At 37.7% G+C, this 72,089-nt stretch overlaps 4 protein-coding genes across 4 annotated transcripts; all 4 read left to right on the top strand.

Annotated features, from left to right (window-relative positions):
- The first annotated feature begins 6,972 nt into the window (after positions 1 to 6,972).
- Positions 6,973 to 8,616, top strand: LOC121913230 (E3 ubiquitin-protein ligase TRIM39-like). The gene has a single exon (XM_042435934.1). The coding sequence runs from the start codon at positions 6,973 to 6,975 to the stop codon at positions 8,614 to 8,616; it is 1,644 nt and encodes a 547-aa protein (XP_042291868.1).
- Positions 8,617 to 33,880: 25,264 nt separating this feature from the next.
- LOC121887967 (E3 ubiquitin-protein ligase TRIM21-like) lies at positions 33,881 to 37,557 on the top strand. The gene is made up of 3 exons (XM_042399159.1): positions 33,881 to 33,987; positions 35,797 to 35,989; positions 36,817 to 37,557. Exons 2-3 carry the CDS (start codon positions 35,881 to 35,883, stop codon positions 37,422 to 37,424), a joined length of 717 nt encoding a protein of 238 aa, XP_042255093.1. The 5' UTR covers positions 33,881 to 33,987; positions 35,797 to 35,880; the 3' UTR covers positions 37,425 to 37,557.
- Positions 37,558 to 41,716: 4,159 nt separating this feature from the next.
- Positions 41,717 to 50,514, top strand: LOC121883426 (E3 ubiquitin-protein ligase TRIM21-like). Its single transcript, XM_042391681.1, has 3 exons — positions 41,717 to 41,801; positions 47,570 to 47,837; positions 48,509 to 50,514. The coding sequence occupies exons 2-3, from the start codon at positions 47,576 to 47,578 to the stop codon at positions 49,540 to 49,542; spliced, it is 1,296 nt and encodes a 431-aa protein (XP_042247615.1). The 5' UTR covers positions 41,717 to 41,801; positions 47,570 to 47,575; the 3' UTR covers positions 49,543 to 50,514.
- Positions 50,515 to 56,276: 5,762 nt separating this feature from the next.
- LOC121912796 lies at positions 56,277 to 71,102 on the top strand. Its single transcript, XM_042435236.1, has 10 exons — positions 56,277 to 56,332; positions 56,695 to 56,943; positions 59,193 to 59,200; positions 59,872 to 60,921; positions 62,191 to 62,197; positions 66,753 to 67,028; positions 67,542 to 67,625; positions 69,814 to 70,173; positions 70,399 to 70,497; positions 70,693 to 71,102. The coding sequence occupies exons 2-10, from the start codon at positions 56,700 to 56,702 to the stop codon at positions 71,100 to 71,102; spliced, it is 2,538 nt and encodes an 845-aa protein (XP_042291170.1). The 5' UTR covers positions 56,277 to 56,332; positions 56,695 to 56,699.
- Positions 71,103 to 72,089: the final 987 nt, after the last annotated feature.

Genomic DNA, 72,089 nt, shown 5'->3' with positions numbered 1-72,089 from the left:
ATGTGTCTCTGTTATAAAGGATGGAGTTATTAAAGTGAAAATAGATGTTTACTGGTATCTGTTATTGTTACTTGGCTGTGGGTATAATTCTATTGATCTCTATCAATATTAATAGTGATGGTTACTTTTTTCACCTTTAATTATGATAACAGACATATTTTAACAACATACAGCAGCTGAGTCCCTAAACCATTTTACAGCTGAACAGGGTCAGTATCAGTAAACAACCATGTTCCTTCACAACAAATGAATACAGATATTTATTTGGTAAATGAGAGAGAATGGTCTACTCAAGTGAAATTAACATATTTTATTTGAAGTATACTAACATGCTGATGTATTAATACATTTCTATATCATGTAGAAAAGTACTAATAACCCAACAAGTACTAATAACAGCTTTATTAAACTTTTAAAAAGAAGTGTCTTGGTGTGTGTTTTTTGCTCGTCTTGTCTTTAGATCCAGCCTCTTGATTGGTATTGAAAAGGATTTGGCGTTCCACCAAAGTGGAAGAATCTCGCTTAGTCTGGCAAGATAGTCTTAAAACATACAGGAAGGCCCTCTGTAATGCCAGAGCTGCCTATTACTCAGCATTAATAGAAGAGAATAAAAACAGCCCTAGGTTCCTTTTCAGCTCTTTGGCTGACAAAGAGTCATAACTCTATTGATCCATGTATTCCTATAGCTCTCAGTAGTAACGACTTTATGAGCTTCTTTAATGATAAAATTCTAACTATTAGAGACAAAATTAACCACCTCCTGCCCTCAACAGGCACCGTTTTCTCCCCAAACACAGGCACCTTAGAAACAGCTGTAAATCCTGACATATATTTGGACTGTTTTTCTCCAGTCGACCTTTCTGAACTAACTTCAATGATTTGTTCAGCTAAACCATCAACCTGTCTCTTAGACCCCATCCCAACTAGGCTGCTTAAGGAAGTCTTACCTTTAGTTAGCACTTCTTTACTAGATATGATCAATCTGTCTTTAGTAACAGGCTATGTACCACAGTCCTTTAAACCTCTTCTTAAGAAGCCTACTCTTTATTCAGGCATTTTAGCCAACTATAGACCTATATCTAATCTTCCCTTTCTCTCTAAGATCCTTGAGAAAGCAGTCTCTAATCAGTTATGTGACTTTCTACATAACAATAGTTTATTAGAGGATTTTCAGTCAGGATTTAGAGGCATCATAGCACAGAGACAGCACTGGTGAAAGGACACAATTGACCATCAAATCCTTTTGCAGAGATTGAAACATTTAATTGGCATCAAAGGAACTGCATTAAGCTGGTTTAAATCCTATTTATCAGACCGATTTCAGTTTGTACATGTTAATGATGAATCCTCCGTGAAGGCAAAAGATAGACACGGAGTTCCACAAGGTTCTGTACTTGGACCAATTCTATTCACCTTCTATATGCTTCCTTTAGGTAATATTATTAGGAAACACTCCATAAATTTTCATTGTTATGCAGATGATACCCAATTATGTTTATCAATGAAGCCAGATGAAACCAATCAGTTAAACAAACTCCAAGCATGCCTTAAGGACATAAAGACCTGGATGACCTGCAATTTTCTACTACTAAATTCAGATAAAACTGAAGTTATTGTGCTTGGCCCTAAACACCTTAGAAACACATTATCTAATGATATAGCTACTCTGGATGGCATTAACCTGGCCTCCAGCTCCACTGTAAGGAATCTGGGAGTTATCTTTGATCAGGATATGTCCTTTAACTCCCACATAAATCAAATCTCAAGGACTGCCTTTTTTCACTTATGTAATATCGCAAAAATCAGGCACATCCTGTCCCTAAAAGATGCAGAAAAACTAGTCCACACATTTGTTACTTCTAGGCTGGATTATTGCAATTCCTTATTATCAGGCTGCTCTAACAAGTCTCTAAAGACTCTCCAGCTGGTCCAGAATGCAGCTGCACGTGTTCTGACTAAAACTAGAAAAAGAGACCACATTTCTCCAATTTTAGCTTCGCTACATTGGTTTCCTGTAAAATCTAGAATAGAATTTAAAATCCTTCTCCTAACTTACAAAGCCCTTAATGGTCAGGCACCATCATATCTTGAAGAGCTCATAATACCGTATTATCCCACTATAACACTGCGCTCCCAGAATGCAGCTTACTGGTGGTTCCTACAGTCTTTAAAAGTAGAATGGGAGGCAGAGCCTTCAGCTATCAGGCTCCTCTCCTGTGGAACCATCTTCCAGATTCGGTCCAGGGTGCAGACACCCTCTCTATGTTTAAGAGTAGGCTTAAAACTTTCCTTTTTGATAAAGCTTATAGTTAGGGCCGACCAGGCTCGCCTTGGATCAGCCCTTAGTTATGCTGCTATAGGCCTAGACTGCTGGGGGACTTCCCATGATGCACTGAGCTCCTCTCTCCTCCTCCTCCTCTCCATCTGTATGCATTCATGTAACATCAGTGCATGTCACTAACTTTGCTTCTTCCCCGGAGTTTTTTTTGTGCTTTCTCATCTCGCAGGAAACCCTGGGTTCTGGGCTGAGCCTTCGTGGTCCTTCACAGTCCTGATGGTATCCTTCCCTGGCTGTTGCTGTTGCTGTTGTTGTTGTTATTGTTATAATTGTTGTTATTCTGTTCCCCCCCCCCCCCCCCCCTCCCCCTTTCCCTCTTTCTTTCTCTCTCTCAACCCAACCGGTCAAAGCAGATGGCCGCCCACCAAGAGCCGGGTTCTGCTTGAGGTTTCTACCTGTTAAAGGGGAGTTTTTCCTTACCGCTGTGGCCAAGTGCTGCTCATGGGGGAATTGTTGGGTCTCTGTAAATTCAAGAGTACGGTCTTGACCTGCTCTATGTGAAAAGTGCCTTGAGATGACTTTTGTTGTGATTTGGCGCTATATAAATAAAAACTGATTGATTGATTGATTGATTGATTGATTGATTGATTGATTATCCACCTTGGTTGTCTGAGCTGCAGGGGGATGCAGCAACACTCTGAGAAAGACATCCGGATGTTTGTTTCTTAATGTTGGGCCTCAAACCATGAGGTCACACAGAGAAGGCCTACATGTAACCTGTGAGGCCTGACCATGAGGTGCTTTTTCCTTTGTTTCCCCCGAGACAAAGGAATAGCGCCAAAATGCTGCTTACAGACAATGGGAGTCCATTGCAAACTCCATTTCCAAGGATGCTTTGCGATTTTCACACCTCAGCAGGGAACAGTCAACATACAATCTCTCATTGGCGGAGACGCTCCTGCACAGCAGAGCGTCCTGATGATGCAGCCATGACATCACCGCCCCTTTAAAAACTGAACGTGCCCTGAAGCACACGCCTTTCCCATGTCACTGAGCTAGGGGTAACTCCTGTTCCTCTGTGAGTCAGCTTGACTAAAGGGGGTACCCCACGCATGTGTTTTCCCCCCATCGAAGACTCCCCTCGCCGGACGAGACAAGACTTCGCCCATGTTCACCCGAATACATTCCTGGATCTGAGAGAGACCGCTGCTGCAACCAGCGTCCTCAAATTCCCTCGAGAAGGAAGAAACGCTTCTTCACCAAGTCGACTCTGCTGTTCTCTCCGCCACGCCGCTGAGAGCCAACTGCCGTCATTTTCGCCGACCGTGCGAGAATGGCCACCGTCTGCCTCCGAGCCCAGGACAAAGCCGGACATAACGACAGATTACACACACACCTTGCTCGCTTTCTGAAGCGACCCAAGTAAGAGGCATAAGTCTGGGCAGAGGCAGTGTTAATTGTGTGTTCTTATCAGCATCAGTTGCTGTTGTTTAGCATTTAGCTTTGAGCTTTATTGCTATTGTTTTGTTGTGTTATTGACGGACCACTGAGTCCATTTTTCTCTGTTTACTCTGAGGAGTATTTTAAGTTTGCTGCCTGTTTAGTTGTGTTCACCACACTAGACTATTTTGGGTTTGTCCCGCTCGGGACTACTGCTGTGTTTGTGCCATCGTGAGTCAGGAAGTAAGTTGCTTTGTCGGTCAGAAACCAGACAACGTGCGTTACAGACTGCCGTCCGTACACACGCTGTCTGTGGACAAAGGAACTGCTTCTCTTCCTCTCACGATCGCTTTCTCTCCTTCTTCCCTCTCTCTTCTGACTAACACCTACACGCGCACACACACATACACGCATCGACATCTTTTTGCACATCTATTGGTCAGATAACGTCGGACAAAGCTTTGCTTTGTCTTTCCTTATCCGCCATCAGACACGTGTGTTTTTCACAGAAGTGGGTGAGTGCAAGACGCCGACCACCAGGCAGCGCCATCTTGCTTTTGTCTAACCAAGACACTGCCACACTCCTGCCATCCGGTTCCCGCGCGACATGACTTCCTCCCATAGTCGCGTCCGCGTCGCAGACCGACGACGTCATCACATCAGGCCCCGTCGCCATCTTGTCGCACACGTGCGCGAGCACACACACACACACACACACATGCATTCCCCTGCATGTGTCCAACCCTGTACATAGCTGTTGTGTTTTGTTTGGTAGGATTAGATTTTAGAATAGCTGTTTATTGAATGAAGCATTTGTTAACTTTGTTAATTTTGCTAAGTTTAATAAACACTGTTATATCTTTAAAGAGAAGTTCTTCTGTCATTATTGTGTGTAATATTGTGAAAAGTGGCTGATTGAAGGAGTCAGAGCTCGAATTCACCCTTCTTTGTTCATCCTTGAATGTTGATATCTCTCAGATATTAACATTCTAGGTGAACTCCCATTTATGAGTCTACCTTGTTTGGTTATTGGTCCCGGTTTCCGGGTGGTGCCCTGTATTTGTTAATTCATATTAATAATTCTATTAATTGTTATAATTAGTTAATTATCTTTGATAATTGATAATTATTGCAAATAATCAACTGTGTTTGTCACAGATCCAACAGTTGGTGCCCGAATTATTGATTAAGGTTAACAATATCTTGATTTCATAATTCATAATTATCTATGATAATTGTGAATTATTGCTAATAACCAAACGCACTACTGCCCGTCCCAACATTAACATGAAGGAAGAAAGAAACTATTGGCTCAAGTAATGAAGCAACATCACATCTCAGCAGACTTCTTTTCTGACAGTAAAATAATCTTTAAATATAATTTTCTGTCAGCTGTCAAATAGCAGCTCTTTATGCTAATGACACCTGAAAATGAACACATCCTGTTGGTGAAATAATATTCAGCTCCAGCCTGTTTTCATATCATTCTATATTATTAATTTGATTATTTTTATTATTTTAATTTTTATTTGCTAGAGTTGAAATGTTGTAAGTAATATTTGTAAAATCCTGTGAGAGTTGTTGCTAACTCAAAAATATGATTTCATTATATTGAATTGTAATTGATCAACTTGTTTTTAAATCTGCATTGATTATATTCTTTCATAGTTTCTCCTGTCTTACTTTTTTATTTCTTCCTTTTTTCTCTCATTATTTTAATTTTGATGTTTCATGTAAAGCACTTTGAATGGCTGGTCTGTGTTTGAATACATTAATTACCAGATAACATTAATTATAAAAAGATTTTCTAACAAGTTCATGACAGGTTGTTTTAAACATGTAACTTAGTCCAGCATTGAGTCCTCAACTTCATTCCTTAAAGACAGAAAATGTTGATGTATGTCAGAGACTAAAACAGATGCTGTAAAGTGAATGAAAAGACATTTTGTGGTGAATGAAACTACTCTGCTATACAGTATCACTGCAGTTAAATCATGTGCAGAAGAAGAAACTGTTTGTGGAGGTGTTTTATTTCACTATCAGAGTCCTCCTCTTAAAGTCACTGAGTTTGGACAAGTTGTATGTGTTTCCCCCCTGTGTCCAGCAGAGGTCAGTATAACAGCACACATCAGAGAGGACAGTTTGATAAAGGCAGAGACAGAATGCACACACCTCTTAACTTCCTCATATGATTCAGCAACAACTACAGGAGAGAAGAAAATAGAAGAATTACATGAAACAGTTTAAACATTTCAGGACAAACAGTGAGGTGAACTTTGGACTGACAGTCAGATTTTTTCAGAGCTGCAGAGGACCTGATCTGTTTTTGTGAAAACTGTTCTGTGAACTGAATAAACTGACTCTTCAGAAAAAAAGAAGATAACAGAAGTAAAATGTCTCCCTGGAGATTAAACTCATCTTGTGCCAGATGTGTTTAACTGTGATCATCTAAACCTGAGGGAGGAAACAAAACCTGCCAAACCAGCTGCAGTAAGAGGTGGAGCAACACTGCAAAGAGAAGCTTCAATGTCACATTCATCAAATGAAACTGAAAGTTGGTCAGAAACACAGAGGAGCTGCAGTCGACACAACTGTTTCTGTTTCTGTCTGAAGAAAAATCTCTTCAGTTCTTTCTCAACAACTGATTCAAACACTGGTGAGTACAGCTGATAATATTTACTGTGTTTCAATAACCAGCAGTAACAGAACATTTACAGCTCTTCTCAAACAAGAGGTTACACTCTTCATTTTAAACTCACAATTGTCAAATAAATGCAAGTCAGACCCGTCACCAGAGGAAATTTATTGTACTCTCATCTGACTATTGGCACATCTGTTTTAAAGTTGAAATATATTAATTATTCTTCAAGAACAATATCTCAATCATATTCCAACTACACTGATGAAGAAAATTTATATCTCAGTTCATCTGCTCTTGTTGTGAGGGGCTGCTGCACCTGGTGGATCATTATCTTTAGCATATGCAAGTTTTAATATTTGTTCCAAATTTTTTTCTTGTTTAACAAATGTCTACTGTCCATTTTCACATGTTATTGTTTAAATGATTATTAGGCTAACTATTCAATAATTAATGAAACAGCTTTCAATCAGGAATTTAAAAGCACAACTCCCCTTCTCATTTACATTTCCTTTCTCTATTAGCTAACAGATTTGCTGAGTCATTTAACCACTGCTCTTAGCTTCTCTATTTAGCATTTTTCACATGTTTTCACTTTTGTTCTCAGTGTGTAGATATGTCTGCTGCCAGCTGTCTGCGATCTGAAGATCAGTTTCTGTGCTCCATCTGTCTGGATGTGTTCACTGATCCAGTCAGCACACCATGTGGACACAACTTCTGCAAAAACTGCATCACTGAAAACTGGAATATTAATGACCAGTACCTGTGTCCCATGTGTAAAACTGTTTTCCACACAAAACCTGAACTTCACATCAATACTTTGCTTAATGAGGTTGTTTCTCAGTTCATACAGGAAGCTCAACAGAAAGCCAGCAGCAGCAGCTCAGAGCAACAAGCTGCCAAACCAGGAGAAGTTCCCTGTGACGTCTGTACTGGAACCAAACTGAAGGCCCTGAAGTCCTGTCTGGTGTGTCTGACCTCCTACTGTGAGACTCACCTGGAGCCTCATCTGACAGCTTCTTGTCTGAAAAGACATCAGCTGATGGACCCTGTGGAGAACCTGGAAGACAGGATGTGTATGAAGCACGATAAACCTCTGGAGCTGTTCTGTAAGACCGACCAGACATGTGTCTGCATGCTCTGCTCTGTTTTAGACCACAAGACACATGAGTTTGTTCCTCTGAAAGAAGAATATGAAGGAAAGAAGGCAGAGCTGGGGAAGACAGAGGCTGAAATTCAGCAGATGATCCAGAAGAGACGACTGAAGATTCAAGAGATCAAACACTCAGTCGACCTCAGTGAGGAAGATGCAGACAGAGAGATAGCAGAAGGTGTTCAGGTCTTCATCGCTCTGAAGGAGTCTGTTATGAGAAGCCTGAATAAGCTCATTGAGACGATTGAAGAGAAGCAAAGAACGACAGAGAAACAGGCTGAAGACCTCATCAAAGAGCTGGAACAGGAAATCTCTGAGCTGAAGAAGAGGAGCTCTGAGGTGGAGGAGCTCTCACGCTCTGAAGACCACCTCCACCTCCTCCAAAACTTCCTGTCCCTGAAAGCTGCTCCACCCACCAAAGACTGGACAGAGGTCAGCGTCCGTCCACCATCATATGAGGGGACTGTGGTGAGAGCTGTGACTCAGCTGGAGGAGACGCTCAGTAAAGAGATGAGGAAGCTGTTTGAGGCTGAGCTGAAGAGGGTCCAGCAGTATGCAGTGGATGTGACTCTTGATCCTGATACAGCACATCCTCATCTCATCCTGTCTGATGATGGAAAACAAGTAAATGATAGTGATGTGGTGAAGAATCTCCCAGACAGCCCAAAGAGATTTACACATTATGTAAGTGTTTTAGGAAAGCAGAGTTTCTCTTCAGGCAGATTTTACTTTGAGGTTCCGGTTAAAGAGAAGCCTGACTGGGATTTAGGAGTGGCCAGAGAGTCGATCAAGAGGAAGGGACAAATCATGCTGACCCCTCGTAGTGGTTTCTGGATTATATGTTTGAGAAATGGAAATGAGTACAAGGCTCTTGCTGGGCCTCCAGTCCGTCTCTCTCTGAAGTCTCAGCCTCAGAAGGTGGGGGTGTTTGTGGATTATGAGGAGGGTCTGGTCTCCTTTTATGACGTAGATACTGCAGCTCTTATCTGCTCCTTTACTGGCTGCTCCTTCACAGAGAAACTCTACCCATACTTCAATCCCTGTATTAATGATGATGGTAAAAACTCCGCCCCTCTGATCATCTGTCCTGTCAATCAAACTGCCTAAACTATTTTTTTATGATCTGCAATCTATTAGGCAATGAAGCATTGCCAATAATGTACAGTATCAATCAATCTGGACATTTTGAATCTACTGTGTAAGTATACACCAAACAAAAGGCCAAATCCACTAAGAATGCATTGCGCCCACTAATAGCACCATGAACTGTGTAATATTTGCGACCGCAATCTGCCCTGTGTCAAGATCCTATTCACAAACTATTTTGCGCAACAGGCCAAACCTATTTACACAAATGTACAGATGAAACAATAGCGAACAACAAACATCCGCTCTACAACCAAAACACATCCTGCTCCATGTCTAAATTAACATCATATTCATTATTATCATGAGTCAGCACTCAGGAGATAAACATCTTATACAAACAGAGACAGGTGCGGTGTGCACAGCTGTGTGCGCACCCACACACTGGAGACAAGCGGAGTGAAATTAGCAACCCAGTCGCCCTAAGAAAACGTCGACATTGAAGGTTTCTGCAAACCACAGAAACATTGAATATATACATTTCAACACGTGTAATATGTATCATATCAACATTTCTACAAACGCAGCATATTACCATTTCTACCTGTTGAATAATGATGTTTTATGGTGTGACAACGCTGTGGTTAAGGTCTGGTTAGGTTTAGGCACACAAATCATGGAGTTAGGGAAAGATCATGGTTTGGGTTAAAATAAAAAAAAACAAAAAACAAAACAGCCGATGTCTCGCTAAAAACACCCGCTTTTGTCGGTTGAAACGGGAAGCGGACATTGGTTTCGAGGTCTCTGCTGATTTCCAGTTTGCAGTTGCTGCCTTATCCACCGACCCCTCCTCCTCTTAATAGGAAAGATCAGCTCATATAGATGGCATGTGAACTACGTCACTTTAGAAATGTTGAGATGATGCGTTTTGTTAAAATGTTGACATCATACGTTTTGTAGAAATGCTGAGATGATACCTTTTGTTGATATTTTGATATGATACGTATTGTTGAAATGTTAATATGCTACATTTTGTAGAAATATTGATATGATACGTTTTATAGAAATGTTAATACGCTTCGTATTTCACGTGTTCAAACGTAGATATTCAACGTTTCTGTTTGCAGAAACGTACATGCCAACGTTTTATTCTGGCGACCAGGCTGTAACATTTCAACAATACGTATCATATCAAAATGTCAACAAAACGTATTATCTCAACATTTCTAAAGTGACTTAGTTCACATGCATGATATGAGTTGATCTTTCTTATATAGGAGGAGGAGGGGCAGGTGGATGGTTAGTACGTTTGTTGGCAGCAAGTTGGACAACCAATGTCCGCTTCCCGTTTCAACTGACAAAAGCGGGTGTTTTTAGCGAGACATCAGGACATTTGCAGCCCTTTTTCTGGCCAGAAAACTGGCTTTGTTTTAGTGAGACATCGGCCATTTTTATTTTTTATTTTTATTTTAACCCAAACCATGATCTTTCCCTAACCCTAACCAAGTGGTCTTTGTGCCTAAACCTAACCAGGCCTTAACCACAGCGTTGTCACCATAAAACATCATTATTCAACGGGTAGAAATGTTGATATGATACGTTTGTAGAAATGTTGATATGCTACGTTTGTAGAAATGTTGATATCATACGTATTTCACGTGTTGAAACGTAGATATTCAACGTTTCTGTTTGCAGAAACGTACAATGCCAATGTTTTATTCTGGCGACCAGGCTGCTTTGCGGGTGCGTTGTGAATTACACGTTATCTTTTTGTCTCATTTGCACCAGTTTAGCCGCCGCAAAAGCAGCGCAATCCTTTTGTGGATTTGGCCAAAAGTATTTATACTAGAATACTGACACAGCAGTCAATACTTACATGGCAATGGATTAGAGACATAAAAACAAACGATTTAAACTGATGCATGTTTAAAAGATTCACTGTCCTTCATGTTAACAAATGTACATAGTTAATGTACATTGTAATGTGATGGATCCATCATGGGAAACACATGTGAAGAGAAACTAGGGTTGTGCGATTAATCAGATATAAATCGATTATTGTTTCCGATTCGCAATGATGCTCTCATTTTGTCTCGTCAATGTCGGAACAAGGAAGTGCTCTAGTATCGATTTAGGAGCAGTTGAGGATGAGAGGGGTACATTTCACTTTGTTTGCCATGAAACAATCAGATAATAACATTTTATATCTCTCATTCACTTGCTTTGTTCTCGCTATCGCCACTCCCTCTCTTCATTCACTCTCTAGCTCGCTCAACCAGCGCTGCTTTCTCTCGCTCTTTTTAAAATGAATCAGGAAGCCGACAGCAAAGACTAACTTTACTTTCAACATTATCAAACGTTAGGAGTTATCAGTAGGTTATAGCAGTGCACTATAACATATTGGATCTAATTTATTTTGGTCTAATTTATTTTTATTTATTATTTTTATATATTGAATATATGTTTAGTAATTTTCTGTAGGTTGTGGAACTGCACTACAACATAGTTGATCCTATTTATTTTGATATAATTCATATTTATGTACTATTTTTGTATTATTTATTTAAATTAATATATATTTATATATGATTAATTTTATTTATTTATCTCTTTTTTTAAACATGTACTTAGATATGTTTTTCAGTTGAATTATATTTAAAGTTCAAGGAAATCTGCTGTTCAATAAATGCATGTGTCCAAAGTCAATGAGTAATCATGTTAAATAACCATGATCTCAATATTGACCAAAATAAACATGATTATGATTTTTGCTATAATCAAGCAGCCCAAAGAGAAACTCTGTTCAAACCAACAGAGATTTAAAATCTCGTGAACATCCCAAAGTTTTAGTTAGTTACCAAATCTGTATCAAGTCTGAATCTTGTGCAAATGAATCTACAGTGATGTAAAATATATCAAGACTTTTTTTCATTAGATGTAATGATGCAGCCATAACAGTCATGATGTCCTGAGGTTGAATATTTCACTGTGTGTCATTTAGCTTCAAGGTTAGAACATGAACAGAGAGAGTAGAGTATGTGTCTCTGTTATAAAGGATGGAGTTATTAAAGTGTAAATAGATGTTTACTGGTATCTGTTATACTCAGTGATGTAGTGATAAGTTAATATTACTGTTAGAATGTAAATTATTGGTCTATGAACGCAATTGTACTGATATACAGTTATTTTAGTGTCCAAGATTTACTGACTTGGTTTGTAAGTTACTTGGCTGTGGATGTAATTCTATTAATCTCTATCAATGCCATTAGTGATGGTGTCTTTTTTCACCTTTAATTATGATAACAGACACATTTTAATAACATACAGAAGCTGAGTCACTAAACCATTTTACCAAATAAATATCTGTATTCATTTGTTGTGAAGAAACATGGTTGTTTACTGATACTGACCCTGTTCAGCTGTAAAATGAGAGAGAATGGTCTACTCAAGTGAAATTAACATATTTTATTTGAAGTATACTAACATGCTGATGTATTAATACATTTCTATATCATGTAGAAATTGTTGATAATCCAACAATTCAAGCATTATTAAACTTTTAAAAAGAAGCGTCTTGTTGTGTGTTTTTTGCTCAGTCTTGTCTTTAGATCCAGCCTCTTGATTGGTTATCCACCTTGGTTGTCTGAGCTGCAGGAGGATGCAGCAACACTCTGAGAAAGACATCTGGATGTTTGTTTCTTAACATGAAAGAAGAAATAAACTATTGGCTCACGTGAAACTGAAAATGAACACATGCAAACACATATAAAGAGTTTTCATAGTGTTCAGGGAGGAATATTTCTCCTTCTAATTCTGTTGGTGACATAACATATACTATTCAATAAATAAATAAATAACATTTGGCTCCAGCCTGTTTTCATATTATTCAATGCAACTTTTTAAAAAATTTTTTTTAGTTATTTTTTATTTAAATTTGTTTGTTACCATGAAAAACTGTGTTAAAGTGAACTGAGGAGAACTGCTGCTGTTTTAAAGGCAAAGCTGCTCACAGCAAATATTGATTTCAGTTAGGTTTCTGCTGCTTACTCAACTTTGTAAGAATAAAATCCTATCAGACTTGAACTTAGCTTTATGGCACTTAATGGTGTTGTTCTCTCCTGACTAGATTCTTACTCATGTTGTATCAGCTCTCAGATGTACATTGCTTTGGATAAAAATGTCTGCTAAGTGAAGCTGTAAATTGTAAATCGTATGTGCAGAATGTTTATAGGTGTGTGTGTCCGTGTGCATGCACATAGTCTTTATGAGTATGCATGAATGTTTATCTATGTGTCACTGTTCCTCTATCTGTCTGTACATGTCTATGTGCATGTGTGCGTGCACAAGTGCATGAAAGTCACTGAGGTTTGCACAAGTTGTATGTGTTTTCCCCCCTGTGTCCAGCAGAGGTCAGCATTCAATTCAAAGTTCTTGTGATCACCTATAGCTCTGTGCATGGTCAGACACCTGCCTACATTGGAGATCTACTGCAGCCTTGTGTCACCGTTATTTTCTATTTATTCTGTTTTTTGTCTCTGTTCTTGAACGGTGATATATAAATAAAATTACTTATGTACTTCTTTGTCATCCCAAAGTATATTCTTACATGTAGGACTGACCTTTTTGTGAACAGTGTTCTCTGATGAACTAACACTGCTGAAAAAGAAGATAAAAGAAGTAAAATGTCTCCCTAAAGATTAAACTCATTCTGTGCCAGATGTATGTGACTATGATCATGTCTAAACCTGAAGGAAGAAAGAAAACCTCACAACAAGCTGCAGTAAGAGGTGGAGCAACGCAGCAAAGAGAAGAGCTTCAACACCACATTCCTCTAAATGAAACTAAAAGTTTGTCAGAGACACAGAGGAGCTGCAGACCACACAACTGTCTCTGTTTTCTACGTGTGTGTTTACTGTTTCAACAACCAGCTTTACCACAAAACTCACCGTTCTTCTCAAACAAGAAGTTACACTTTTCATTTCACACTTACAATTTTCAAATACATGTAGGCTAAGTCAGACTCGTCATCAGAGGAAATTTATTGTAATGTCATCTGATTTTGGGCATGTTTCTTTTAAAGCTTAAATATATTGATTATCTATCAACAACAATATCTCCATTATATTCCAACAACTTTACCTGCTGCACCCGTTGGATCATTATCTTTATGCAAGTTTTACATTTTTTTAGCATGAGTCCTCTGTAGTATTGAGACATGGCGTTGAATTCAGTTTGAAAGGAATCACTTCCTTAAATTTAGCTACAGCACTATCAGATAGACTAGTGAAGACATCCTTGTCTGGTGGTGTGTAATCCAGTAATAAGAATTCAACAGTTATTACGTAATGGTCTGAAAAAATAGGAATTTGTGGAAGTTACAATCTGCAATGTTTTGTGTGCTCTTTTTGTGGTAAGAATCTAAGATGTATGTATAAATCAGCTTTATTGGACAAATATGTTTATGCATACAAGGACTCTGATTCCAGTTTCTAATGGCTCTCAGTGTACTTACACACTAAAATATTCAGGAGGATACATATTGAAAACAGGTCAAACAAAGATAATTGAACATATCACTGTTGTGCACAAGCACACGGGTGAAAAAATAGATACAAACATATAGAAACAACTAATGGACAACAACATACAATGTCAATATACATGTAAACTGTTTTTGTAAATTAACAAGATACAAATAGTGCAAAGGTGTGAAAGAGTGCAAGGAGAGCTGAAATAAATATTGTAATGGTAAAACAAAACAAAATTAAAGCTGCAAGCAGCGTTGGTCGGGACCTCGCACTCTGGCCCGTCGGGATCAGATCATTTTGCTTTTTAAAAATGAGGGGTATTTCTTATAAGTGTGGTGTGCTTTTATTTTGAAAGTTTGATTGACATGTGTACTGTCAGGTGTGGAGAGGCAATAAGTAACTGCAGCTGGACACAGAAAAATACTCATATATTTGTATGGAGAGTGTGAGTGAACCCACACCTTTTTGAACATTTACTGCTTCCACATAGTTTTAGATACAAACTTCATTTGAACTTTAAATGAGTCACAAGACTTTGACCTACAAATCTTGAATTTACATGTGTTTTTTATCTTTTATTGTTTTTGAGATATTAGAGTGTGAGTTTTAAAGTCTTTTCTTGCTCCTCCTGTGATTTTATAATGAGTGTGTATTGCGGAATGATTCACAGCACTGAGGGAGTGACATCACCAGGAGCAGTTGGAGAGGAGGATTTTAGAGTACGCTTTTTGTGAAATATCTTCATAAATCCCATGACTTAAAAATCATATTTTAGTAGGAAATTTTGTTGCGATTCCATTGATACAGGTTTGAAAGTGGTCAGACTTATAGTTTAGACGTCAGAAGCATCTGTTTGACACAAAGTCCATGCCCTTAGATTGCCTCCCCATTGGTTTACATTGTAAGGTGTGATGTGGCACTGCAACTTTCAGTGCTTATAAAATCCAAACCGTTTGAGTTATTACAAAGTTTTTAACAACTTTTTTTCAGCACAGTGTCATAAGTCACCTATTAAAGTTTGAAGCCGATACCATTAACACCCTCGGAGGAGATAGCATTTGTTCAGGGTCCAAAATCGAAGCAAAGTCTTACTTTGAAAGGCTAATTGCGGACTTCCTGTTGGATTTAGGTCAGGGGTGTCGCATATGATTTGTAGATCTTGATGAGACGAATAATTGAGTTTTGGTTTGATCTCTCTACGACATTCCTACGGGCTGTGGCTGCCATTTTAGTTACATAGGTGGCGCTAGAGAGCACATTTTGGCACTTTGGGGGTTAATTTTTACATTTTATCAAATTTTTTACCAGACCCGATGTGTGTCCCAAATTTGGTGAGTTTTTGGGCATGTTTAGTGGGTCAAATTTAGGGTTTAAGTGGCGTAATAATAAAGAAAGAAAGAAACAAACACACGAAAAACAATAGGGTCCGCCTTAAGCGAGGACTACTGTTTTACACTAGTCCTCTGCCTTTTGGGCTCGATCCCTAAATAAACAAACCCCCCAACTTGTGTTGGTTGCATAAGTGTTCACACCCCTAAACTAACACTTGTTGAAGCAGCTCTTGATTTTATTACAGCACTCTGTCTTTTTGGGTAAGAGTCTGTCAGCTTGGCACATGTCTTTATTGTTTTGCTTGTTTCTGGATGTTGTGTCCTTGTTTTACCTGAAAGGTGATTAAAATCTAATTTACTATCAGTATTACTTGCTGCCTGTGTTTTGACCTGCCTGCCTTGCCCCTCTGGATATTTGATGTTTGTCTCTTTACATTTAGATTTGTTCAGTTTATACTTTGTGTTTGCATGTGCTCATCATGAAAGTGTTTTAAGTTTTAATCAGTTTAGCGGCAGTTCAACTAAATAAAAGAAATCATATCTTCTTTCTAGTGGTGTCAGATTTGGTTTTATGTTGTTTTGAGATATTTGTCTCCATCCTGATACGATGCAGTTTCTCTGTGTTGTTTTAAAGTGTTGCAGCAGTCTGTGTGTCAGCTGCAGTAACAGGATGTGGTCATTGGACAGATGAGATGAATTTGACTTTACCATGTCAAAGTCACGTCCACATATTATGGCTGAAGCAACAATACGTGTTGGTCTATTTTTAAACAGTCATGTTCTTTCTCTCTTGGATGAGGAAATGTGAAGGTTTAGTTCCTGTTTGAGGTCTTCATCACTCTTCCTGTTGTGTCTCTCAGCTCTGCTCACCGGCTCATAAAGACACCACAGATTCAGTTCTCTCAGTCTGCAGGAGAATCTTCAATCAACAAGACTTCAGTTGTTGTTTCTCTGTGAGTATTACAAACATTTCTGTCTCTTTACTGTTTTAGAGAGTGGTCGACCTTATTCAAGCTAACCAACCTATCTGACATGTCGTGGTGGAGTCTTGAGTCCTTTAGTATTAATGTCATTAACTCTGCTGAGACACCAGAAAGAAAGTTATCAGCTCTCTGTGGCTTCTTCACACCTTGATTTCACATGTGAATCATTATTTTCTGCAATACATTTGATTATTTTTAATGGCAAAAATACAAACAGAAATACAAAATGATTGACAAAATGATTGATTGACAGGATGAGAATTTTCTGCAGGGTGAGACATGTCTGTCTTGCTCACACTTGTGTCATCAAAATTATGCAAGTTTTGGGCCCATTCACTTGTATTTCAATTAGTAAATTGAAAACTATTGATGAGTTTGTGTGTAAAACAAATTATTTTCCTAATTTTCATCAAGTCTATTTTTAGAAAAGGAAAGACTTTTAACCCACATGACCAGGTCAAAGTTTGATTACATGAGTACTGTCAGGTGTGTAGAGACAATAAGTAACTGCAGCTGGACACAGAAAAATACTCATATATTTGAATGGAGAGTGTGAGCGAACCCACACCTTTTTGAACATTTACTGCTTCCGCATAGTTTTAGATACAAACTTCATTTGAACTTTAAATGAGTCACGAGACTTTGACCTACAAATCTTGAATTTACATGTTTTTTCTATCTTTTATTGTTTTTGAGATATTAGAGTGTGAGTTTTAAAGTCTTTTCTTGCTCCTCCTGTGATTTTATAATGAGTGTGTACTGCGGAATGTTTCATAGCACTGAGGGAGTGACATCACCGGGAGCAGTTGGAGAGGAGGATTTTAGAGTACACTTCTTGTGAAATATCCTCATAAATCCCACTACTTTGGCCAAAGCTTACATTAAAAATCATATTTTTTGGTAGGAAATTTCATTGCAAATCCATTGATACAGGTTTGAAAGTGGTCAGGCTTATAGTTTAGACGTCAGAAGCCTCAGTTTGACACAAAGTTCATGCCCATAGATTGCCTCTACATTGGTTTACATTGTAAGGTGCGATGTGGCACTGCAACCTTCAGGGCTTATAAAATCCAAACCGTTCGAGTTATTACAAAGTTTTTAACAACTTTTTTTCAGCATGGTGTCATAAGTCACCTATCAAAGTTTGAAGCCGATACCATTAACGCCCTCGGAGGAGATAGTGTTTGTTCGGGGGACAAAATTGGGGCAAAGTCTTATTTTGAAAGGCTTATTGCGGACTTCCTGTTGGATTTAGGTCAGGGGTGTCAGTAAATGATTTGTAGATCTTGATGAGACGAATAATTGAGTTTTGGTTTGATCTCTCTACGACATTCTTACGGGCCGTGGCGGCCATTTTAGTTACCTAGCTAGAGAGCACATTTTGGCACTTTGGGGGTTAATTTTTACATTTTATCAAATTTTTTATCAGACCTGATGTGTGTCCCAAATTCGGTGAGTTTTTGAGCATGTTTAGGGGGTCAAATTTAGGGTTTAAGTGGCGTAATAATAATGAAAGAAAGAAAGAAAGAAACAAACAAACAAACACATGAAAAACAATAGGGTCCTCACTACTGTTTAACAGTAGTCCTCTGCCTTTTGGGCTCGGTCTCTAATTAGTTTTTGATTGAAGGCAGAGGTTGATGACAAGTCGGCAGTTAACAGAATCCAAAGCAGGCAGGATCAGAGACTTAAACACAGTGATCATGGCTGTGGACTAGTGTTTGTGGAAATGGAAAGTCCTTCATGTTGAAAATATTCTGTGATTTTAACAGGAATAAACGAAGACAGAGGAGGACCGGTTGAACACTCTGAGGTGCAGATAGCAAGCTTAACAGAAAACCAGCAGCAGCAGCTCAGTGCAACAAGCTGCCAAACCAGAAGTTTCCCATGACGTCTGTACTGGAACCAAAATGAATGCCCTGAAGTTCTGTCTGGTGTTCCTGGTGTTTCCGGTGTTTCTGGCCATCATCTGCTGTGAGGTTCAATTCAATTCAATAGCATGACATTTGACATGTGTTGCCAAAGCACAAATTAGGATTACAAAAGGCAATGTTAAGGAATTAATATAATAATAGATTAAGGATAATACAAGACAGCCATTAGTCTATAAATAACAACACAAAGAAACAAAAGGAGATGGCGGTGGTAAGTAGAATATGTTAATTAGAAGTATATTTATAAATGTCTATGTTCTTCCTGTTGTGGCAGGAAGTGACATATTTAGCAGCCAACACTGCACATTCTTCTTTTCTTCCAGAGTCAGGAGTTATTTCTCTCTAGCCATTTTGGTGCAGTCTGCAGGCTGTAGAGTAGTAATAGTGGATGTTATGTATGTTGTTCTTTCACCTGCAGGCAAATCTAAACACACATGCAAATATAGTTTATTAATCCTTTAGTAGGGACACACAATGATTCATAAATTACAACACATCAGGCAATAAACACATCTGAAGCATTAATTATAGATAACGGTTGACCAGAATTGTTCAATTACATGAGTGAAAAAAGGTCAAGAATCCGGGTTTAAATTAATTTAAATGGAAATATGTTTTTCTAGCTTTAATGTGTCCTGTAGACAACTTGAATAAATATAGATGATTGCAGTCTAATATTGATTAGTATTTAAATTAGCTATGTTCCCTTTATTATTACAGAAATTATATTTATGATTCAATATATCTTATTTTGTTGCCATGATAATGCAAATATGTAAGAAACCATTTCATAATAGATAATAAAAATAAAAATATGTTACTAATTTGTGTTGTTAGTGTGTAATATCACTCCAATAAGTGATATCTTTTTCTTTTTCTTTGGTTTTTCTTTGGTTAAAGACACTTGGAAGAACCAAAACTGCACATCCGAGGTCAGCATCCATCCATCATATGAGGAAACTGAGGCTGAGCTGAAGAGGGTCCAGCAGTATGCAGTGGATGTGACTCTTGATCCTGATACAGCAAATCCTAATCTCATCCTGTCTGATGATGAGAAACAAGTAAATCATGATGATAAGAGGAAGAATCTCCCAGACAACCCAGAGAGATTTTCTCCCGGTCCTTGTGTTTTAGGAAAGCAGAGTTTGTTTTCAGGCAGATTTTACTTTGAAGTTCAGGTTAAAGAGAAGACTGACTGGGCTTTAGGAGTGGCCAGAGAGTCCATCAACAGGAAGGGAGATCTCACTCTGAGACCTCAGAATGGTTACTGGACTATAGTGTTGAGAAATGGAAATGAGTACATAGCTTGTGCTGGCCCTTTAGTCCGTCTCTCTCTGAAGTCTAAGCCTCAGAAGGTGGGGGTGTTTGTGGATTATGAGGAGGGTCTGGTCTCCTTTTATGACGTAGATGCTGCAGCTCTTATCTACTCCTTTACTGGCTGCTCCTTCACTGAGAAACTCTACCCATTCTTCAGTCCTGAAGTTAATTATGATGGTAAAAACTCCGCCCCTCTGATCATCTCTCCTGTCAATCAAACTGCCTGATCTATTTTTTATGATCAGCAATTTATTAAGTAATGAAGCATTGCCAATAATGTCCAGTATATACTTATAAAATCAATCTGTACATTTGAGTCCACCGTGTAAATAAACACCAGAAAAAGTATTTATACTGCAATATTGACACAGCAGTCAATACTTACATGGCAATGGATTAGAGACATAAAAACACAACAAACAACGATGAATTGATACATTTTTAAAAGATTCACTGTCATTCATATTATAAATTATACATATTCAGTGGTAATATACAGTATAAACCTGATTTAATCAGGATATAATTAATGTGGTCATTCCTTTATGATTTATTATAGCATATGTTGTCGTTTTTTGATGGATTTTTAGCTTTTACTTGTCTTTTTACTGCTTCAATATCCTCCCACTATTCATTCATTAACCTCTTCAGTGGTAGTGGTGATGGATCCATCATGAGAAACACACGTGAAGAGAAACTCTGTTCAAACCAACAGAGCTTTAAAATCTAGTGAACATCCCAAAGTTTACAAAGATACCAAATCTGTATCAAGTCTGAATTTTAGAGAAATGTATCTACAGTGATGTAAAATATATCAAGATTTATTTCATTAGATGTAATGATGCAGCCATAACAGTCATGATGTCCTGAGGTTGAATATTTCACTGTGTGTCATTTAGCTTCAAGGTTTGAACATGAACAGGAAGAGTAGAGTATGTGTCTCTGTTATGAAGGGTGAAAATACAATTTTGAGGCTACTTAGACATTTTCAGGGGTTTAAGAGGTTTTACAATCAAATGTAACATAACTGCTGTCTGTAAATATCAATGAGAAGCAAAAAATCACTGAAACATGTTGACATGTTGTTCTATAAAGTGTGATGATTGTAAAAGTAAAACCAGACTTGTGTAGTTTGTGTTCCTCACAGTAAGAACATTTACACAAATAAATATAATTATATGGAAACAGTTTTGGTGTTTTCAGTTGAGTTTGTTACTGATCAGAACACAGAAATGTACTGTTTTCCTCTTTGATGATGATGAGTGAAGCAAAATATATACATTTCATTTTAAAGATGAAGCTGCAAGCAGTGAATCTGTAGGCAAGTACAAGAGTGCATCAGGCAGAGTTAGTGCACACACTAGATACACTAAGGACACTTTAAATTCACCCAAATCATGAAAACACATATTTTATTCTATAAATTATGTTAGTATTCAGCCTCTCAAGTTGTGAGTGAAATCACTGTCTCTGAGTTTTCTGCCTCAATACAAATCCAATGAAGGTGAGAACTATGTGGTTTGTGATTCTCGCTGCACTGAAGAATACAATGAAAGTCTCACATATGCACTTGGTAGTAGTAACATGGACATTACCTTTAAGCTTGTCTAAGCTGTGTTGTAGTGGTTCAGTGTCTAAAGTGACAGTCAGGTGAGGCAGAAAGTCTTTGTAAAATCTAGATTATTACAAAAATATTTGTAAAAACCTGTGATAGTTGTTGTTAAGTAAAAAAAAAATATATATATATATATGATTCAGTTTTATTGAATTGGAATTGATTAACTGTTTTTAAAATCTACATTGATTATAATATTTATAAAATATAAATATATTCTCTCATTATTTTATTTTTGATGTTTTATGTAAAGCACTTTGGATGGCTGGTCTGTGTTTAAATACCATAATTACCAGACAACATTGGTTATAAAAAGGTTTTCTAACAAGTTCATGACAGGTTGTTTTAAACATGTGACTTAGTCCAGCATTGAATCCTCAGCTTCATTCCTTAAAGACAGAAAATGTTGATGTATGTCAGAGACATTTTGTGGTGAATGAAACTACTCTGCTATACAGTATCATTGCAGTTAAATCCTGTGCAGAAGAAGAAATTGTTTGTGGAAGGGTTTTATTTTGCTATCAGAATTTACCTCTCAAATTTATTTATTTATTTATTAATTTATTTGTCAAGGACAATGCAAAACACATTGTAACAGGTTTGACACAGATGTGTTGCATATAGGATTTGTCTTTGTTTAAACTTTTCTACTTAAAAATGGTGATAACATATCATCACATCATTACCAAAAGTACATTAGTTAAGTTGAGCACATCATAAATAGTGACATTCTCATAAATGTGACATGAACATACAAATATTACAATATTTACGCCACATTACAATCATTTTACATGTGTTGCATAAGTGTATGTGTGCACATGTTTATGTTCCCTAATTCATGGCAATATATCAAGCTCTGATCTAGAACACAGGAGATAGCAGTTGGTTGGTAAGTGTTTTTGAAACTTTGTTTTTGAGTTTGTTTCAGATTTGCTGTTTGAGTTTTGTCAGGCTTCGTTGGAGCAGAGCACTTCCTGGTTTCACTCTCTGAGTTTCAACTGGTGGGTCAGCTGACGCAGGTCACATCCTCTATTGTTGCCTTGCTGTGAAAATCTGATGGGTTCAGCTGTGATACTTCCTGGTACTTAAACACACAATCTGTAATATAGCATCAGCCCTTATTATGTTAAGACCAAATTTGGTAAAGACCTGCGAGTCTGCCTGTGTGAGTCCACTGAGCAAGGATGCTTACTGGTTATTCCTTTTCTACTATCCATTTTCATTAAGTTACTTTAATAAATTCATGCTACTGGTGTGGTGTCCATTATCATGTTCGGTGTTTGAGCCAGCCGTAACATAATAATGGGGGCTTGTCCTGGATACAGACCTAGTCATTTAGTTTCTGGTTAGTTAGTGAGGTCATCTATGTGCAGCCACATGAGGTAGTTTGCTGAACTTGCACAGTGAGTAAGCCGGCGGGTGCTGGAGAGACCAGCACCACTTTTTTATTTTTGTGTGATAGCCCTGGGGTGGTCTATGGCGTGCCCGGGTGCATCACTGAAGATAAATAGGTAGAGTACGGTAGTAACCCTGTGAGATAAATAGGGAATTGGGTTAGTTCTAGAGTAGGTTAGACATGTCACAATCCGTCTTAAGAGTAGCATGCAGCCGCCCATGATGACCTGTGTGAGGCTTGCTTTGTGTGTGAAGGAGCTGTAGTTAGTGTTGAACATTCATAGCAAAGCTGTCACTGGTGTAACCGTTGTACCTTTTGTGAGGCTAGTAATTTAGAAGCCATTGTGGATTGTGCTCACTTTTGTTTGTGAGTTTTGTCTGTGTGACTCTGCTTTTGCAGTATACACATTGTGTGGTACTTCAAGGGGTAATTTGTACTGAGGGTACTTTAGTTTAGGTGACAGTTTCTTGAATGCTAATTTCTGCTTGTGAGCTGTGATTTGTTTGTGACTTATAGCCACCAATCATACAGCTTTTGTAAACCCTTTTTGCAAGCTTGGAGTCACAGTGGAGACATTTGTTGTTTGTTTGTAGTGGATGAAACATTGTTGATAACACTAACTGACAATGTGTCGGTTAGCAGGCTAATGTATTTAACTTCAGTGTGTATGCTACTATCTGGTCGCTCATAGAGTAGTATTCACTTTTGTTGTTGGCCATCATGGCATTTGAGTTGGACAGGTTTGTTACAGATCCTGCCCAGATGGCATACGGAAGTGGGCCACTTCAAGCAATGATACGGCACTGCTGGCTTTCTTCTGGTCCAGACAAAATGGATGTGAGCCTGAAGTGGCCTACCTGTAAAATAACAAATATGGCCCAAATATCCCAAAACAAATGTGGGCTATTTTTGGCAAAGGTGCGGTGCTCTCGGCGATGTGTAAACTGGATGTGACCCTAAAGTCGCCCATGTGATACATAGGGAATATGGCCCAAATATCACAAAACAAATGTGGGCCAACTTTGGCAAAGATCTGGCACAGTCGACAATAGTTAACGTGGGTGTAAACCAAAAGTGGCCCACATATGGTTCAGCAAATGTGCCCCGGTTATCTTAAACATATCTGGGCCCGTTCTGGCAAATATATGACACAGTAAGCACTGGCTAATCTGGAAGTGAGCCTAAAATAGCCCAGATATGATATGGCACATATGGCCCAAACATTTTACAACAATCTGGGCCAGTTTTGGCAAATATATGGCACAGCCAGCACTGGCTAATCAGGGTGTGAGCCTTATATGGCCCATATTTGAAATAGTTAACATAGCCCAAATATGATTGAACACTAATGGGCCACTATAGGTAAAGATGAGGCACAATTGGTACTGGCTTATTTGAATGTGAGCCTGAAATGGCCCACATATGATGCAGCAAATATGGCCCGTTTATCTTAAACATATCCAGGCCAGTTCTGGCAAATATACGACAAAGCCCAGACAGCAAAATTGCTGTGGCCCATATCTGGCCCACGCTCAACACTTTCATTCGGCCCACATACCACACTTGGGCGGTCCGCTCCAGTGCCATCATTCCATGCAGTATTTGGGCCTCATGAAAGTGTTGAGCGTGGGCCAGATATGGACCACAGCAATTTTGCTATCTGGGATGTGTCGTAGAGTTCACACCCCCCCATTACAGCACTCTGTCTTTTTGGGTAAAAGTCTGTCAGCTTGGCACATTTCTTCATCGTTTTGCTTGTGTCTGGATGTTGTGTCCTTGCTTTACCTGAAAGGTGATTAAAATCTTATTTACTATGATTATTATTTACTGCCTGTGTTTTGACCTGCCTGACTTGTCCCGCTGGATGTTTGATGTTTGTCTCTTACATTTAGATTTGTTCAGTTTATACTTTGTGTTTGCATGTGCTCATCATGAAAGTGTTTTAAGTTTTAATCAGTTTAAAGTCAGTTCACCTAAATAAAAGAAATCCTATCTACTTTCTAGTGGTGTCAGATTTCTTCAGGCAGATTTTACTTTGTGGTTCAGGTTAAAGAGAAGATTCAATGGTATTTAGAAGTGGCCAGAGAGTCGATCAACAGGAAGGGACACATCACACTGAGCCCTGAGGATGGTTACTGGACTATAAGATTGAATGGAGATGAGTACAAAGCTCTTGCTTGGCCTGATGTCGATCTCTCTCTGAAGTCTCAGCCTCAGAAGGTGGGGGTGTTTGTGGATTATGAGGAGGGTCTGGTCTCCTTTTATGATGTAGACGCTGCAGCTCTTATCTACTCCTTTACTGGCTGCTCCTTCACTGAGAAACTCTACCCATATTTCAGTCCTGAAGTTAATTATAATGGTAAAAACTCCGCCCCTCTGATCATCTCTCCTGTCAATCAAACTGCCTGATCTATTTTTTATGATCAGCAATTTATTAAGTAATGAAGCATTGCCAATAATGTCCAGTATATACTTATAAAATCAATCTGTACATTTTGATTCCACTGTGTAAATAAACACCAGAAAAAGAATTTATACTGCAATACTGACACAGCAGTCAATACTTACATGGCAATGGATTAGAGACATAAAAACACATCAAACAATGATGAATTGATACATTTTTAAAAGATTCACTGTCATATATATTATTATATATTATGAGTATGTATGAATGTTTATCTATGTGTGTCTGTTCCTCTATCTGTGTGTACAGGTCCATGTGCATGTACAAGTGCATGAAAGTCACTGAGGTTTGCACAAGTTGTATGTGTTTCCCCCCTGTGTCCAGCAGAGGTCAGCATTCAATTCAAAGTTCTTGTGATCACCTATAGATCTCTGCATGGTCAGACACCTGCCTACATGAGAGATCTACTGCAGCCTTGTGTCACCAGCAGGTCTCTACAGTCTTCTGATCAGAGTTTGCTGGTTGTTCTTAGAATGAGGATTAAAACTAAAGGAGACTGTGCTTTTGAGGTTGTGGGTCCTAAATGTTGGAACTCGCTCCCATTAGATTTAAGATCTGTGGAGACTGTGGACACTTTTGAATAGCAGTTCAAGACCCATTTGTTCAGACTTGCCTTACTTTATTTTACCTATTTTCTCTTTATTCTGTTTTTTTATTGTGTTTTATGTCTGTACGTTTATACTTTATTTCCTCTGTGAAATACTTTGTGACATCTCTGCTCTTGAAAGGTGATATATAAATAAAAATACTTATGTTCTTCTTTAACATCCCAAAGTATATTCTTACATGTAGGACTGACTTTTTTGTGAACATTGTTCTCTGATAAACTAACACTGCTGAAAAAGAAGATAAAAGAGGTAAAATGTCACCCTAAAGATTAAACTCATTCTGTGCCAGATGTTTGAGACTATGATCATGTCTGAACCGGAAGGAGGAAACAAAACCTCACAACAAGCTGCAGTAAGAGGTGGAGCAACGCAGCAAAGAGAAGAGCTTCAACACCACATTCCTCTAAATGAAACTAAAAGTTTGTCAGAGACACAGAGGAGCTGCAGACCACACAACTGTCTCTGTTTTCTACATGTGTGTTTACTGTTTCAACAACCAGCTTTACCACAAAACTCACCGTTCTTCTCAAACAAGAAGTTACACTTTTCATTTCACACTTACAATTTTCAAATACATGTAGGCTAAGTCAGACCCGTCATCAGAGGAAATTTATTGTAACGTCATCTGATTTTGGGCATGTTTCTTTTAAAGCTTAAATATATTGATTATCTATCAACAACAATATCTCCATTATATTCCAACAACTTTACCTGCTGCACCCGTTGGATCATTATCTTTATGCAAGTTTTACATTTTTTTAGCATAAGAGTTCTCTGTAGTATTGAGACATGGCGTTGAATTCAGTTTGAAAGGAATCACTTCCTTAAATTTAGCTACAGCACTATCAGATAGACTAGTGAAGACATCCTTGTCTAATGGTGTGTAATCCAGTAATAAGAATTCAACAGTTATTAAGTAATGGTCTGAAAAAATAGGAATTTGTGGAAGTTACAATCTGCAATGTTTTGTGTGCTCTTTTTGTGGTAAGAATCTAAGATGTATGTATAAATCAGCTTTATTGGACAAATATGTTTATGCGTACAAGGACTCTGATTCCAGTTTCTAATGGCTCTCAGTGTACTTACACACTAAAATATTCAGGAAGATACACATTGAAAACAGGTCAAACAAAGATAATTGAACATATCACTGTTGTGTACAAGCACACGGGTGAAAAAATAGATACAAACATATAGAAACAACTAATGGACAACAACATACAATGTCAATATACATGTAAACTGTTTTTGTAAATTAACAAGATACAAATAGTGCAAAGATGTGAAAGAGTGCAAGGAGAGCTGAAATAAATATTGTAATGGTAAAACAAAACAAAATTAAAGCTGCAAGCAGCGTTGGTCGGGACCTCGCACTCTGGCCCGTCGGGATCAGATCATTTTGCTTTTTAAAAATGAGGGGTATTTCTTGTAAGTGTGGTGTGCTTTTATTTTGAAAGTTTGATTGACATGTGTACTGTCAGGTGTGTAGAGACAATAAGTAACTGCAGCTGGACACAGAAAAATACTCATATATTTGTATGGAGCGTGTGAGCGAACCCACACTTTTTTGAACATTTACTGCTTCCACATAGTTTTAGATACAAACTTCATTTGAACTTTAAATGAGTCACGAGACTTTGACCTACAAATCTTGAATTTACATGTTTTTTCTATCTTTTATTGTTTTTGAGATATTAGAGTGTGAGTTTTAAAGTCTTTTCTTGCTCCTCCTGTGATTTTATAATGAGTGTGTATTGCGGAATGATTCACAGCACTGAGGGAGTGACATCACCAGGAGCAGTTGGAGAGGAGGATTTTAGAGTACACTTTTTGTGAAATATCTTCATAAATCCCATGACTTAAAAATCATATTTTAGTAGGCAATTTTGTTGCGATTCCATTGATATAGGTTTGAAAGTGGTCAGACTTATAGTTTAGACGTCAGAAGCATCTGTTTGCACAAAGTCCATGCCCTTAGATTGCCTCCCCATTGGTTTACATTGTAAGGTGTGATATGGCACTGCAACTTTCAGGGCTTATAAAATCCAAATCGTTTGAGTTATTACAAAGTTTTTAACAACTTTTTTTCAGCACAGTGTCATAAGTCATGTATTAAAGTTTGAAGCCGATACCGTTAACGCCCTCGGAGGAGATAGCATTTGTTCAGGGTCCAAAATCGAAGCAAAGTCTTACATTGAAAGGCTAATTGCGGACTTCTTGTTGGATTTAGGTCAGGGGTGTCAGTGTATAATTTGTAGATCTTGATGAGACAAATAATTGAGTTTTTCTTTGATCTCTCTATGACATTCCTATGGGCTGTGGCTGCCATTTTAGTTACATAGGTGGCGCTAGAGAGCACATTTTGGCACTTTGGGGGTTAATTTTTACATTTTATCAAATTTTTTACCAGACCCGATGTGTGTCCCAAATTTGGTGAGTTTTTGGGCATGTTTAGTGGGTCAAATTTAGGGTTTAAGTGGCATAATAATAAAGAAAAAAAGAAACAAACACACGAAAAAAATAGGGTCCTCAGCCTTAGGCGAGTACTACTGTTTTACACTAGTCCTCTGCCTTTTGGGCTCAGTCCCTAAATAAACAAACCCCCCAACTGGTGTTGGTTTCATAAGTGTTCACATCCCTAAACTAACACCTGTTGAAGCAGCTCTTGATTTTATTACAGCACTCTGTCTTTTTGGGTAAGAGTCTGTCAGCTTGGCACATGTCTTTATTGTTTTGCTTGTTTCTGGATGTTGTGTCCTTGTTTTACCTGAAAGGTGATTAAAATCTAATTTACTATCAGTATTATTTGCTGCCTGTGTTTTGACCTGCCTGCCTTGCCCCTCTGGATATTTGATGTTTGTCTCTTTACATTTAGATTTGTTCAGTTTATACTTTGTGTTTGCATGTGCTCATCATGAAAGTGTTTTAAGTTTTAATCAATTTAATGGCAGTTCAACTAAATAAAAGAAATCATATCTTCTTTCTAGTGGTGTCAGATTTGGTTTTATGTTGTTTTTAGATATTTGTCTCCATCCTGATATGATGCAGTTTCTCTGTGTTGTTTTAAAGTGTTGCAGCAGTCTGTGTGTCAGGTGCAGTAACAGGATGTGGTCATTGGAGAGATGAGATGACTTTGACTTTAACATGTCAAAGTCACGTTCACATATTATGGCTGAAGCAACAATACATGTTGGTCTATTTTTTAACAGTCATGTTCTTTCTCTCTCAGATGAGGAAATGTGAAGGTTTATTTCCTGTTTGAGGTCTTCATCACTCTTCCTGTTGTGTCTCTCAGCTCTGCTCACCGGCTCATAAAGATTCCACAGATTCAGTTCTCTCAGTCTGCAGGAGAATCTACGATCAACAAGACTTCAGTTGTTGTTTCTCTGTGAGTATTAAAAACATTTCTTTCTCTTTACTGTTTTAGAGAGTGGTCGACCTTATTCAAGCTAACCAACCTATCTGACATGTCGTGGTGGAGTCTTGAGTCCTTTAGTATTAATGTCATTAACTCTGCTGAGACACCAGAAAGAAAGTTATCAGCTCTCTGTGGCCTCTTCACACCTTGATTTCACATGTGAATCATTATTTTCTGCAATACATTTGATTGTTTTTTAATAGCAAAAATACAAACAGAAATACAAAATGATTGATTGACAGGATGAGAATTTTCTGCAGGTTGAGACATGTCTGTCTTGCTCACACTTGTGTCATCAAAATTATGCAAGTTTTGGGCCCATTCACTTGTATTTCAATTAGTAAATTGAAAACTATTGATGAGTTTGTGTGTAAAACAAATTATTTTCCTAATTTTCATCAAGTCTATTTTTAGAAAAGGAAAGACTTTTAACCCACATGACCAGGTCAAAGTTTGATTACATGTGTACTGTCAGGTGTGTAGAGACAATAAGTAACTGCAGCTGGACACAGAAAAATACTCATATATTTGAATGGAGAGTGTGAGCGAACCCACACCTTTTTGAACATTTACTGCTTCCGCATAGTTTTAGATACAAACTTCATTTGAACTTTAAATGAGTCACGAGACTTTGACCTACAAATCTTGAATTTACATGTTTTTTCTATCTTTTATTGTTTTTGAGATATTAGAGTGTGAGTTTTAAAGTCTTTTCTTGCTCCTCCTGTGATTTTATAATGAGTGTGTACTGCGGAATGTTTCATAGCACTGAGGGAGTGACATCACCGGGAGCAGTTGGAGAGGAGGATTTTAGAGTACACTTTTTGTGAAATATCTTCATAAATCCCATGACTTAAAAATCATATTTTAGTAGGCAATTTTGTTGCGATTCCATTGATACAGGTTTGAAAGTGGTCAGACTTATAGTTTAGACGTCAGAAGCATCTGTTTGCACAAAGTCCATGCCCTTAGATTGCCTCCCCATTGGTTTACATTGTGAGGTGTGATATGGCACTGCAACTTTCAGGGCTTATAAAATCCAAACCGTTTGAGTTATTACAAAGTTTTTAACAACTTTTTTTCAGCACAGTGTCATAAGTCATGTATTAAAGTTTGAAGCCGATACCGTTAACGCCCTCGGAGGAGATAGCATTTGTTCAGGGTCCAAAATCGAAGCAAAGTCTTACATTGAAAGGCTAATTGCGGACTTCTTGTTGGATTTAGGTCAGGGGTGTCAGTGTATAATTTGTAGATCTTGATGAGACGAATAATTGAGTTTTTCTTTGATCTCTCTATGACATTCCTATGGGCTGTGGCTGCCATTTTAGTTACATAGGTGGCGCTAGAGAGCACATTTTGGCACTTTGGGGGTTAATTTTTACATTTTATCAAATTTTTTACCAGACCCGATGTGTGTCCCAAATTTGGTGAGTTTTTGGGCATGTTTAGTGGGTCAAATTTAGGGTTTAAATGGCATAATAATAAAGAAAGAAAGAAGCAAACACACGAAAAAAATAGGGTCCTCAGCCTTAGGCGAGGACTACTGTTTTACACTAGTCCTCTGCCTTTTGGGTTCGGTCCCTAAATAAACAAACCCCCCAACTGGTGTTGGTTTCATAAGTGTTCACATCCCTAAACTAACACTTGTTGAAGCAGCTCTTGATTTTATTACAGCACTCTGTCTTTTTGGGTAAGAGTCTGTCAGCTTGGCACATTTCTTTATTGTTTTGCTTGTTTCTGGATGTTGTGTCCTTGTTTTACCTGAAAGGTGATTAAAATCTAATTTACTATAAGTATTATTTGCTGCCTGTGTTTTGACCTGCCTGCCTTGCCCCTCTGGATATTTGATGTTTGTCTCTTACATTTAGATTTGTTCAGTTTATACTTTGTGTTTGCATGTGCTCATCATGAAAGTGTTTTAAGTTTTAATCAATTTAATGGCAGTTCAACTAAATAAAAGAAATCATATCTTCTTTCTAGTGGTGTCAGATTTGGTTTTATGTTGTTTTTAGATATTTGTCTCCATCCTGACATGATGCAGTTTCTCTGTGTTGTTTTAAAGTGTTGCAGCAGTCTGTGTATCAGGTGAAGTAACAGGATGTGGTCATTGGAGAGATGAGATGACTTTGACTTTAACATGTCAAAGTCACGTTCACATATTATGGCTGAAGCAACAATACATGTTGGTCTATTTTTTAACAGTCATGTTCTTTCTCTCTCAGATGAGGAAATGTGAAGGTTTATTTCCTGTTTGAGGTCTTCATCACTCTTCCTGTTGTGTCTCTCAGCTCTGCTCACCGGCTCATAAAGATTCCACAGATTCAGTTCTCTCAGTCTGCAGGAGAATCTACGATCAACAAGACTTCAGTTGTTGTTTCTCTGTGAGTATTAAAAACATTTCTTTCTCTTTACTGTTTTAGAGAGTGGTCGACCTTATTCAAGCTAACCAACCTATCTGACATGTCGTGGTGGAGTCTTGAGTCCTTTAGTATTAATGTCATTAACTCTGCTGAGACACCAGAAAGAAAGTTATCAGCTCTCTGTGGCCTCTTCACACCTTGATTTCACATGTGAATCATTATTTTCTGCAATACATTTGATTGTTTTTTAATAGCAAAAATACAAACAGAAATACAAAATGATTGATTGACAGGATGAGAATTTTCTGCAGGGTGAGACATGTCTGTCTTGCTCACACTTGTGTCATCAAAATTATGCAAGTTTTGGGCCCATTCACTTGTATTTCAATTAGTAAATTGAAAACTATTGATGAGTTTGTGTGTAAAACAAATTATTTTCCTAATTTTCATCAAGTCTATTTTTAGAAAAGGAAAGACTTTTAACCCACATGACCAGGTCAAAGTTTGATTACATGTGTACTGTCAGGTGTGTAGAGACAATAAGTAACTGCAGCTGGACACAGAAAAATACTCATATATTTGAATGGAGAGTGTGAGCGAACCCACACCTTTTTGAACATTTACTGCTTCCGCATAGTTTTAGATACAAACTTCATTTGAACTTTAAATGAGTCACGAGACTTTGACCTACAAATCTTGAATTTACATGTTTTTTCTATCTTTTATTGTTTTTGAGATATTAGAGTGTGAGTTTTAAAGTCTTTTCTTGCTCCTCCTGTGATTTTATAATGAGTGTGTACTGCGGAATGTTTCATAGCACTGAGGGAGTGACATCACCGGGAGCAGTTGGAGAGGAGGATTTTAGAGTACACTTTTTGTGAAATATCTTCATAAATCCCATGACTTAAAAATCATATTTTAGTAGGCAATTTTGTTGCGATTCCATTGATACAGGTTTGAAAGTGGTCAGACTTATAGTTTAGACGTCAGAAGCATCTGTTTGCACAAAGTCCATGCCCTTAGATTGCCTCCCCATTGGTTTACATTGTGAGGTGTGATATGGCACTGCAACTTTCAGGGCTTATAAAATCCAAACCGTTTGAGTTATTACAAAGTTTTTAACAACTTTTTTTCAGCACAGTGTCATAAGTCATGTATTAAAGTTTGAAGCCGATACCGTTAACGCCCTCGGAGGAGATAGCATTTGTTCAGGGTCCAAAATCGAAGCAAAGTCTTACATTGAAAGGCTAATTGCGGACTTCTTGTTGGATTTAGGTCAGGGGTGTCAGTGTATAATTTGTAGATCTTGATGAGACGAATAATTGAGTTTTTCTTTGATCTCTCTATGACATTCCTATGGGCTGTGGCTGCCATTTTAGTTACATAGGTGGCGCTAGAGAGCACATTTTGGCACTTTGGGGGTTAATTTTTACATTTTATCAAATTTTTTACCAGACCCGATGTGTGTCCCAAATTTGGTGAGTTTTTGGGCATGTTTAGTGGGTCAAATTTAGGGTTTAAATGGCATAATAATAAAGAAAGAAAGAAGCAAACACACGAAAAAAATAGGGTCCTCAGCCTTAGGCGAGGACTACTGTTTTACACTAGTCCTCTGCCTTTTGGGTTCGGTCCCTAAATAAACAAACCCCCCAACTGGTGTTGGTTTCATAAGTGTTCACATCCCTAAACTAACACTTGTTGAAGCAGCTCTTGATTTTATTACAGCACTCTGTCTTTTTGGGTAAGAGTCTGTCAGCTTGGCACATTTCTTTATTGTTTTGCTTGTTTCTGGATGTTGTGTCCTTGTTTTACCTGAAAGGTGATTAAAATCTAATTTACTATAAGTATTATTTGCTGCCTGTGTTTTGACCTGCCTGCCTTGCCCCTCTGGATATTTGATGTTTGTCTCTTACATTTAGATTTGTTCAGTTTATACTTTGTGTTTGCATGTGCTCATCATGAAAGTGTTTTAAGTTTTAATCAATTTAATGGCAGTTCAACTAAATAAAAGAAATCATATCTTCTTTCTAGTGGTGTCAGATTTGGTTTTATGTTGTTTTTAGATATTTGTCTCCATCCTGACATGATGCAGTTTCTCTGTGTTGTTTTAAAGTGTTGCAGCAGTCTGTGTATCAGGTGAAGTAACAGGATGTGGTCATTGGAGAGATGAGATGACTTTGACTTTAACATGTCAAAGTCACGTTCACATATTATGGCTGAAGCAACAATACATGTTGGTCTATTTTTTAACAGTCATGTTCTTTCTCTCTCAGATGAGGAAATGTGAAGGTTTATTTCCTGTTTGAGGTCTTCATCACTCTTCCTGTTGTGTCTCTCAGCTCTGCTCACCGGCTCATAAAGATTCCACAGATTCAGTTCTCTCAGTCTGCAGGAGAATCTACGATCAACAAGACTTCAGTTGTTGTTTCTCTGTGAGTATTAAAAACATTTCTTTCTCTTTACTGTTTTAGAGAGTGGTCGACCTTATTCAAGCTAACCAACCTATCTGACATGTCGTGGTGGAGTCTTGAGTCCTTTAGTATTAATGTCATTAACTCTGCTGAGACACCAGAAAGAAAGTTATCAGCTCTCTGTGGCCTCTTCACACCTTGATTTCACATGTGAATCATTATTTTCTGCAATACATTTGATTGTTTTTTAATAGCAAAAATACAAACAGAAATACAAAATGATTGATTGACAGGATGAGAATTTTCTGCAGGGTGAGACATGTCTGTCTTGCTCACACTTGTGTCATCAAAATTATGCAAGTTTTGGGCCCATTCACTTGTATTTCAATTAGTAAATTGAAAACTATTGATGAGTTTGTGTGTAAAACAAATTATTTTCCTAATTTTCATCAAGTCTATTTTTAGAAAAGGAAAGACTTTTAACCCACATGACCAGGTCAAAGTTTGATTACATGTGTACTGTCAGGTGTGTAGAGACAATAAGTAACTGCAGCTGGACACAGAAAAATACTCATATATTTGAATGGAGAGTGTGAGCGAACCCACACCTTTTTGAACATTTACTGCTTCCACATAGTTTTAGATACAAACTTCATTTGAACTTTAAATGAGTCACGAGACTTTGACCTACAAATCTTGAATTTACATGTTTTTTCTATCTTTTATTGTTTTTGAGATATTAGAGTGTGAGTTTTAAAGTCTTTTCTTGCTCCTCCTGTGATTTTATAATGAGTGTGTACTGCGGAATGTTTCACAGCACTGAGGGAGTGACATCACCAGGAGCAGTTGGAGAGGAGGATTTTAGAGTACGCTTTTTGTGAAATATCTTCATAAATCCCATGACTTTGGCCAAATCTTACATTAAAAATCATATTTTTTTGTAGGAAAATTTGTCACGAATCCATTGATACAGGTTTGAAAGTGGTCAGACTTATAGTTTAGACATCAGAAGCCTCTGTTTGACACAAAGTTCATGCCCATAGATTGCCTCCCCATTGGTTTACATTGTAATGTATGATGTGGCACTGCAACTTTCAGGGCTTACTAGATCTAAACCGTTCGAGTTGTTACAAAGTTTTTAATAACTTTTGTTCAGCACAGTGTCATAAGTCATGTATCAAAGTTTGAAGCCAATACCATTAACGCCCTAGGAGGAGATAGCGTTTATTCAAGGTCCAAAATTGGCACAAAGTCGTACTTTGATGAGCACACTGCGGACTTCCTGTTGGATTTAGGTCAGGGGTGTCAGCATGTGATTTGTAGGTCTTGATGAGACAAATAATTGAGTTTTGGTTCGATCTCTCTACGACAGCCATTTTAGATACATAGGTGGCGCTCTCGAGCACATTTTGGCACTTTAGGGGTTAATTTTGACATTTTATCAATTTTTTACCAGACCTGATGTACGTGCCAAATTTGGTGAGTTTTTGAGCATGTTTAGGGTTGAAGTGGTGTATTAATAAAGAAAGAATAATAAGAAATAAACAAACAGGGTCTTCGCCCTTTGGGCTCAGGCCCTAACAAACAAACAAACAAACAAACACATGAAAAACAATAGGGTCCTCACTACTGTTTAACAGTAGTCCTCTGCCTTTTGGGCTTGGTCCCTAATTAGTTTTTGATTGAAGGCAGAGGTTGATAACAAGTCGGCAGTTAGCAGAATCCAAAGCAGGCAGGATCAGAGACTTAAACACAGTGATCATGGCTGTGGACTAGTGTTTGTGGAAATGGAAAGTCCTTCATGTTGAAAATATTCTGTGATTTTAACAGGAATAAACAAAGACAGAGGAGGATCGGTTGAACACTCTGAGGTGCAGATCGCAAGCTTAACAGGAAGCCAGCAGCACCAGCTCAATGCAACAAGCTGCCAAACCAGAAGTTTCACGTGATGTCTGTACTGGAACCAGAATGACGGCCCTGAAGTTCTGTCTGGTGTTTCCGGTGTCTCTGACCATCATCTGCTGTGAGGCTCAATTTAATTCAATAGCAAGACATTTGACATGTGTTGCCAAAGCACAAATTAGGATAACAAATAACAATGTTAAGGAATGAGTGACAATAGATAATGAAATAAATAAATGAAAAATGATATACATATATATATTATATAATTAAGTCAGTATTGGTAGAGCTTCAATGTGACAATGCAAGAAAAAAACAATGCAGGTGTTCTAATTATAATCTAATTATAATAATATAAAGATGTTAATATTAAGGATAATACAAGGCAGCAATTATTCAATAAATAACAACATAAAGAAACAAAAGGAGATGGCGGTGGTAAGTAGAATATGTTAATTAGAAGTATATTTATAAATGTCTATGTCCTTGTACTTGTTGTGGCAGGAGGTGACATATTTAGCAACACTGCACATTCTTCTTTTCCTCCAGAATCAGGGCTTATTTCTCCCTTTCTGTCAGACTTTGGAAGTTGGGGCAACTTTTTGTCAAATTTTGGAAATAATTCCTCCCTAATATTTCTGTAGTTTTGGTTTTCTGATAGAAAGTGTAATTCTGTCTCTACAGCTCCTTCATAACAATGAAAGCAGAGTCTGTCCTCTCTGGACAGCCAGGTCTGCCTGTGTCTGACCTTCTCTATTGCCAGACTATGATCACTCAGTCTGAACATTGTCAACGTCTTTCTCAGGTTATTATCAGTTACTGTGGTTAGATCGTCTGCCACAGTATACTGTCTGTTTAGAGCCAAATATGTTACTAATTTGTTAGCATGTAATATCATTCCAATAAGTGATGTCTGTTTCTTTTTCTTTGGTTTTTCTTTGGTTAAAGACACTTCACTGAACCAACACTTCACTGTGGCTGAGGTCCAGCAGTATGCAGTGGATGTGACTCTTGATCCTGATACAGCACATCCTAAACTCATCCTGTCTGATGATGGAAAACAAGTAAATCATGGTGATGTGAAGAAGAATCTTCCAGACAACCCAGAGAGATTTTCGTTTTGTGCTAATGTTTTAGGAAAGCAGAGTTTCTCTTCAGGCAGATTTTACTTTGAGGTTCAAGTTAAAGGGAAGACTGACTGGGATTTAGGAGTGGCCAGAGAGTCGATCAACAGGAAGGGAGACATCATACTGAGCCCTCGGAAAGGTTACTGGACTATAGCGTTGAGAAATGGAAATGAGTACAGTGCTTGTAATGACCCTCCAGTTCGTCTCTCTCTGAAGTCTCAGCCTCAGAAGGTGGGGGTGTTTGTGGATTATGAGGAGGGTCTGGTCTCCTTTTATGACGTAGATGCTGCAGCTCTTATCTACTCCTTTACTGGCTGCTCCTTCACTGAGAAACTCTACCCATACTTCAGTCCCCGCCCTAATTATGGTGGTAAAAACTCCGCCCCTCTGATCATCTGTCCTGTCAATCAGCAATTTATTAAGCAGTGAAGCATTACCAATAATGTCCAGTATATACTTGTGAATTCAATCTGTACATTTGAGTCCACCGTGTAAATAAACACCAGAAAAAGTATTTATACTGCAATACTGACACAGCAGTCAATACTTACATGGCAATGGATTAGAGACATAAAAACACATCAAACAACGATGAATTGATACATTTTTAAAAGATTCACTGTCATTCATATTATAAATTATACATATTCAGTGGTAATATACAATATAAACCTGATTTAATCAGGATATAATTAATGTGGTCATTCCTTTATGATTTATTATATCATTTGTTTTTTATGTATGTTGGATTTTTACCTTTTATTTGTCTTTTTACTGCTTCAACATCCTCCCAATATTCATTCATTAATCTCTTCAGTGGTGATGGATCCATCATGAGAAACACACGTGAAGAGAAACTCTGTTCAAACCAACAGAGCTTTAAGATCTAGTGAACATCCCAAAGTTTACAAAGATACCAAATCTGTATCAAGTCTGAATTTTAGGGAAATGTATCTACAGTGACGTAAAATATATAAAAATTTATTTCATTAGATGTAATGATGCAGCCATAACAGTCATGATGTCCTGAGGTTGAATATTTCACTGTGTGTCATTTAGCTTCAAGGTTAGAACATAAACAGAAAGAGTAGAGTATGTGTCTCTGTTATAAAGGATGGAGTTATTAAAGTGAAAATAGATGTTTACTGGTATCTGTTATACTCAGTGATGTAGTGATAAGTTAATATTACTGTTAGAATGTAAATTACTGGTCTATGGATGCAATTGTACTGATATACAATTATTTTAGTGTCTTTAAGTTTTAAGTTTGGTTTGTAAGTTACTTGGCTGTGGGTATAATTCTATTGATCTCTATCAATATTAATAGTGATAGTGACTTTTTTCACCTTTAATTATGATAACAGACACATTTTAATAACATACAGAAGCTGAGTCATTAAACCATTTTACAGCTGAACAGGGTCAGTATCAGTAAACAACCATGTTCCTTCACAACAAATGAATACAGATATTTATTTGGTAAATGAGAGAGAATGGTCTACTCAAGTGAAATTAACATATTTTATTTGAAGTATACTAACATGCTGATGTATTAATACATGTCTATATCATGTAGAAATTATTGATAATCCAACAATTCAAACTGTATTAAACTTTTAAAAAGAAGTGTCTTGTTGTGTGTTTTTTGCTCAGTCTTGTCTTTAGATCCAGCCTCTTGATTGGTTATCCACCTTGGTTGTCTGAGCTGCAGGAGGATGCAGCAACACTCTGAGAAAGACATCTGGATGTTTGTTTCTTAACATGAAAGAAGAAAGAAACTATTGACTCAAGTAATGAAGCAACATCACATCTCAGCTGACTTCTTTTCTGACTGTAAAATGATCTTTAAATATTGTTTTGTATCAGCTGTCAAATAGCAGCTCTTTATGCTAAAAACACCTGAAAATGAACACATGCAAACACATAGAAGGAGTTTTTACAATGTTCATGTAGAAATATTTCTCCTTCTAATGTTGTCTGGAAAAAATATGGGTCACATCAATAAACACAATTATATTCTACATACTTAATAATCAGTCATCATATCCTGTAAACATTCATAAAATGTTTATTTACACTAAATTAGTTTATAGACTACATCAATGTGATTTCTACTGATCATTATCCAAATCATCATCATATCATGTGACACATTACTGGACATTCCCATTTCACCACTAAACACACAAACACAACCTGTAATGTTATACTTATAGTTATTACTGAATAGGTTTTTTTCCTAATCATATTTTTTTCTACTTCTTCTTACTTGAGATTAGAAATTAGCTCATGCACACGTTTGTGCTGCTAATACTAATTTAAATCAATCAAACACGCGATGCAGTACATGGCTGCTAATAATAACATTTTCTATGTCTTTTCAAACACTTTTTGGGAAACAGTCTGATTCTGTCGGTTCTCTCATTATTTTATTTAAAAAAAAAATGATTCAGTTGTATTGAATTGCAATTGATTAACTGTTTTTAAAATCTACATTGATTATAATATTTATAAAATTTCAAAGTCTACTATTTTATTTTATTCTCTCATTATTTTATTTTTGATGTTTCATGTAAAGCACTTTGGACGGCTGGTCTGTGTTTAAATACATTAATTACCAGATAACATTAATTATAAAAAGGTTTTCTGACAAGTTCATGACAGGTTGTTTTAAACATGTGACTTAGTCCAGCATTGAGTCCTCAACTTCATTCCTTAAAGACAGAAAATGTTGATGTATGTCAGAGACTAAAACAGATGCTGAAGTGAATAAAAAGACATTTTGTGGTGAATGAAACTACTCTGCTATACAGTATCACTGCAGTTAAATCATGTGCAGAAGAAGAAACTGTTTGTGGAAGTGTTTTATTCTGCTATCAGTGTCTTCCTCTCAAATTTATTTATTTATTTGTTTATTTATTTGTCAGAGACAATGCAAAACACATTGTAACAGGTTTGACACAGATGTGTTGCATATAGGATATGTCTTTGTTTAAACTTTTCTAATTAAAAATGGTGATAACATATCATCACATCATTACCAAAAGTATATTAGTTAAATTGAGGACATCATAAATAGTGACATTCTCATAAATGTGACATGAACATACAAAAATTACAATATTTACACCACATTACAATCATTTTACATGTGTTGCATAAGTGTATGTGTGCACATGTTTATATTCCCTAATTCATGGCAATATATCAAGCTCTGATCTAGAACACAGGAGAGAGCAGTTGGTTGGTGTTTTTGAAACTTTGTTTTTGAGTTTGTTTCAGATTTGCTGTTTGAGTTTTGTCAGGCTTCGTTGGAGCAGAGCACTTCCTGGTTTCACTCTCAGAGTTTCAACTGGTGGGTCAGCTGACGCAGGTCACATCCTCTATTGTTGCCTTGCTGTGAAAATCTGATGGGTTCAGCTGTGATACTTCCTGGTACTTAAACACACAAGCTGTGATATAGCATCAGCTCTCACTGTGTTAAGACCGACTTGGGTGAAGACCTCTGTGAGTCCACTGATCAAGGACACCGCCTGGTTATTCCTTTTCTACTATCTATTCACGTAGCCTCACTCACCATGTGCTACAAAGACATCCCTGTCATCCAAGGCTTTCCAAAAAATCACATCTGTCACAGACAATGCAACCCTGAGAACGTCCATTCACTCAGAAAAGCCTCCTCTACTCACTCCTCCTTAACTCTTGGCCTATGGAATTGCCAATTGGCTGTACACAAAACAGAATTTATCCAAGTGTTTACTAATCTGTCAGACATTTAGGGACTAGTCACTTGTGGTTGTCATTTACCTCCCACCAGGATGTCAACTGGGAAACTTTGTAGTCGAACTAGACATGTTACTCTCAGCCATTCCTGATGATGACAACCACTGATTGTCAATATCCATACTGACAAAACCCAAGCAGCTGACTTCCTGTCACTTCTGTCCCACACACAAAGCAGGTAATACTCTCTGACTATCACCCCCCCTACATCTGTCTGACCACATGTTTATTCAATTCACAATCTCCTTTACTAGAACATCCTCATCAGTATAAGTCACTGAGGTTTGCACAAGTTGTATGTGTTTCCCCCCTGTGTCCAGCAGAGGTCAGCAAAGTTCTTGTGATCACCTATAGCTCTCTGCATGGTCAGACACCTGCCTACATTAGAGATCTACTGTAGCCCTGTGTCACCAGCAGGTCTCTACAGTCTTCTGATCAGGGTTTGCTGGTTGTTCCTAAAACGAGGATTAAAACTAAAGGAGACTGTGGCTCCTAAATGTCGGAGCTCGCTCCCATTAGATTTAAGATCTGTGGAGACTGTGGACGCCTTTAAAAAGCAGCTCAAGACCCATTTGTTCAGACTTGCCTTTTTTCAGATTTCTATTCATTCTGGGGGTTTTTTTTAATTGTGTTTTATGTCTGTATGTTTATGATTTATTTCCTCTGTGAAGCACTTTGTGACATCTCTGCTCTTGAAAAGTGCCATATAAAGAAAGAAAGAAACACTGCTGAAAAAGAAGGTAAAAGAAGTAAAATGTCTCCCTAAAATTAAACTCATTGTGTGCCAGATGTTTGTGACTATGATCAAACTATGTCTAAACCTGAAGGAGGAAACAAAACCTCACAAGATGCAGTAAGAAGTGGAGCAACACTGCAAAGAGGAAGCTTCAACATCACATACCTCTAATTAAACTGAAAGTTTCATAAACACAGAGGAGCTGCAGTCGACACGTCTCTTTATCTGTCTGAATAAAAATTAAACCGAGTTCTTCAGTTCTTCCTCAACAAGTGACTCAAACACTGGTGAGTACAGCTGATACTATTTACTGTGTTTCAACAACCAGAATTAACACAAAACTTACAGTTCTTCTAAGACAGGAAGTTACACTTTTCATTTTAAACTCACAATTGACAAATAAACATAGGCTAAGTCAGGCCCATTGCTAGAGGAAATGTATTATAATGACATTTGACTTTGGACACATTTCTTTTAAGGCTAAAATATATTCATTATTCATCAAGAACAATATCTCCATTATATTCAGACACTGATGAAGAGAATTGAGGCATAAATTGATAAATTAGTGTGTAGTTCTTGTTGTGAGGGGCTGCTGCACCTGTTGGATCATTAATAATATTATTATTAGGCTAACATCATCTCAGACCTGGTGCTGACATGATGAAGTGGAGGTGAATGGAGTGGAGGAGGTTCGCAATGATTCGCACTGAAATGAAAGTTGACAGCAACAGAGAGAAGAACAGATTTAAAGTTTGACAGCTAAGACATGAGATTGTGGTGGAATCTAACTGGATAAACTAAGTTGAATAGAGTTAAGGCCTCTAATCAGCTGATACAAGAGCAGGAGAAGCGGAGGAGAGAGAGGGGGGAATAACATGAATGAATGAATGAATAATAGCTTGATTGAATTTAGGCTAAACTTCATTAAAATGTCTCTCTAAGGATTAAACTCATTCTGTGCCAGATAGATGTGACTTTAATCATGTCAAAACCTGAAGGAGGAAACAAAACCTCACAAACAAGCTGCAGTAAGAGGTGGAGCAACGCTGCAAAGAGGAAGCTTCAACGGCACATTCCTCAAAATGAAACTGAAAGTTTGTCAGAAACACAGAGGAGACGCAGTCGACATAATTGTTTCTGTTGTTCTGTGTGTATATTTAGGCTACTGTGTTTCAACAACCAGCATTACCACAAAACTCACAGTTTTTCTCAAACAGGAAGTTACACTTTTCATTTCAAACTCACAATTGTCAAAAAAATATAAGTCAGACCTATCGCCAGAGCAAATTTATTATAACGTCAGCTATCAGAAGGTGGCTATCAGAAATAATTAATAATTATATTAAAGTTTAACGTCACCTCTAGGTCTGAGCCTAACTCTGCATAATTCTGAAAAATGCTAAAAAGTGGGCAAGGGGCTGAGAGGGGGGCTGGGAGAGGCAGGAGGGTAGGAGTTGCTCAGTGACATATAATAACAATAATGAAAGGGAGACAAACAGCGCAACGACACTTAAACAAGCCAGAAGTCAGAGCTGAAAGTCACAAAAATAATAGAAATCCTCCTCGCACTTCACCCTGCAGCTCTTCAGCTCTCTGGCTGTCTGTTCCTGCGGTTATCAGCTGGTAAAAAATCTTGCTTTAAAATATTAAATCTCGGAGTTACATTAACTGGACCTGTTACTGAACGTGCCCGACTGCAGCTGGCATGCTCAGCTGACAGACAGGACCGAGATTCAGTGGAGCTCCAGTAATGGGAACTATGAGCTCTTTAAGATATGATGGTGTCTGACCATTAAGGGCTTTGTAGGTGAAGAGAAGTATTTTAAATTCTGTTCTGGATTTTACAGGAAGCCAATGCAGTGAAGCTAAAATGGGAGAAATCAGATCTCTTTTTCTAGTTTTAGTCAGAACACATGCAGCTGCATTCTAGACCAGTTGGAGAGTCTTTAGAGACTTGTTAGGGCAGCCTGATAATAAGGAATTGCAATAATCCAGCCTAGAAGTAACAAATGTGTGGAGATAGTTTTTCTGCATCTTTTTGGGACAGGATGTGCCTGATTTTTGTGATATTATGTAAGTGAAGAGTAGCTATATCATTAGATAATGTGTTTCTAAGGTGTTTAGGGCCAAACACAAGGCATGCTTGGAGTTTGTTTAACTGATTGGTTTCATCTGGCTTCATTGATAAATATAATTGGGTATCATCTGCATAACAATGAAAATTTATGGAGTGTTTCCTAATAATATTACCTAAAGGAAGCATATATAAGGTGAATAGAATTGGTCCAAGTACAGAACCTTGTGGAACTCTGTGTCTATCTTTTGCCTTCACGGAGGATTCATCATTAACATGTACAAACTGAAATCGATCTGATAAATAGGATTTAAACCAGCTTAATGCAGTTCCTTTAATGCCAATTAAATGTTCCAGTCTCTGTAATAAGATGTGATGGTCCATGGTGTCAAATGGCACTAAGATCTAACAGGACAAGTAAAGAGACAAATCCTTTGTCCGATGCAGTTAGGAGGTCATTTGTGACATTCACCAGTGCTGTCTCTGTGCTATGATGCCTCTAAATCCTGACTGAAAATCATCAAATAAACTATTGTTATGTAGAAAGTCACATAACTGATTAGAGACTGCTTTCTCAAGGATCTTAGAGAGAAATGGAAGGTTAGATATAGGTCTATAATTGGCTAAAATGCATGAATCAAGATTAGACTTTTTAAGAAGAGGTTTAATTACAGCTACTTTAAAGGACTGTGGTACTTAAGCAGCCTAGTTGGGATGGGGTCTAAGAGACAGGTTGATGGTTTAGATGAACAAATCGAAGTTGAAGTTAGCTCAGGAGAGTCAACTGCAGAAAAACAAGTCTAAATATATGTCAGGATTTACTGCTGTTTCTAAGGTGCCTGTGTTTGGGGAGAAAATGGTGCCTGTTGAGGGCAGGAGGTGGTTAATTTTGTCTCTATTAGTTAGAATTTTATCATTAAAGAAGCTCATAAAGTCGTTATTACTGAGAGCTATAGGAATACATGGATCAATAGAGTTATGACTCTTTGTTTGAAAAGGAACCTAGGGCAGTTTTTATTCTCCTCTATTAATGATGAGTAAGAGGCGGCTCTGGTATGACAGAGGGCCTTCCTATATGTTTTAAGACTATTCTGCCAGACTAACAGAATTCTTCTAGTTTGGTGGAACACCAAATCCTTTCAAATTTAGTGATGTTTGCTTTAATTTGCAGAAGTTATACAACAGAGCTAACCTCTTATGTTTTATCTTCTTATTTAAAGGGGCAATAGAGTTCAGTGTCAGTTGCAATGAGCCTGTAGCACTATCAACAAGATTATCAATTTGGGGACTTAGGTTAGCATAAGAGTCCTCTGTAGTATTGATACATGGCATTGAATTCAGTTAGAAAGGAGTCGCTTCCTCAAATTTAGCTACAGCACTATCAGAGAGACATCTAGTCAAGACATTTTGTCTAATGATGTGTAGTCCAGTAATAAAAATTCAAAAGTTATAAAGTAATGGTCTGATAAAATAGGATTTTTTAGAAGTTACAATCTGCAATGTTTTTGTGGTAAGGGTCTAAGGTGTATGTATGTACTCTGAATCAGAATCAGCTTTATTTTCCAAATATGTTTATGCATACAAGGACTCTGATTCCAGTTTCTAGTGGCTCTCAGTGTACTTACACACTAAAATATTCAGGAAGATACACATGAACAACAGGTCAAACAAAGATAATTGAATATATCACTGTTATGTACAAGCACATGGGTGAAAAAATAGATACAAACATATAGAAACAACTAATGGACAACAACATACAATGTCAATATACATGTAAACTGTTTTTGTAAATTAAACAAACCCCCCAACTTGTGTTGGTTGCATAAGTGTTCACACCCCTAAACTAACACTTGTTGAAGCAGCTCTTGATTTTATTACAGCACTCTGTCTTTTTGGGTAAGAGTCTGTCAGCTTGGCACACTTCTTTATTGTTTTGCTTGTTTCTGGATGTTGTGTCCTTGTTTTACCTGAAAGGTGATTAAAATCTAATTTACTATCAGTATTATTTGCTGCCTGTGTTTTGACCTGCCTGCCTCACCCCTCTGGATGTTTGATGTTTGTCTCTTACATTTAGATTTGTTCAGTTTATACTCTGTGTTTGCATGTGCTCATCATGAAAGTGTTTTAAGTTTTAATCAGTTTAGCGGCAGTTCAACTAAATAAAAGAAATCATATCTTCTTTCTGGTGGTATCAGATTTGGTTGATGTTGTTTTAAGATATTTGTCTCCATCCTGATATGATGCAGTTTCTCTGTGCTTTTTTAATATGTTGCAACAGTCTGTGTGTCAGTTGCAGTAACAGGATGTGTTCATTGGACAGATGAGATTTCCTGGGTGTAGTGACACAACATACTGATCTACTTTTAAACAATCACATCATTTCTCTCTTGCATGAGGAAATGTGAAGGTTTAGTTCCTGTTTGTCACTCTTCATGTTGTGTCTCTCAGCTCTGCTCACTGGCTCATAAAGACTCCACAGATTCAGTTCTCTCAGTCTGTAGGAGAATCTACCATTAACAAGAGTTCAGTCAGGAAAAAGTCAGCTGTTGTTTCTCTGTGAGTATTGAATACATTTCTGTCTCTTCACTGTTTTAGAGAGTGATTTACCTCATTCAAGCTAACCAACCTATCTGACATGTCAGATTGTCATACTGTGTGTTATCTTCCATTTATTATTCATCACACATTCATCAAACAATCTGACAAACTTCCTCAAACTTATATCATACAGTATGCCGGGGTTGAATGTCCCACATAGGTTTCTCCCACCTGCCCATGTCATGTGACTTGGGGGGACACCACAGCTGTTACCTCCCATGAGGGGGATGGAGAGGAAGAGAGGAGATCTTGGGTGGGTGTGGGAGTTGAATGCAGCTCATTTTTGTAGGATACAGCAGAAAGGTCTATATACATACAGTACATTATATACAAACTTTGTATGAAGTTTGGTGTTATTACCATTTATTTTACAATAATTATAGGTCTTATATGTATAATTCAGTAGTGGGGATGACCTAGAGTGAGGGTGACAGTTTAGTGATAAAGTGCTGTAGAAAAATAAAATCAACACTAAAATTTGTAGCTCTGTACTGCAGTTTTTCCTTTATTAGGGCCCGAACACCTAGCGGTTCGCTCACACTCTCCATTCAAATATATGAGTATTTTTCTGTGTCCAGCTGCAGTTACTTATTGTCTCTACACACCTGACAGTACACATGTCAATCAAACTTTGACCAGGTCATGTGGGTCAAAAGTCTTTACTTTTCTAAAAAGAAATTCTCATCCTCACACCGTTGAGATTTGATGTTTCGCCATGACAGAGGAAGTTGCTATAACTTTATTGTAAATGCTCCAGTCTGCACCAAACTTTACATGTTTGATAAGAGTCCCAGCCTGAACACGTCTACATGACAATATTATAATATCCATCAGTGATGCAAACTGGCTGAATAGCGCCCCCTACGAAATTTCAGTAAAGCAGCCCCAGCAGCAGGCAAAACAGTGAACAAAGGAAATGATGTTTATCTCCTTCTTGCCCTGTCTCAAAAAACAGCCTGTGCCTGAAGACATCTACATGCCCGTGACAGAAGCCCTTCGATTGCGCCGCAGCCTGACGTGCGCGGAGTCGCAAAGACCCATTCATCGCTGCTTGCACCTTTAATTCTCATTGTACTTACATCTTGCAGCACAGATACAATGCAATACATATGCTACATTTATGATTTTCCAATGTTTCTGGTAGGTGATGTTTGGACTCAAGAGCAAGACTCAGCAACAAGGCAAATAAAAAGTTTAAAAAGTTTTTGATTGAAGGCAGAGGTTGGGAACAAGTCAGCAGTCAGCAGAATCCAAAAGGGAAGCAGGCAGGATCAGAGACTTAAACACAATGACCATGGGGGCGAAAATCTGGCTGTGGACTAGTGTTTGTTGAAATGGCAAGTCCTTCATGTTGAAAATATTCTGTGATTTTAACAGGGATAAATGAAGACGAAGGAGGACCTGTTGAACACTCTGGAGGATTTGAAAGATGAGGAATTCAAGAAATTCAAATGGTTTTTGGAGCAGCGTGATATCCTGGAAGACCATCAAGCCATCAAAGCATCCCGGCTGGAGAAGGCAGAGAGACGGGACACTGTGGATCTGATGGTGCAGACCTACCAACTTCCTGGAGCTGCGAAGGTGACCAAGAAGCTTTTAAAGAAGATCAACAGGAATGATCTGCTGCAGAGTTTATCAGACAGCAGCTCAGGACCAGAAGGTCAGTCACAGGAAGAGAGAAACTGCAACAATCTTATGCAAACAAGATATTAACTTGTTCACACAAGATGCCATCTGTCACATCCAGACTGTGGAGGTCAGACAGCATGTTACGTTCATGTTATTTATTTGTTTTAATACTGAAGAACTTCCACATTCACCCTCCACAAGCACCTCTGAAAATTGTTATAACATTATACACAACCTGATATTTATTGATCTATTTGTTAAGCCTGACATTCTGTTACACAACTAAACCAGCCATGAACATAAACACACAGATTGAGCTGTCTTTCTTTAAACCAGAAGAGTTTTCTTTCCTTCCTCTGTACAAAAACATCCATGTTATCTACATCCAAGGTTCAGGTCCTATTCATTTTACATGTGACAGTTTTTTATTCTTGGTCATTTTGGTTTTCTGTTCATTACTTTTATGTCTCAATTTTTTAAAAAGGACTTTCTCTCTCAGTTTGAGTGGTCATTTATTATTTTAAAACTCACTGGAGATAAAAAAAAAATAGTTTGTTGTGCACAATAAACCTCTGGAGCTGTTCTGTAAGACTGACTAGACATGTGTCTGCATACTCTGCTCTGTTTTAGACCACAAGACACATGAGTTTGTTCCTCTGAAAGAAGAATATGAAGGAAAGAAGGCAGAGCTGGGGAAGACAGAGGCTGAAATTCAGCAGATGATCCAGAAGAGACGACTGAAGATTCAACAGATCAAACACTCAGTCGACCTCAGTAAGGAAGATGCAGACAGAGAGATAGCAGAAGGTGTTCAGGTCTTCATCGCTCTGAAGGAGTCTGTTGAGAGAAGCCTAAATGAGCTCATTGAGACGATTGAAGAGAAGCAAACAACGACAGAGAAACAGGCTGAAGACTTCATCAAAGAGCTGGAACAGGAAATCTCTGAGCTGATGAAGAGAAGCTCTGAGGTGAAGCAGTTCTCACACTCTGAAGACCACCTCCACCTCCTCCAAAACTTCCCGTCCCTGAAAGCTGCTCCACCCACCAAAGACTGGACAAAGGTCAGCGTTCGTCCATCATATGAGGGGACTGTGACTCAGCTGGAGAAGCTCAGTAAAGAGATGAAGAAGCTGCTCGCTCAGGCTGAACTGAAGAGGGTCCAGCAGTATGCAGTGGATGTGACTCTTGATCCTGATACAGCAAATCCCTGGCTCATCCTGTCTGATGATGGGAAACAAGTAAATTACGGTGACGTGTGGAAGAATCTACCAGACAACCCAGAGAGATTTAGGTGTTATGCTGATGTTTTAGGAAAGCAGAGTTTCTCTTCAGGCAGATTTTACTTTGAGGTTCAGGTTAAAGGGAAGACTGACTGGGATTTAGGAGTGGCCAGAGAGTCCATCAACAGGAAGGGAAAAATCACACTGAGACCTCAGGATGGTTACTGGACTATAGTGTTGAAAAATGGAAATGAGTACAAAGCTGGTAATGACCCTCCAGTCTGTCTCTCTCTGAAGTCTCAGCTTCAGAAGGTGGGGGTGTTTGTGGATTATGAGGAGGGTCTGGTCTCCTTTTATGACGTAGATGCTGCAGCTCATATCTACTCCTTTACTGGCTGCTCCTTCACTGAGAAACTCTACCCATTCTTCAGTCCCTGTTCTAATGATGGTGGTAAAAACTCCGCCCCTCTGATCATCTGTCATGTCAATCAAACTGCCTGATCTATTTTTTAATGATCAGCAACTTATGAAGCAGTTTCAACAATTCATAAACTTAATCAGTTAATCTTTGCATTTCACACCCACTATGTAAATATATAGAGGAAGTATTCTTACTACAGTTAAAGATCTACATATTCAGTGTTAATGTACCATATGAACTTGATTTAATCAGGATATGATTAATATGATTCCTTCCTTCCATTCCTTTATGATTTATTATAGCATTGTTTTATGTTGTGATTTTTTCTGTTTTTACCCTTTACTTGTCTCTTTTTACTGCTTCAATTTCCCCAAATGATTCATTAAACTCTACATCCTTGATTATGGAAATGAATCTACAGTGATGTAAAATATATCAAGATTTTTGTTCGTTAGATGTAATGATGCAGCCATAACAGTCATGATGTCCTGAGGTTGAATATTTCACTGTGTGTCATTTAGCTTCAAGGTTAGAACATGAACAGAAAGAGTAGAGTATGTGTCTCTGTTATAAAGGATGGAGTTATTAAAGTGAAAATAGATGTTTACTGGTATCTGTTATACTCAGTGATGTAGTGATAAGTTAATATTACTGTTAGTATGTAAATCACTGGTCTATGGATGCAATTGTACTGATATACAATTATTTTAGTGTCCAAGATTTACTGACTTGGTTTGTAAGTTACTTGGCTGTGGGTATAATTCTATTGATCTCTATCAATATTAATAGTGATAGTGACTTTTTTCACCTTTAATTATGATAACAGACACATTTTAATAACATACAGAAGCTGAGTCATTAAACCATTTTACAGCTGAACAGGGTCAGTATCAGTAAACAACCATGTTCCTTCACAACAAATGAATACAGATATTTATTTGGTAAATGAGAGAGAATGGTCTACTCAAGTGAAATTAACATATTTCATTTGAAATATATTAACAAGCTGATGTAGTGATACATTTCTTTATCATGTAGAAATTGCTGATAACCCAACAATTCAAGCTGTATTAAACTTTTAAAAAGAAGCGTCTTGTTGTGTGTTTTTTGCTCAGTCTTGTCTTTAGATCCAGCCTCTTGATTGGTTATCCACCTTGGTTGTCTGAGTGTTGTCTCTGAGAAAGACATCTGGATGTTTGTTTCTTAACATGAAAGAAGAAAGAAACTATTGACTCAAGTAATGAAGCAACATCACATCTCAGCAGACTTCTTTTCTGACTGTAAAATAATCTTTAAATATCGTTTTCTGTCAGCTGTCAAATAGCAGCTCTTTACGCTAAAAACACCTGAAAATGAACACATCCTGTTGGTGAAATAATATTCAGCTCCAGCCTGTTTTCATATCATTCTATAATATTAATTTTATTTTTATTATTTTTATTTTTATTTGCTAGAGTTGAAATGTTGTAAGAAATATTTGTAAAATCCTGTGAGAGTTTAGAGTTGTTGCTAACTCAAAAATATGATTTCATTAAATTGAATTGTAATTGATCAACTTGTTTTTAAATCTGTATTGATTATATTCTTTCACATTTTCTACTATTTTACTTTTGATGTTTTTGTGTTTTGATTCTCATTATTTTACTTTTGATGTTTCATGTAAAGCACTTTGAATGGCTGGTCTGTGTTTAAATACATTAATTACCAGATAACATTGGTTTAAAAGGTTTTTTAACAAGTTCATGACAGGTTGTTTTAAACAAGTAACTTAGTCCAGCATTGAGTCCTCAACTTCATTCCTTGAAGACAGAAAATGTTGATGTATGTCAGAGACTAAAACAGATGCTGTAAAGTGAATGAAAAGACATTTTGAGGTGAATGAAACTACTCTGCTATACAGTATCACTGCAGTTAAATCATGTGCAGAAGAAGAAACTGTTTGGGGAGGTGTTTTATTTTATTATCAGAGTCTTCCTCTTAAAGTCACTGAGGTTTGTACAAGTTGTATGTGTTTCCCCGCCTGTGTCCAGCAGAGGTCAGTATAACAGCACACATCAGAGAGGACAGTTTGTTAAAGGCAGAGACAGACTGCACACACCTCTCAACTTCCTCATCTGATTCATTATGAAAAGGTTGAAACATTACAGGACAAACAGTGAGCTGAACTTTGGACTGACAGCAAGAGTTTTTCAGAGCTGCAGAGGACCTGATCTGTTTTTGTGAAAACTGTTCTGTGAGCTGCAATAAACTAACACTGCAGAAAAAAGAAGATAACAGAAGTTAAATGTTTCCCTGTTGATTAAACTCATTTGTGCCAGAGTTATGTAACTATAATCATGTCCAAACCTGAAGGAGGAAACAAAACCTGCCAAACCAGCTGCAGTAAGAGGTGGAGCAACACTGCAAAGAGAAGCTTCAACATCACCTTCGTCAAAATGAAACTTAAAGTTAGTCAGAAACACAGAGGAGCTGCAGTCGACACAACTGTTTCTGTCGAAGGGAAAAAAAACTGAATTTTTCAGTTCTTACTCAACAACTGATTCAAACACTGGTGAGTACAGCTGATAATGTGTGTGTGTGTATATATATATATATATATATATATATATATATATATATATATATATATATATATATATATATATATATATATATATATATATATATATATATATATATATATATAATATAACACAAAATGTATAGTTCTTCTCAAATAGGAAGTTACACTTTTTATTTTAAACTCACAGTTGTCAAACAAACAGTCAGAGGAAATTTATTTTAACATCATCTGACTTTGGGCACCTTTATTTTAAAGCTGAAATATATTCACTATTCATTTAGAACAATATCTCCATTATATTCCAACAACACTGATGAAGAAAATTGAGGCATACATTGGTTCATTAGTTCTTGTTGTGAGGGGCTGTTGCACCTATTGGATCATTATCTTATTGCAATTTTACATTTTTTTCAAATTTATTTTCTTGTTCAACTGTCCATTTTCCAATAATTATTGCTGATATGATTATTAGGCTAACTATCCATCAAACGTCTCGCTGAAAACAAAAAATTCAGATTGAATTCTTGAACTAGAACAGAGCTTGTTTCTCTTTTCAAAGCAGAAAACAAATTATTCAATCTACCATACTGTCCACACTGGATTATGGAGATATCCTGTACGCTGCTGCTGCTGCCACTGAAAACTCTAGATGTTTCCTACCACAGTGTCATTAGGTTCATTACAGCAGACAGTTATCGCACTCATCACTGTGAGTTATATGAAAAGGTCAGAGGTCATAACCAGCAGATCCGTGTCTTCAGTCATAGGGCCTTGGTATAAACTGCAGAGTTATTTAACATCTTTAGTTGAGCTCAGAGCTGATAACCATGACACCAGATCACAGTGCAGGTTGACTTTAAAAGTCCCTCATACAAACTCTGAACTGGAGCAGACTGGTTTCCACTAACACCTCACTACTAGAAGGAACTGCAACACCGCTTAAAGTTATGACCATTTGTTCTTCTGAGGGACTTAAAGATCTCCATGAAATTTCCTGAATAAACAATGCTTGATTAAAAAAAAACATTAACAAAGAATGCAGTGTGACTGGTTGGACCCCAGGAAGACTAGCAACCGTGTCAGCAAAAGCTAATATGGATCCTCTTAACAATAAACAATAAACTGGTCTGATGGTTACAGAATAAATTAGGGTTTCGATGGTGTCCTGTTAAAAAGTCTAAAACATATTTAAAGTTACTCTGTTTACACACTAGGTCACCACTGCTCTCACATTAACTAATTAAAAAACAGATTTATTCATTTACTTTTTAATTAAAATCAGTGGTGTCCATGTCACATTTTCACAGGCTTCTCTATATAGTATTAGGCTGGATTAGGTTATTGTTATAAAAATATAAACATTTAATAATACTTAAGGGTGTTTTTTTCTAATAATTGATTATTTCTCATTTGGGTTGTGAATATTTTATTTTATAGAGGACTTAAGATAGTTAATTATTATTAAATTGATATATGTACACAAAGTTTTATCACATCTATATTTAGTTTAGTAGGTCACTGTAACCTACAATAGAGTCAATACACAGTTTCTCAGGTACAAGCTTAAAACATACTGTGTGTGCATCAGGCTTAAAAATCTGTTAATCTGTACAGTGTCAATGCTTTATCAAAAAGGAAAGTTTTAAGCCTACTCTTAAACATAGAGAGGGTGTCTGCCCCCCGGACTGAATCTGGAAGATGGTTCCACAGGAGAGGAGCCTGATAGCTGAAGGCTCTGCCTCCCATTCTACTTTTGGAGATTCTAGGAACCACAAGTCACCCTGCATTCTGGGAGCACAGTGTCCTAGTGGGGTAATGGGGTACTATGAGCACTTTAAGATATGATGGTACCTGACCATTAAGGGCTTTGTAAGTGAGGAGAAGGATTTTAAATTCTATTCTGGATTTGTTAATGGTTTAGATGAGGAGATTGTTGAAGTTAGTTCAGGAAGATCAGTTGGAGAAAAACAGTATAAATACATATCAGATTTTTTATTGCACCTTACTTCTGTGCCGCTGATGGTAAATAAACTTGTTTACTGAATCTTAATCTTAGTTCATCTTAAACAGGCTGTCGTGTTGCACCTGAAGAAGGTGTTTGCTAGTCTGCTTAGAGCATTAGAGCTGAGCATCCACAAGAAAGAGGACAGAAAGAGAAGGTGGAGAGGTGGAGCTCTGGTTTTGTTGATCTGGTGACATCATGAGTCATATTGACCAATGGTGGTTGGGGGAGAGCCCATAGAGTGCAGTTCAGAGGTGTTCCTCAATACCAAGTATGCCAAGTTTGGACTTGCGTACTTGCTATTTTGGACTTTTGAAGTTCGACTTAGGAGTAAAAACTCCAGGGATGAGAAGATACTATACCATTCTGCAGTTGGAAGAGCATACTTGCTGACAGCAGCGGCTCAGCTTCAGCACACATACCTGAGTGTACTATGACACAATAATTTCAACTCAAAGCTCCACTAACACTTTTTTCCTCACAAAAACACCCTCATTGACAGAGAGATGCAGTAAATTGTGTTATTCAGTCTGTAATGTAGTTATTATAAAAATTCAAACTGTTATGTAGTTTAATAAAATAAATAAAATTTAATACAGACTGATCTGTTCATTTTAATATATTTATATTGTAAATGTGGTGATATCTGTATATATAGAGCCCTAGAGGCAGCACTGTTCTGTCCAATAAAAACATGAAGCCTCATTTTACATTCAGACAAACTAATGTGGCGGCTACAATTGTTAGATTTCATCTGTGAGACCAATATTTATCTTCCAAAATTAATTATATCACATATCAAAATGCTGCAGAGACATTAGAGCCAATGGTAAATCACCAAAGACCTGCACACATCACTTCATGGGATCATCTTCTCCCTGGGATGACGACATGTTGACTGGCCGATCAGGAGTCGGGCTGCTAGCAGCTGAGATGATGGGCTCATCTCACCTGGCCAGCAGCTCCCAAACATCTCTAAAAATGTCAGAGCAGATTACAAACAGGCATTATTTGGATAAACTGACCACACATGGTTACTTCCTCGCCTGATAAAATATTAAAACTTCATAAAGTGACATATTAACAATCTTACAGTGAATATTACCACAGTTTTTAGCCTGGCTCAAAATCTCAGCCATGACTGCCGGTTGGTGTGAAAAACATTCTTGGATACTTGGCTTTCCCAAGTCCACACCAGTCAGCTCCTGATGCATTCCCAATAAAATGGGCAGAGCAAGAACACATCCGGGTATTTGGACTGTACTTAGCTAGATGCAGACTTTGAATTGGAGCAGTACTTGAGCTGATGACGTTTCACAAGTCCATAAGCACAGGCAAGAATAAAGACTGAGAAATGCCACAGCTCTAGGTGTGGAAACCTGAGGACTCTGGGAGGTTGAGTTCATTCATGAACAAAGTCCAGTTTAAATCACACAAATGTACAAATTCATCTGTGGAGTTCCAGTGGTACCTACAGCACTAAACACTTTCCATATGAAAGCACAGAAAATAAAAACCGATAAGCAATCACATCAATCATCAAATTTTGACAGACATGAAGAGTTCAGACCAACTGTTTATCTGGACTGCAACATTTCAGCCATATGTGTTTCAGGCTCTTCAGCTTTTCATGTCCTTCTCACAGAGATGAAGATTTTCGACTGCAAAAGGAGGAAATTTTAAGCTGTTACAAAGCAGTGAGATGTAAACAAATAATATAAAACGTCTAATTTTCCTGTAATGAAAAGATGTCAGTTCCACTCACTCAACTTATTCCCATGAATGTTCATCAGCCCAGCAGCTCACTTGTGTCCTGATCAGTTCTGTGTTGAAAAAGGAGCTTATATTGATCTCATTGTGATGACCTGCTTCAATAAAAAGTCCCTCCAGGATTTCACAGAGGTTTTCTATTATTATTGCAGCCAAAAATACTTGATTTTGCAGCAGCCTTTTCAAAATATAATAATAAATAACAGACACATACATATAGAAACAACTGATGGACAAGAACATACAATGTCAATACACTGTTTTTTGTAAACTGAACAGGACACTAAGTGTGCAAAAGTGTGAAAAAGTACAAGGAGAGCTGAAATAAATATTGTAATGGTAATTCAAAACAAAAACAAACAAACTTTTCTCTTGCATGAGTAAATGTGAAGGTTTAGTTCCTGTTTGAGGTCTTCATCACTCTTCATGTTGTGTCTCTCAGCTCTGCTCTCCTGCTCATAAAGACTCCACAGATTCAGTTCTCTCAGTCTGCAGGAGAATCTACAATCAACAAGACTTCAGTTGTTGTTTCTCTGTGAGTGTTAAATACATTTCTGTCTCTTTACTGTTTTAGAGATTGGTCGACCACATTCAAGCTAACCAACCTATCTGACATGTTGTGGTGGATGTTGAGTCCTGTAGCACTAACATCATAAACTCTGCTGAGGCAGTGACATCTACTAGTCGACTGTCTCTCTCTTTCTTCTCATTTTGTCATAATCAGGAAGACTTTATGTTTACAAAAATACGGAGTCTCCAAATTTCCTTTTTGGAAATCTGCCTGAACCTTTTTATGAAGTAAACAGAATTGTCGTGCTGTGTGTTATCTTCCATTTATGATTCACCACCACCAAATAGCAAGTCCTTCAGGTTGAAAATATTCTGCCATGTTTACAGGGAAAATGATGAAGAAGGAGGACCTGGTGAAAACTCTGGAGGATTTGATAGAGAAGGAATTTGAGGACTTCAAGTGGCTCCTAAAGGATGAAAGTCTGGAAGGCCACCAAGCCATCAAAGCATCCCAGCTGGAGAAGGCAGAGAGACAGGACACCGTGGATCTGATGGTGCAGACCTACCAACTTCCTGGAGCTGTGGAGGTGACCAAGAAGCTTTTAAAGAAGATCAACAGGAATGATCTGCTGCAGAGTTTATCAGACAGCAGCTCAGGACCAGAAGGTCAGTCACAGGAAGAGAGAAACTGCAACAATTTTATGTAAACAAGATATTAACTTGTTCACACAAGATGCCATCTGTCACATCCAGACTGCAGAGGTCAGACAGAAACGCTACGTTCATGTTATTTATTTGTTTTAATACTGAAGAACTTCCACATTCACACAGACGACCTTCATCTGTCTACCATGATTAACACAAACATCTCTGCTTTCACTGTCAGTGGAAAAGTCTTCACTTCCACTCTGATATAGCAATTATCAATTCAAAATCAGCTTTATTGACACAAGTGTTACTTATGCTGCTATTATTGTCATAGCTAAATTGCATATTATTATATTTTATTTATTATTAATTGTCTCTCTCTCAGTGGATGTGGAGGCTTCAGAGAACAGAGGACCTTCCTCCTCTCAGACTCGTCCTCTTCCTGAACTTTCCACTGACAGCAGTCAGAGGGAAGGTAAAGCTGATCAAAGCTGCACATGCTCAGTGGCGTTTGCCTTACACAGAACTACTCTCTGGAGACTGAAAACCTGATCGCTGTTATTAGTCTTTGGATCCATTTCTAAACAAACTAACGTGACCAAACTCTTCATGATGAAGGAACATGTCACCCAGTGCAGCTGTGTGGCTAACTGATGTGTTTTTAATAGTTTTTGGACAACAACGGAGGAATAAGATATATCAGGCTTTGATACACACGCAATACATGTTAGTAGATCAGTTCATTGATGGTTTGGATCCAAACATGAGATTTGTTGATGATAAGAAAAATACAAAAAAAAAAATCACCAGACATATCCTTTATGTCTTAAAAACATTCTGGTATGGGTCATGTTCACTTTGCACCCTGCAATTGGCTGTAGAGATTTTCAATACAAAGCCAGAATTATGCTGCACCATATAAAACTTAATTATGACTGACAGCTGCCAAGCACCTCTGAAAATTGTTATAACATTATACACAACCTGATATTTATTGATCTATTTGTTAAGCCTGACATTCTGTTACACAACTAAACCAGCCATGAACATAAACACACAGATTGATCTGTCTTTCTTTAAACCAGCTGAGTTTTCTTTCCTTCCTCTCCGCAAAAACATCCATGTTATCTACATCCAAGGTTCAGGTCCTATTCATTTTACATCTGATAGTTTTTATTTTCTTGGTAAAAAAAAAAACAAGCACTTTCTCGCTCAGTTTGAGTGGTCAGTTATTATTTTAAAACTCACTGGAGATTTAAAAAAAAAAAAGTTCATCTGCACTAAAGCTACAGAGCAGCTTAATCATTCTCTCCTTCATGCTGCCTGCTGATCACCTGCTGTTGTTTTGTGGGAAAACAGAGGATCCTCTTCCAGTTCGGTCTCTGAGACATAAATAATATAGATTCATTACATTGAAAACCTTTTAGATTCTAAGTCTTAGTACTTTAATTTAGGCAGTCAGACTGAAGGAGCTTGGCCACTTGTGGCCTGCCAATAATGACAAGTCTGATTTCAGTGACTGAAGTGAAGTTAACTGAAATTAAACTACAGAAGTTAATACTCAACATACAATGAATATTTCTGCAATTGAAATATTTTTTCACATTTTCACTTTTGTTCTCTGTGTGTAGATATGTCTGCTGCCAGCTGTCTGCGATCTGAAGATCAGTTTCTGTGCTCCATCTGTCTGGATGTGTTCACTGATCCAGTCACCACATCATGTGGACACAACTTCTGCAAAAACTGCATCAATGAACACTGGAACAGTAATGACCAGTACCTGTGTCCAATGTGTAAAGAGGTTTTCAACACAAAACCTGAGCTTCACATCAACACTTTGCTCACTGAGGTTGTTGCTCAGTTCAGACAGAAAGCTCAACAGAAAGCCAGCAGCAGCAGCTCAGAGCAACAAGCTGCCAAACCAGGAGAAGTTCCCTGTGACGTCTGTACTGGAACCAAACTGAAGTCCTGTCTGGTGTTTCTGGGGTGTCTGGCGGCTTTCTTCTCCTGTGAGGCTCAATTCAATTCATTTCAACAGAAATGAAATTAGACTTGTATTTCCAAAGCACAAATTATGATTAAAAATTACAATGGTGTTAATCTGGTGGTCATAAAATAATCGTATTATTAAGGATAATACAAGACAGCCATTAGTTTATAAATAACAAGATAAAAAACAAAAGGAGATGGTGGTAAGTAGAATATGTTCATTAGAAGTATATTTATAAATGTCTAAGTCTTACTTGTTGTGGCAGGAAGTGACATATTTAGCAGCCAACACTGCACATTCTTCTTTTCCTCCAGAATCAGGAGTTATTTCTCCCTTTCTGTCAGGCTTAGGAAGTCGGGGCAATTTTTTTTGGAAAGAATTCCTCCCTAATATTTCTGTAGTTTTGGTTTTCTGATAGAAAGTGTAATTCTGTCTCTACAGCTCCTTCATAACAATGACAGCAGAGTCTGTCCTCTCTGGACAGCCAGGTCTGCCTGTGTCTGACCTTCTCTATTGCCAGACTATGATCACTCAGTCTGAACATCATCAATGTCTTTCTCAGGTTATTATCAGTTACTGTGGTTAGATCGTCTGCCACAGTATACTGTCTGTTTAGAGCCAAATATGTTACTAATTTGTGTTGTTAGTGTGTAATATCACTCCAATAAGTGATTTCTGTTCCTTTTTCTTTAGTTATAATTTGGTTAGTTCCAACTCACCAGGAGCCTCCTGTGAAAGTTTCACATGACAAAAGACATCAGCTGATGGACCCTGTGGAGAACCTGGAAGGCAGGATGTGTATGAAGCACAATAAACCTCTGGAGCTGTTCTGTAAGACCGACCAGAAAATTGTCTGCGTGGTCTGTGCCTATTCTGATCACAAGACACATGATGTTGTTCCTCTGGAAGAAGAATATGAAAGACAGAAGGCAGAGCTGGGGAAGAAAAACGCTGAAATTCAGCAGATGATCCAGAAGAGACGACTGAAGATTGATGAGATCAAACATTCAGTTGACCTCAGTAAGGAAGATGCAGACAGAGAGAAAGCAGAAGGTGTTCAGGTCTTCACCGCTCTGAAGGAGTCTGTTGAGAGAAGCCTGAATGAGCTCATTGAGACGATTGAAGAGAACCAAAGAATGACAGAGAAACAGGCTGAAGACAACATTAGAGAGCTGGAACAAGAAATCTCTGAGCTGAAGAAGAGAAGCTCTGAGGTGGAGCAGCTCTCACACTCTGAAGACCACCTCCACCTCCTCCAAAACTTCCTGTCCCTGGAAGCTGCTCCACCCACCAAAGACTGGACAGTGGTCAGCGTCCGTCCACCATCATATGAGGGGACTGTGGTGAGAGCTGTTGCTCAGCTGGAGGAGACGCTCAGTAAAGAGATGAAGAAGCTGGTTAAAGCTGAGCTGAAGAGGGTCCAGCAGTATGCAGTGGATGTGACTCTTGATCCTGATACAGCACATTCTAATCTCACCCTGTCTCGTGATGGAAAACAAGTGAATCATGGTTATAAGAGGAAGAATCTTCCAGACAACCCAGAGAGATTTTCTTATTGTCCTAATGTTTTAGGAAAGCAGAGTTTCTCTTCAGGCAGATTTTACTTTGAAGTTCAGGTTAAAGGGAAGACTGAATGGGATTTAGGAGTGGTCAGAGAGTCCATCAATAGGAAGGGAATGATCACTCTGAGACCTCAGGATGGTTACTGGACTATAGTGTTGAGAAATGGAAATCAGTACAAAGCTTGTGCTGGTCCATCAGTCCGTCTCTCTTTGAAGTCTCAGCCTCAGAAGGTGGGGGTGTTTGTGGATTATGAGGAGGGTCTGGTCTTCTTTTATGACATAGATGCTGCAGCTCTTATCTACTCCTTTACTGGCTGCTCCTTCACTGAGAAACTCTACCCATACTTTGGTCCCTCTACTAATGATGGTGGTAAAAACTCCGCTCCTCTGATCATCTGTCCTGTCAATCAAACTGCCTGATCTATTTTTTTATGATCAGCAATTCATTAAACAATGAAGCATTGCCAATATGATTTGATTTTATTTGATTTATTGAATGGGACAGTGTGTAGTGTTAAGCATAAATGATACACTGCACTGGAGTTAGCTTGAAGCTAATTTGCATCCATAGTCCCCCACAATCAAAACATACAACAGCCCAACAACAAACAGTACAAAGCAAAAAACAACAACAACAACAAAAAAAACAACAAAAAAAACACACAGAACACACCGTACAAAGTACAAAGCTACACACAACAGCACATCAAATACACCCACAATGTCAATTAAGAATTGATAATGTAAACTAGGCTCAGTGGTCACACAGCTGATTCATCTTGAGTTAATTGTTTAATTTGGCCTTGAATGTACTGATAGAACTACAGTTCTTCATATCATCAGGTAGGACGTTCCACTGAGTTGTGGCTTTCACAGAGAAAGCTGACTGCCCATATGCTGTGTGATGAAATGGTACAATCTTGTATAGAGGATATTCTGGAGGATCTAATAGAACTTACTGAGCAACTGTACACAAAGTCATATAGTGGAGGAGGGCCAAACCATTTAAAATGTTATAAACTAGGCACATATTTGAGAATAATCTAAAATTGTCAAAGCAATGTACAGTATATACTAATAATCAATCTGTACATTTTGAGTCCACTGTGTAAATATACACTGGACTAATTATTTATACTACAATACTGACACAACAGTCAATACTTAAATAGCAATGGATTAGAGACATAAAAAAACAACAAACAATGATAAACTGATACATTTTTACATTAACAGATTCACTGTCATCCATGGTAACAAATGTACATATTCAGTGGTAATATACAGTATAAACCTGATTTAATCAGGATATAATTAATGTGGTCATTGCTTTATGACATGTAATAGCATTTGTTTTTTTTATGTATGTTGGATTTTTAGCTTTTACTTGTCTTTTTATTGCTTCAACATCCTCCCACTATTCATTCATTAACCTCTTCAGTGGTGATGGATCCATCATAAAAAACACACGTGAAAAGAAACTCTGTTCAAACCAACAGAGCTTCAAGATCTAGTGAACATCCCAAAGTTTACAAAGATACCAAATCTGTATCAAGACTGAATTTTAGGGAAATGTATCTGCTGTGATGTAAAATATATCAAGATTTATTTCATTAGATGTAATGATGTAGCCATAACAGTCATGATATCCTGAGCTTGAATATTTCACTGTGTGTCATTTAGCTTCAAGGTTTGAACATGAACAGGAAGAGTAGAGTATGTGTCTCTGTTACAAAGGGTGAAAATATGTTCTCTTTACAATTTTGAAGCTACTTAGACATTTTTAGGGGTTTAAGAGGTTTTACAATCAAATGTAACATAACTGCTGTCTGTAAGTATCAATGAGAAGCAAAGAATCACTGAAACATGTTGACATGTTCTATAAAGTGTGATGATTGTAAATGTAAAACCAGACTTGTGTAGTTTGTGTTCCTCACAGTAAGAACATTTACACAAATAAATATAACTATATGGAAACAGTTTTGGTGTTTTCAGTTGAGTTTGTTACTGATCAGAACACAGAAATGTACTGTTTTCCTCTTTGATGAGATGAGTGAAGCAAAATATGTAGATTTCATTTTTAAGATGAAGCTGGAAGCAGTGAATCTGTAGGCAAGTACAAGAGTGCATCAGGCAGAGTTAGTGCACACACACTAGATACACTAAGGACACTTTAAATTCACCCAAATCATGAAAACACATATTTTATTCTATAAATTATGTTAGTATTCAGCCTCTCAAGTTGTGAGTGAAATCACCGTCTCTGAGTTTTCTGCCTCAATACAAATCCAATGAAGGTGAGAACTATGTGGTTTGTGATTCTCGCTGCACTGAAGAATACAATGAAAGTCTCACATATGCACTTGGTAGTAGTAACATGGACATTACCTTTAAGCTTGTCTAAGCTGTGTTGTAGTGGTTCAGTGTCTAAAGTGACAGTCAGGTGAGGCAGAAAGTCCTTGTTAAAACCAGATTATCCCAGTTTTCACCCATTTAGTGAAAAAAAGGATCAGAAGCAGAATTTACTTATAACTCCCAGATTCCTTACAGTGGAGCTGGAGGCCATCTAGAGTAGCTATATCATTAGATAATGTGTCTCTAAGGTGTTTAGGGCCAAGCACAATGACTTCAGTTTTGTCTGAGTTTAGTAGTAGAAAATTGCAGGTCATCCGGGTCTTTATGTCCTTAAGGCATGCTTGGAGTTTGTTTAACTGATTGGTTTCATCTGGCTTCATTGATAAATATATTTGGGTATCATCTATATAGCAATGAAAATTCATGGAGTGTTTCCTAATAATCTTACCTAGAGGAAGCATATACAAGATGAATAGTATTGATCCAAGTCCATTTAGCATATACATATTGTTTCTAAACAAAGAAGTCATTTTAGCTGTGCAGTGGTTCAGGATGTGTCATTTTTAAGTCTATAGTTGGCTAGGACACCTGAATCAAGGGTAGGCTTCTAAAGAAGAGGTTTAATTACAGCTACTTTATGTCCATGTGCATGAGAGTCACTGAGGTTTGTACAAGTTGTATGTGTTCCCCCCCTGTGTCCAGCAGAGGTCAGTATAACAGCACACATCAAAGAGGACAGATTGGTAAAGGCAGGGACAGACTGCACACACCTCTCAACTTCTTCATATGATTCAGCAATAACTAGAATGAGGCTTAAATCTAAAGGAGACTGTGCTTCTGAGGTTGTGGCTCCTAAACATTGGAACTTGCTCCCATTGGATTTAAGATCTGTGGAAACCTTTAAAAAGCAGCTCAAGACCAATTTGTTCAGACTTACTTTAATGTAATTTTCCTATTTTCTATTTATTTTGTTTTTTTTGTGTTTTATGTCTGTATGTTTATGCTTTATTTCTGCTGTGAAGCACTTTGTGACATCTCTGCTCTTGAAAGGTGATATATAAATAAAGTTACTTACTTCTTCGTCATCCCAAGGTTTATTCTTACATGTAGGACTGACTTTTTTGTGAAAACGGTTCTCTGAGCTGCAATAAACTAACACTGCTGAAAACGAAGATAAAAGAAGTAAAATGTCTCCCTAAAGATTAAACTCATCTTGTGCCAGATGTTTGTGACTATGATTATGTCTAAACCTGAAGGAGGAAACAAAACCTCACAGATAAGATGCAGTAAGAGGTGGAGCAACACCGCAAAGAGGAAACTTCAACGTCATATTCCTCTAATTAAACTGAAAGTTTCAGAAACACAGAGGAGCTGCAGTTGACACGTCTCTTTATCTGTCAGCATAGAAATTAAACGAGTTCTTTCTCAACAACTGATGCAAACACTGGTGAGTACAGCTGATAATATTTACTGTGTTTCAACAAACTTACAGTTCTTCTCAACCAGGAAGTTACACTTTTTATTTTAAACTCACAATTGTCAAATAAATATGTCAGACCCGTTGCAAGAGGAAATTTATTGTACCGTTATTTAACTGTGGGTATGTTTCTGAAATATATTCATTATTCATGAAGAACAATATCTCCATTATATTCCAACAACACTGATGAAGAAAATTGATAAATTAGTTTATTAGTTCTTGTTGTGAGGGGCTGCTGCACCTGTTGGATCATTATCTTTATGCAAATTTTAACATAATAACATAAGGTAACATACTCTAAATTATTTTCTTGTTAAACAACTTTAGCAGGGTTAAAACATTACAGCACAAACAGTGAGCTGAACTTTGGACTGACAGTAAGATTGTTGCAGAGTTGTAAAGGATTGTAAAGGGACTGTTGGTTCCTTTTGATCCTAAGATATATTCTTACTGGTCTATTTTCAAATAATCATTACTGATATGATTATTAGGCTGATGTCGTAAATGAAGGAATAGAGCGCACTGCATTAAAAGCACAAAGAGCAAAATCTCCCAACACTCAATACCCCAGCATAATTAAATTCTTGCAGTTCTGCAAAAATACACACCAGACAGCAGGACTGACAGTAAAATCACCAGTGAAACAACAAATCAGACTCAACAACATTTAATCCAATGATGCTTACCAGCCTAATTTAGTAACAACTACATGATAGAAGAAAATACAAGAATTACATGAAAAGGTTAAAACATTACAGGACAAACAATGAGCTGAGCTTTGGACTGACAGTAAGATTTTTCAGAGCTGCAATAAACTATAACTGCAGAAAAAAGAAGATGACAAATATTTTATTGAACATGCACATAATGAAGAAATGTTAACAAATCTTTGGTGATTATAAAGGAAGTCGAGAGTTAAAGTTTAAGGGGCTGCTGTCACCAAGTGCTGCTCATGGAGGAATGTTGGATCTCTGTAAATGAAAGAGTTCAGTCTAGACCTGCTCTATGTGAAAAGTGCCCTGAGATAACTTCTGTTGTGATTTGGTGCCATGTAAATAAAAATTGAATTGAATTGAATCTATCAAAGTCACGATCAACATACTTGTTTATTTTAAACAATCATGATCTTTTTTTCTCTAGCATGAGTAAATGTGAAGGTTTATTTCCTGTTTGAGGTCTTCATCACTCTTCATATTGTGTCTCTCAGCTCTGCTCAACGGCTCATAAAGACTCCACAGATTCAGTTCTCTCAGTCTGCAGGAGAATCTACAATCAACAAGACTTCAGTTGTTGTTTCTCTGTGAGTGTTAAATACATTTCTGTCTCTTTACTGTTTTATAGAGTGATTTACCTCATTCAAGCTAACCAACCTATCTGACATGTTGTGGTGGATGTTGAGTCCTTTAGTATTAATGTTACTAACTCTGCTGAGACAGCAGCGTCTGCTAGTCGACTGTCTCTCTCTTTCTTGTAGTTTTGTTGTAATCAGGAAGACTTTATTTTTACAAAAATATGGAGTCTCCAAATGTGCTTTCTTGACATCTGCCTGAACCTTTTCATGAAGAAAACAAATAACTGTGTGTTATCTTCCATTTATGATTCACCACACATTCATCACACAATAAACTTACACAACTGATGTTGTTGCACAATCTAAAGGCTTTTATTAGTCTTGTTGACCATCATGAATAATAAATAATGGCCATAAATATTTTGAGCTTGTGAAATGTGTAATAAAGTTTCGCAGCTGTAGAAATATTTTGTGCATGTGTGAAAACGTTTTGTGCAGTCATTAAAAAAGTACAAAAAAAATGTGATGTACAAACAGTACAGAAAATAATGACTCACATGTGAAATCAAGGTGTGAAGAAGCCACAGAGAGCTGATAACCTTTTTGAGAGAGTGGAGAAATATAGAATCTGAATATGGTTTCTGTACTGTTTGTACATCACATGTGCAATACATTTTTTTAATGACTCAGAAAATACAGAATTCTTACAATTAATTAACAAACAACTAACATTCTAACCCCAGGCCCCAAAACCAATTTACAAATCTGAGCCAAGCCTTTAAACCTTCAAACAATATCAGTCATAAACATTATTACTGTTCTTACATTTAACAGCACAGATAACAAGCAATACATTTATGATTTTCCAGTTAATCTGGTAGGTGATGTTTGGACTCAAAAGTAAGAATCAACAACAGATCAGATAAGATAAAAGTTCTAAAAAAATCCTTTGATTGAAGGCAGGTTGATAACAAGTCGTCAGTCAGCAGAATCCAAAAGGGAAGCAGGCAGGATCAGAGACTTAAACACAATGACCATGGTGGTGAAAATCTGGCTGTGAACTAGTGTTTGTGGAAATGGCAAGTCCTTCATGTTGAAAATATTCTGCCATGTTTACAGGGAAAATGAAGAAGGAGGACCTGGTGAAAACTCTGGAGGGTTTGATAGAGAAGGAATTTGAGGACTTCAAGTGGCTCCTAAAGGATGACAGTCTGGAAGACCATCAAGTCATCAAAGCATCCCAGCTGGAGAAGGCAGAGAGACAGGACACTGTGGATCTAATGGTGCAGACCTACCAACTTCCTGGAGCTGTGGAGGTGACCAAAAAGCTTTTAAAGAAGATCAACAGGAATGATCTGCTGCAGAGTTTATCAGACAGCAGCTCAGGACCAGAAGGTCAGTCACAGGAAGACAGAAACTGCAACAATCTTATGCAAACAAGATATTAACTTGTTCACACAAGATGCCATCTGTCACATCCAGACTGTGGAGGTTGGAAAGAAATGCTACGTTCATGTTATTTATTTGTTTTAATACTGAAGAACTTCCACATTCACACAGACGACCTTCATCTGTCTGCCATGATTAACACAAACATCTCTGCTCTCACTGTCAGTGGAACAAGTCTTCACTTCCACTCTGATATAGTAATTATCAATTCAAAATCAGCTTTATTGACACAAATGCCGTTACAGTATTGTCATAGCTAAATTGCATATTATTATATTTTATTGATTGTTAATTGTCTCTCTCTCAGTGGATGTCAGTGACGATGAGGAGGCTTCAGAGAACAGAGGACCTTCCTCCTCTCAGACTCATCCTCTTTCTGAACTTTCCACTGACTCATGCTATTTCAATGCAGGGTTACTAAATTTCAAAATTATGTCTCTCTGTTTCTCTTTGTGTCAGATGATATTTATAATGATGAGGAGGCTTCAGAGAACAGAAGACTTTCCTCCTTTCAGCTTCTGACCGACAGCAGTCAGAGGGAAGGTAAAGCTGCTCAAAGCTGCACATGCTCAGTGGCGTTTGCCTTACACAGAACGACTCTCTAGAGACTGAAAACGTAATCACTGTTATTAGTCTTTGGATCCATTTCCAAACAAACTAACATGACCAAACTCTTCATGATGAAGGAACATGTCACCCAGTGCAGCAGTGTGACTCACTGATGTGTTTTTAATAGTTTCCGGACAACAAAGGAGGAATAAGATATATCAGGCTTTGATACACACACAATACTTGTTAGTAGATCACTTCATTGATGGTTTGGATCCAAACATGAGATTTGTTGATGATAAGAAAAATACAAAAAAAATCACCAGACATATCCTTTATGTCTTAAAAACATTCTGGTATGGGTCATGTTCACTTTGCACCCTGCAATTGGCTGTAGAGATTTTCAATACAAAGCCAGAATTGTTCTGCACCATATAAAACTTACTTATGACTGACAGCTGCCAAGCACCTCTGAAAATTGTTATAACATTATACACAACCTGATATTTATTGATCTATTTGTTAAGCCTGACATTCTGTTACACAACTAAACCAGCCATGAACATAAACACACAGATTGAGCTGTCTTTCCTTAAACCAGCTGAGTTTTCTTTCCTTCCTCTCCGCAAAAACATCCATGTTATCTACATCCAAGGTTCAGGTCCTATTCATTTTACATCTGATAGTTTTTATTTTCTTGGTCATTTTGATCTGATCTGAGTGGTCAGTTATTATTTTAAAACTCACTGGAGATAAAAAAATCAGTTGTTGTGCACTAAAGCACAAAACAGAAAAGAACAGCTTAATCATTCTCTCCTTCATGCTGCCTGCTGATCACCTGCTGTTGTTTTGTGGGAAAACAGAGGATCCTCTTCCAGTTCGGTCTCTGAGACATAAATGATATAGATTCATTACATTGAAAACCTTTTAGATTCTAAGTCTTAGTACTTTCATTTAGGCAGTCAGACTGGAGAAGCTTGGCCACTTGTGGCCTGCCAATAATGACAAGTCTGATTTCAGTGACTGAAGTGAAGTTAACTGAAATTAAACTACAGAAGTTAATACTCAACATACAATGAATATTTCTGCAATTGAAATATTTTTTCACATTTTCACTTTTGTCCTCTGTGTGTAGATAAGTCTGATGCCAACTGTCTGCGATCTGAAGATCAGTTTCTGTGCTCCATCTGTCTGCATGTGTTCACTGATCCAGTCAGCACACCATGTGGACACAACTTCTGCAAAAACTGCATCAATAAACACTGGAACAGTAATGACCAGTACCTGTGTCCAATGTGTAACGAGGTTTTCAACACAAAACCTGAGCTTCACATCAACACTTTGCTCACTGAGGTTGTTGCTCAGTTCAGACAGAAAGCCAGCAGCAGCAGCTCAGAGCAACAAGTTGCCAAACCAGGAGAAGTTCCCTGTGACGTCGGTACTGGAACCAAACTGAAGTCCTGTCTGGTGTTTCTGGGGTGTCTGGCGGCTTTCTTCTCCTGTGAGGCTCAATTCAATTCATTTCCATAGGCATGACATTTGACTTGTATTTCCAAAGCACAAATGATGATTACAAATTACGATGGTGTTAATGTAGTGGTCATAAAATAATCATATTATTAAGGACAATAAAAGACAGCTGTTAGTCTATAAATAACAACATAAAAAACAAAAGGAGATGGTGGTGGTAAGTAGAATATGTTAATTAGAAGTATATTCATAAATGTCTATGTCCTACTTGTTGTGGCAAGAAGTGACATATTTAGCAGCACTGCACATTCTTCTTTTCCTCCAGAATCAGGGCTTATTTCTCCCTTTCTGTCAGACTTTGGAAGTTGGGGCAACTTTTTGTCAAATTTTGGAAATAATTCCTCCCTAATATTTCTGTAGTTTTGGTTTTCTGATAGAAAGTGTAATTCTGTCTCTACAGCTCCTTCATAACAATGAAAGCAGAGTCTGTCCTCTCTGGACAGCCAGGTCTGCCTGTGTCTGACCTTCTCTATTGCCAGACTATGATCACTCAGTCTGAACATCATCAATGTCTTTCTCAGGTTATTATCAGTTACTGTGGTTAGATCGTCTGCCACAGTATACTGTCTGTTTAGAGCCAAATATGTTACTAATTTGTGTTGTTAGCATGTAATATCATTACAATAAGTGATGTCTGTTCCTTTTTCTTTAGTTATAATTTGGTTAGTTCCAACTCACCAGGAGCCTCCTGTGAAAGTTTCACATGACAAAAGACATCAGCTGATGGACCCTGTGGAGAACCTGGAAGACAGGATGTGTATGAAGCACAATAAACCTCTGGAGCTGTTCTGTAAGACCGACCAGAAAATTGTCTGTGTGCTCTGCGCCTATTCTGACCACAAGACACATGATGTTGTTCCTCTGGAAGAAGAATATGAAGGAAAGAAGGCAGAGCTGGGGAAGAAAAACGCTGAAATTCAGCAGATGATCCAGAAGAGACGACTTAAGATTGATGAGATCAAACATTCAGTCGACCTCAGTAAGGAAGATGCAGACAGAGAGAAAGCAGAAGGTGTTCAGGTCTTCATCACTCTGATGAAGTCTATTGAGAGAAGCCTGAATGAGCTCATTGAGACGATTGAAGAGAAGCAAAGAACGACAGAGAAACAGGCTGAAGACTTCATCAAAGAGCTGGAACAGGAAATCTCTGAGCTGATGAAGAGAAGCTCTGAGGTAGAGCAGCTCTCACGCTCTGAAGACCACCTCCACCTCCTCCAAAACTTCCCATCCCTGAAAGCTGCTCCACCCACCAAAGACTGGACAGAGGTCAGCGTCCGTCCACCATCATATGTGAGGACTGTGGTGAAAGCTGTGACTCAGCTGGAGGAGACGCTCAGTAAAGAGATGAAGAAGCTGCTTAAGGCTGAGCTGAAGAGGATCCAGCAGTATGCAGTGGATGTGACTCTTGATCCTGATACAGCAAATCCCTGGCTCATCCTGTCTGATGATGAGAAACAAGTAAATGATCGTGATGTGAAGAAGAATCTCCCAGACAACCCAAAGAGATTTTCTCATTGTGTTTGTGTTTTAGGAAAGCAGAGTTTCTCTTCAGGCAGATTTTACTTTGAGGTTCAGGTTAAATGGAAGACTGAATGGACTTTAGGAGTGGTCAGAGAGTCCATCAACAGGAAGGGAAGAATAACAGCTAGACCTCAGAATGGTTACTGGATTATAGGGATGAGAAATGGATATGAGTACAAAGCTGGTAATGACCCTTCAGTCCGTCTCTCTCTGAAGTCTTGGCTTCAGAAGGTGGGGGTGTTTGTGGATTATGAGGAGGGTCTGGTCTTCTTTTATGACGTGGATACTGCAGCTCTTATCTACTCCTTTACTGGCTGCTCCTTCACTGAGAAACTCTACCCATACTTTGGTCCCTCTACTAATGATGGTGGTAAAAACTCCGCCCCTCTGATCATCTGTCCTGTCAATCAAACTGCCTGATCTATTTTTTTATGATCAGCAATTCATTAAACAATGAAGCATTGTCAATATGATTTGATTTTATTTGATTTATTGAATGGGACAGTGTGTAGTGTTAAGCATAAATGATGCACTGCACTGGAGTTAGCTTGAAGCTAATTTGCATCCATAGTCCCCCACAATCAAAACATACAACAGCCCAACAACAAACAGTACAAAGCAAAAAAAAACAACAACAACAAAAAAAACCACATAGAACACACCATACAAAATACAAAGCTACACACAACAGCACATCAAATACACCCACAATGTCAATTAAGAATTGATAATGTAAACTAGGCTCAGTGGTCACACAGCTGATTCATCTTGAGTTAATTGTTTAATTTGGCCTTGAATGTACTGATAGAACTACAGTTCTTCATATCATCAGGTAGGACGTTCCACTGAGTTGTGGCTTTCACAGAGAAAGCTGACTGCCCATATGCTGTGTGATGAAATGGTACAATCTTGTATAGAGGATATTCTGGAGGATCTAATAGAACTTACTGAGCAACTGTACACAAAGTCACATAGTGGAGGAGGGCCAAACCATTTAAAATGTTATAAACTAGGCACATATTTGAGAATAATCTAAAATTGTCAAAGCAATGTACAGTATATACTAATAATCAATCTGTACATTTTGAGTCCACTGTGTAAATATACACTGGACTAATTATTTATACTACAATACTGACACAGCAGTCAATACTTAAATAGCAATGGATTAGAGACATAAAAACACAACAAACAATGATAAACTGATACATTTTTACATTAACAGATTCACTGTCATCCATGGTAACAAATGTACATATTCAGTGGTAATATACAGTATAAACCTGATTTAATCAGGATATAATTAATGTGGTCATTGCTTTATGATATGTAATAGCATTTGTTTTTTTTTATGTATGTTGGATTTTTAGCTTTTACTTGTCTTTTTATTGCTTCAACATCCTCCCA

Source organism: Thunnus maccoyii, chromosome 2, assembly GCF_910596095.1.
Source record: "Thunnus maccoyii chromosome 2, fThuMac1.1, whole genome shotgun sequence".
Lineage (NCBI taxonomy): Eukaryota > Metazoa > Chordata > Actinopteri > Scombriformes > Scombridae > Thunnus > Thunnus maccoyii.
This window is presented reverse-complemented; position numbering and strand designations above follow the sequence as displayed.

Coding starts and splice junctions, on each gene's coding strand:
- LOC121912796 (XM_042435236.1), top strand. CDS start 56,700: ATGATGAAGAAGGAGGACCTGGTGAAAACTCTGGAGGATTTGATAGAG. Junction 70,174..70,398: donor AGACAGAGAGAAAGCAGAAG/GTGTTCAGGTCT, acceptor CATCCCTGAAAG/CTGCTCCACCCACCAAAGAC. Junction 70,498..70,692: donor TCAGCTGGAGGAGACGCTCA/GTAAAGAGATGA, acceptor TTTGTGTTTTAG/GAAAGCAGAGTTTCTCTTCA.
- LOC121913230 (XM_042435934.1), top strand. CDS start 6,973: ATGTCTGCTGCCAGCTGTCTGCGATCTGAAGATCAGTTTCTGTGCTCC.
- LOC121883426 (XM_042391681.1), top strand. CDS start 47,576: ATGAAGACGAAGGAGGACCTGTTGAACACTCTGGAGGATTTGAAAGAT. Junction 47,838..48,508: donor GCAGAGTTTATCAGACAGCA/GCTCAGGACCAG, acceptor GAAAGAAGGCAG/AGCTGGGGAAGACAGAGGCT.
- LOC121887967 (XM_042399159.1), top strand. CDS start 35,881: ATGCAACAAGCTGCCAAACCAGAAGTTTCACGTGATGTCTGTACTGGA. Junction 35,990..36,816: donor GTCTCTGACCATCATCTGCT/GTGAGGCTCAAT, acceptor CTTTGGTTAAAG/ACACTTCACTGAACCAACAC.